This window comes from Antechinus flavipes, chromosome 3 (genome assembly GCF_016432865.1).
Source record: "Antechinus flavipes isolate AdamAnt ecotype Samford, QLD, Australia chromosome 3, AdamAnt_v2, whole genome shotgun sequence".
NCBI lineage: Eukaryota > Metazoa > Chordata > Mammalia > Dasyuromorphia > Dasyuridae > Antechinus > Antechinus flavipes.
Window position 1 is genome coordinate 453,756,827 of NC_067400.1, and position 72,089 is coordinate 453,828,915.

Sequence of the window (72,089 nt, forward strand, 5' to 3'; positions counted from 1 at the left end):
GTAAGCAGAACCAGAAAAATTATGCACATTAAAAATAAAAAAATGAAAATACTAAAATGAAGGAAACAAACATTTCTCCAGCACTTACTATATGTCATGTTTACTAAGTACTGGGAATGCAAATACAAGTGTAATCCCAGTTCCAAAACCACTAGTATGGGACTTTCTCCTTATTGATGGAGATCAATGTCCTAGGCTTGAATGAGGGGCTGGGTAGAATTGTTGAGAGAAAGAGAAAGACAGATTAGAACTTTTCATTATTTCATTCTTCAAGTCTTTTTTTTTAAAGAGTTGTCCAGAGTTACACAGCTAGTAAGTGTTAAGTGTCTGAGGCTAAATTTGAATTCAGATTCTCCTGACTCCAGAGCCAGTGCTATATCCACTGCACTGTCTAGCTTTTTCTTTTTCTTTTTCTTTTTTTTTGGTTTAAATTTATTTATTGAACTAAGTATGAAATAAGAAAAAACAGAATATAAAAAAGAAAAGGAAAATTAAAAGAAGAAAAACAAAACAAAACAAAATATTTTCATGTGCCCAGCTCATTAGGGAAGATTATATAGCAATAAATTTCCATTTCAAGAAAGCATATATAGTAATAGAAGAAATTAAATTCATGCGTGTCCATCTTTGCCTCCTTGTTAAGTTATCCTTTTGTTCTCTGCTAAATACTTTTTACTTTATCCCTTTTTCCCTTTTTACCTCCCCCATGTCCCCCAAGCAGGTTAAACACAAATATATATATATATATGCATATATACACACACATGCATCCATCCACAGATCCACATACATATCCATATATCTATATACACATATACAAAGACCTATATGCATATATTACTATATATACTCAGATACACATACATATATACACATATACATTTACCCATATGTAAACATTCATCTAAAACAATATTAATATGGTTGCTATATCATGTAGAATTCTCTCTTGATTGAATCTTTAAGGTTGACTTTGTCTAAGATCAATGCTTACTGGCCCTACTTTTTTTTTCTAAATTCTACTCCTGATCCTTACTGTAGTGTTTGTGTATATCCATTATTTCCTATTCCTGCTAACTCTTCTACTTTAATTCTGCTCCTTAATTTGCCTAGCTATTACCCATGAATCCTTCCCTTATCTTCTCCCCATACCCTTTCCTTCCCTCTTTATCCTATTAATCTATACACTTTCAAATCAGGGAGTTTCTTCACATTTTGAGAACTTCCAGCTTCCAGAAAGAAAATTGAAAATACCAGCTTCTCTGAAAGAAAAATTTCTAGGGACATGATGAAGATTTCCAACTCCTATCATGTCTTCCAAGAGTCTTTTTCTTCAGCAACCTGAAATGGGATTCGTATCTTCCCTTTTATTCTGGAACCTGGAAGTGTCTGAAATCCAGACACTTAGAAACTCAAAGACATGTCAAAGAAGATTTGAAGAAGATTGAATCTTTCTGCTCTCTGTCGCTCTGTCTCTTTCTCTTTTCTCTTCTCTCTGTCTGTCTGTCTCTCTTTGTCTCTGTCTCTCTCTCTCTCTCTCTCTCTCTCTCTCTCTCTCTCTTTCTCTCTCTCTCTCTCTCTCTTTCTCTCTCTCTCTCTCTCTCTCTCTCTTTCTCTCTCTCTCTCTCTCTCTCTCTCTCTCTCTTCTCTTTTCTCTTCTCTCTCTCTCTCTCTCTCTCTCTCTCTCTCTCTCTCTCTCTCTCTCTTTCTCTTCTCTCTCTCTCTCTTTCTCTCTCCCCGTGTGTGTGTGTGTGTGTGTGTCTCTTTCTCCCTGTCTTTCTGTCTCTCTGTGTGTCTCTCTCTGTGTCTTTATCTGTCTCTGTCTTTCTCTATGTCTCTGTTGCACTCTCTCTTTCTCTCTCTGTCTCTGTATTTCTTTATGTGTCTCTTTCTGTCTCTGTCTCTTTGTCACTCTCCCTGTCTCTGTCTGTTTCTCTCCCTGTCTCTCTCTATTTCTTTCTGTCTCTGTCTCTGCCTCTCTGTCTCTTTATCTGCACTGAAGTTGTTGTCCTCATGGAATTTATATTTTAATGACAGAAAATCACATAAAAAAGGGGGACTGAAAAGTTGAGAGGGATAGGAGGTAGAATTGAAGAAATGTATGGGAGCATGATTTTGAAATTCAGAGAAAGTCTGGAATGGGATTGAGAGGAGTGAGTCAAATGTTTATATAATGATAAAGCCTAATCTTTAATTAGAAGATAAAGAAATACACTTATTTCCTTTCACAAGGGAAACTGAGGGATTTTGGGTAAGGAAGTTATTAGATGCAGTCACAACATGAAAGGAAGTGTTCCCTATGGTGGGGAAGGGAAAGGGAGGTGCAGTAGCTAAAGAAACCTAAAGTGAATAACTACATAGATGACCATAAAACTAAAAAAAATTTTTTGAGAAAGAAATTTATTTTCAGTGGGCATATGTAATAAAGTTTAGAAAGATATAACAAATTTGAATTATTATTAATAATAATGAAAATATTAAATTTTGGCATTTAAAGAAAATGGAAATAATGGCAGCACAATATATAAGCAAGCATCACTATTATAGTATTGTTGAGTCAGGATGGAACTGTGATTGTGTTCAGTCATATATCAAGCTGACCAATTACCTTAAGCCAAGTCTATATTAAAAATACAAAATACTCAGGTTAGATATTTTGGAAGAAGAACCAAGAAATCTCTTGTTATGAGTTAAGAAGATCATACCTGGAATTGTCTTGTTGAATCAGGAAATGATCATACCTTGGGAATTTAATTAGCATGTGGGATGACAGAGTCAGAATCCAAAAAAAAGATCTTGACAAGTTAGAATTATATGCCAGGTCTAACAAAATACAAACACAGATCAACATGAAATCTTATATGGGTTCAAAAAATTATCTGAACATTGACAGAATAAAGAAAGTGTGACTAGACAGGTTTGGATGAAAAATATCTGGGAGTTTTAGTAACCTCTAAGTTTAGTAAATCATGACATCCCCTCAAAACTACTATGACTTTACATTTTATTCATAGGTACATGAGCAAAGACCAGGAGGAGTCAGAATTCTACTGCATCATGTCCTAGTTAGGAAATATTTGAAGTACTGCATCTAATTCTGAGTAGCACATTCCAGGAAAAGCATTAATAAAATAGAATCCATCTAGAGGAAAGTAAAAAAGCTGGAGGCCATGCTACATAATGATCATTTGAAAGAAATTAGGCTTTGGCTTAAGGAGGAAAGTACATGAGACTGCCTTCAAAAATTTAACGTTCCATCACATAAAAGATGGATTAGATAAATTCTTCCTGTATATGAATGGCAAAAGTAAGAACAATGGACAACATTGAATGGAGTCTTCCAATGAAGTAGCAAAGTCAGATTTGGAGTAACATAAAGAAAACATGGGAATAACAGATAGAATGGGAGCTACTACAGGAACATTTGTGAGGGGGGTATAGCGAGGATATTCCAGTATAGATTCACCTTCTGGGGCTCTTTCCTTCCAAATCTCAGATTTCATGGTTCTCTTTTTTAAAATACATAATTTAAAATATATATATAATATATATGTATATATACATGTATATATGTGTGTGTGTATACACATGTATACACACATGCATATGTTTACATATTGTGTTTGTATCTTTATATATATGTATATGATACATATACACAAAAGATGCGTTTTAATGCAGATGTCACATCAATTTAGACTCTACATTTCCACCTATGTTGATTCCTCTGCTCCCAAACAAATGACCTTGTTAAGACAATGGGTTTGAGTTCTGGGTTCAAAATTAAACAAGCCTTACCTCATACTACTAAATGTAATTGTGTGATTATAGTTCTGAGTAATCTCAAGTCTCTAGCTAGTTAATTAGCTTTTTATTAATGGTGCCAAAGTAACATATTAGAGTACTGAATCTGGAGTTAGGAAGACTTGAGACCAAATCTAGTCCCTGATACATACAAGCTGTGTGACAGCTTAACCTCTGTCTACCTCAGTTTCCTCACTTGTTAAAATGTTAAAATAATAACAGCACATTCCTCACAGGGCTGCTGTGGGAATAAAAGGAGATTTTGATAAATGCTTTGCAAACCTTAACTATAACTGGTGGGAGGTGGGAGGGGAACACACCAGAATGGGGGTCAGATGCAATAGCTTTAGGATAAAAACTCCCAACTCCTCAGGGGTACCCCTAGAACCTGATTGGCTTATATAGCCAGTTAGCCCTTTAGGACCTCAACTTCAACTCCCCAGAGTTCATGAGGGTTATAAATGAATGGACAGAAAAGTTTTGATCCTTAATTATTGGTACATTTATTATATATTAATTAAGCATTGCTTATACAAATTAAAAAATGAATAATCCCTTTCCTCAAGAAGATTTCATTCTAAATGGAGGAGACAAAACATACTGGAAAGTTGAACTTCATGGTGGACAGAAAGACCTGTTGATCCTTGGTGTTCAATGGCAAGGCAGATAATAATGTCCAAGTGCTTGGAGAATAGAGAGGCAAAAGAGGTGGTAAGACTCAATGACTCTCTACCTTATTAGAAGGAATCTATTGGTGATCCAATCATCCAAATTCGAGTGACCATGTGCAATCTGAAGGGAAACGGGGGACTAAATGGGTGTAGGACATGGCCACCAAGAAGGGTAGAAGGAGCCTTAAGTGTCGGAGTTGCAATGGGACTTCTGAGTTCCTGCCTATGGAGATGACAATGGGGAGGGGGCTGGTGTTTCATTGGTAGGAAGGTTTGGAGGAAGGGATCCCCAAAATACTTTCTTGGATGCTCCTGGATTGGGTTGGTGAAGGGGGAGATTTTCCCTGAGGGCTTGATCCTGCTAGGCTTTCTGGTGCCTACTTAGGATAAATGAGCAAAATGAGATCTTTCTTTTCCAGGTCCTATGTCCTATGAACTCTCCAATGTTGCATGCATGCTGGAAGATAAAACTCAAACACCAAATATGAATGTGTCTCATTTTATTAAAGAAAACATGCTGGTGACACAATATTCCTTAGAGCAGAAATCAGAGAGCAAGATAATTCAAAGACTCAAACTGGCACCATAGCCATTCTCAGTGGAGCTGATTCTAAATTCTTTTCTTCCATGAAAAGGGTGGTGACCTCAAACCAGGAAGCCCAGGAAGTTATCTGCTTTACAACCATAGAAAGAGGGGATGAGTCCCTTAAAGGGTTGATTCCCCATGGTTTCTATATATATCCACTAGCTGAGACCACCTACTCCTTCCTCAGGGTAAAATTAGGGAATGAGAAGCAGTGGGGAGATGGTTGTAGTTATTGTCTTTATGTAGTTTTCAAAGTCACTTCCAAAAAAGAGGACGAGGAAATAATTAAGGATGCCGGCAACAGACATGAGGAAGAGGAACAATATGATGCGTTTCCCAAAAATGTAGCCAGGAGTGCTGGAAAAGAGAGAGAAATATGGATGAAGAACCGATATAACCAATTCAACAATGCATATTTTTGACTTGGAGATATCTAGGATTTAAATTTTAGTTCTTTTCCCTAAAGAATCTTTGATTTGATTCATATGAAAGACGTTTGTGTCCCAGGAATCATTACTTAATGATTACATTTTAAAAGAAAGCTTAAAAAACCTGACCTTGTATTTGTCTGGGTTGGGTTCCCCATTTCCCAAATGAATGTTCCTGCAAAATTATTATGTGTTGAACACTATTGAACTGGCTTATTTTTGTGCCTCCCACCTTCTATTATCCTGTTGCTTTCTTAACATTGCATGGTACAAAGAAGGCGTGGGTTCACAATGCCAGACATCTTCTGGTAATCAGGTATCCTTATTGGAGATTAGAAACACAATTACCTTTTTAAGGTCCTTTCTCTTTCTCAAGGAAAGCCAATGAGGATGGCCCTGGCATCTACATGTATCATGCAATACTTTAAGTACCTCTGTGTTATAACTGATGGCTTAAATGAGCCAATAAAGCTCGTTAAGACTAAAAGGTGCTCCAGCATCTAAGGGGCTAATCTATTCTCCTCTGGCTGCACAGGAATAACTCATGTTCCCATTAATGAGGGCTGGGCACACATCACTGGCAGAATAGACCCTTCCACTATAAATGTGCAGTGAGAGAGAGATTTTAGTACATCCATATACCTCTTAGCAGGACTATAAATCTCAGACTGTCCACGCAGAGCATCAGCCTGGGTCAGGAAGAAATCTCCCACTAACGTATGATTGCATAATTGGGTTACTGAGACTGCTCTAGCCACATTTATTCCTTTTTTCCAAACCCATCTGTGGTAATCTTTAACCATGTCTTTAACATCTTTAACCATCTAGCTGTCCCCACAGAACTGGGCAAGGTTAAACCCATTTGTAGTGTCCACTTGGATCTCCCTTTGAAAGGGTTTAACATTGCCAATCAGTCGTTGGGCAAATGATCTTTTGTTTTCATCTTTCCAACAGCCCCCTAATTTTTTTTATAAATCCAATTCTTTTTTAAATAAGTTTTATTGATGCTTTTCATTTAACATCACAGTGACTTCCAACCATATCCTTTACTTATTCTTCACCAAGTAAGCCTTCGCAGGGCAGTTAGGGTACATCAGAGTGCATAAAGCATTGGTTCAGGAGTCAGAAACATATGACTTCATGACCAGCCTTAGACAGTTAGTAGCTGTATAACCCTGGCAAGCCAATCATCCTCTGTCTGCCTCAGTTTTCCCATCTGTAAAAGGAAAGGGCTGGAATTATACTACCTACTTCTCAGGGTGGTTGTGAAGATAATATTTGTAAAGCTCTTTGCAATTCTTAACACTTTCTATAAATGTTAGCTAATATTTCTATTAAGGAAAAACAAGTTAAGTTTTTTGTTTCTAATAGATAAACTATTATTTTAAATATTTGATTATTTGATTCATTCTTAATTGACTAATTTAAAAGTATTTGTATTTTCATTATTTGATGGCTAATTTATTATTTCTAATAAACAAATAAATCTGTATTATTTCTGATTTTAAAAAATGTTAAGCAAACTAGGGATCACAGTGATAGCAAATGAAAGGAGGGAGGATAGAGGCAGCTAGGTGGCACAGTAGACAGAACACCGGCCCTGAAGTCAGGAGGACCTGAGTTCAAATCTAGCCTCAGACACTTAACACTTCCTGGCTGTGTGACCCTGGGTGAGTCACTTAACCTCAATTGCCTCAGGGGAAAAAAAAAAAGAGGGAGGATGAGAAGGAAGACAGAGGGAGCAAGAGAGAAAGGGAGGAAAGAAACAAGCATGTATTAATCAATCAATAAACATTTTTAAGTACTTACTATGTGTCAGGCACTGGGGATATAAAACAAGGTAAGAGAAAGTATCTGTCATAAAGAACCTTACAGTCTCATGCAGGAAAACAACATGCAAACAAATAGTCCTGGTAAAGAGAATAAGTCCACTTCATCAGGTGAATGAAACAGAGGTAAAGGAGGAAATAGTGTCCAAAAAAACCCTGAGTCATAGGAGAGGAGGAAAAGGGGAAAAGAAAGACTTTAATTGATTTTTTTTTTTGCAAACTATAAAATTTTTCATTTGAGAGAGTAGGGGGAAGGAGAGCCATGGGAAGTTTGAGGAGGAAGGTTTGGAAGAGTCGCTATGGAGAATAGGATGCTAAGTTGATAAGGTAACTATAGTAGAATTGCCTAGCGGCAGTGAGGGCCCAGTTGAGGCTCAGTAACATAAATTTGTAGGGGACCCAGTCAGAGTAATTGCATGATTTTCTCTAACTTTATTCAGCAGCTCATGTTTTGGCATGAAGACAATGAAGGGTAGAAGTGATTCAAGGCTGGGCATAATCGGCAATATGATAAGGGGGTTAAGGATTCAAGAGAGCAGCACAATGTGAAGTTGAAGTGGTTCACCAAGGAGTCAATATGGTAAAAAGAGGCTGGAGCAAAGGAGATGACCTTGGAGAGAATTGAAGGGTCCTGGTGTCTGAAGGTCACAGTGCAGGCAAAGAGTAGGGTTGTGTAAGACAAGGCAAAGGGAGAGGTGAAAAGCCGATTCTGATTAGATAAAGGGATTTCATTTGTGGGTGATGGCAAGAGCAAGGGTATGTCCATCAAGGATATGGCTGAGGTGGGGTGGAGGAGTAGTCATGGAAACTGAGTAGGTGAGGAACTAAGTGGTGAGGGTATCTGAGGGAGAATCAATCGGTATGTTGAAGTTCCCTAGTATGAGGGCAGGAGTGGGGAGGAGAGAAAAAAAAAAAGTGAAGCTCTTTGCAAACTCATTGAGGAAGGAAGCAGAGTAGACAACAGCTTCCACCATTTGGACCAGATGGTAAATGTGAACAGTATGGAGCTCACAGGAGTGATGGTATAAGGGAAGAACATGGAGGCGGTGATCGCTGGCAAAAAGTATCCTAACTCCCTGCACCTGGCCAGTAAGCTGAAGGAAATGAGTGATGGCGCAGAAAGGGTGGCTAGGGAGGGAGAGGTGGGATTTAGGGACTGCTAGAAGAAGGAAGGAGAAGACAAGGGAAAGATCCAAGATGAAGAAAAGTTTGTCACTTGTAGAATAGATATCCCAGAGAGCAAGATGAAAGGGCCGGGGGAAGTTAGGATAAAACTTGGGAGTGGGAAGGTTGAGAGGGTGGGAAAGAAGAATCGGGCAGTAGGGGTGAGGAGTGGGGTTTGGATAATGATTAACAGGAGTTCATTGTCACTGGAATGTGATGTAATCACAAATGATAATGTTCCTCTCTGAATGGAGGTACCACTTCCAAGGACAGAAGCAGGAGATGGGAGACCTGAAGTGTAATGCGGGGGGGGGGGGGGAATCCTTCTTTACCCTGGGGGTCCACTGCATCCGAGCTGGGAGACTGGGCTGGTACAGAGAGAAGTGATTACTTTGGTTTGCTGGAAGATGCCCAGTTTGGCTCTGAGCAGCCTTCCTCAGAGACCATGCTGTGCCCAGAAGGAGATGGACACCTCCAGGCACTAGTAACCTGAGGTCTGAGGGTATGAGAACCTACTATGTTCCAAACACTGTGTTAAGCCCTTTAGAAATATATCTCCCTGGAGGCTCACAACAACCCTGTGGAGTAGAAACTGTTATTGTCCCCATTTTATAGTTGAAGAAACCGAGGTGGACAGAAGTTGTGGCTTGTGTAGTATCCCAAACAAAGGCAGACCTTCCTGATTCCAATTCCAGCACTCTATCTCTGAACGCTATCTCTGACAGTAGACACAATTTTTAAATTTTGCCCAGCTTCTTTCAACAATGAGGTGATTCAAGGCAATTCCAATAGACTTGGGATGGAAAGTGCCATTCGAATCTAGAGAAAGAATTATGGAGCCTGAATGTGGACCAAAGCATAGTATTTTCACCTTTTTCGTCGTTGTTATTATTTGTTTGCTTGTGTTTTTTTTTCTTTCTTCTTTTTTTCTCTTTTGGTCTGATTTTTCTCATGTAGCATGGTAAATGTGGATAGAAGAATTTAGAAGAATTGCACACATTTAACCTATTATTGGATTACTTGCTATCTTGGGAAAGGGGAGAAGGAGAGGGAGAGAGAAAATTTGGAGCACAAGGTGTGAATATTGAAAACTATCTTTGCTTGTATTTGGAAAAATAAAAACTATTGTGTAAGTAAATGAATAAATGAATAAACAATTAAATGAATGAAAGAATGAATAGATGAATTTTTCTCAGGAAGCACAGATATCTTGTGATCCCCTCTCTGGCTTCAGGGAGTCAAGTTCTTGAAATCTCTTTTAGACTACAGAGTCTTTGAGTTATTAGGTTTGTGATAGATGTCTCAAGTGCCTTATTTTTAACTGTAAATGGAACACAAAATTCCAAATTGCATTTAGAAATATGGATTCAGGCTAGTTTGATTCTCACTCTTCAACAGTATTGGTTCTAAACAGAGGTAGGATAGCATAATGGAAAAATACCTGAACTAGAAATCAAGAAATCTGGGTTGTAATCACAGGTCTCCCACTAATTTGAACAAGCCACTTAATCTCTCCAGATCTGTTTCCAGCTATATTAGATTACCTTTAAAGTCTCTTCCAGCTTTAACATTCTAATTCAATTCTAATTAGGAAAAGGTCACATGAGTATGGTGACTAGTTCTGCAAGGTAAGCAGCCAGACTAATGAAGGCAGATTTTCTATGGATGTCTCCCCAAGGAGGGGAATCAGCAGCTTTCTCATTCACACACACACACACACACACACACACACACACACACACACACACACACATACCCCTACGTACACTTACACTCTTTCTCCTTCTCTCTATCTTCTCTCTCTTCCCCTTGCCTTCTCTCTCTCTCTCTCTCATTTTCTATTTCTCTCTCTCTTTCACTCTCTCTATTTCTCTCTCTCTCTCTCTCTCTCTGTGTGTGTGTGTGTGTGTGTGTGTGTCTCACTTTCCTTCTCTCTCTGTCTCTGTCTCTGTCTGTCTCTGTCTGTCTGTCTGTCTCTCTCTCTCTCTCTTTCACTCTCTCTCTTTCTCTCTCTCTCTCTCTCTCTTTCTCTCTCTCTCTCTCTTTCACTCTCTCTCCCTATTTCTCTCTCTCTATCTATCTCTCTCACTTTCCTCCTCTCTCTGTCTCTGTCTATCTCTGTTTGTCTCTCTCTCTCTCTTTCACTCTCTCTCCCTATTTCTCTCTCTCTCTATCTCTCTCACTTTCCTTCTCTCTCTGTCTCTGTCTGTCTGTCTGTCTCTCTCTCTCTCTTTTTCACTCTCTCTCTTTCACTCTCTCTCTCTCTCTCTCTCTTTCTCTCTCTCTCTCTTTTTCACTCTCTCTCCCTATTTCTCTCTCTATCTCTCTCACTTTCCTCCTCTCTGTCTCTGTCTATCTCTGTTTGTCTCTCTCTCTCTCTCTCTTTCTCTCTCTCTTTCTCTCTCTCTTTCTCATACACACACACACACACACACACACACACACACTTCATATAAACACACAGAGAGACTACAAAAGGAGGTATATTTATCCCATGAAGCTCAGAAAGTCATATCATAGTCCAAACATTGAAAATCCAGGGGTTGGGTATATGAAAAAGTAAAATTCAATATAGTAATAATAGTTCACACTTACAGAATACTTCGTTTACCAAGAACTTTCCTCCCTGACAACCTTGGGAGCCAGAATAGATAAGCATTATTATTCTCAGCTTACACAGGAGAAAAATGATGCTTAGAAAAACTACATATGTGATTTGTCCAAAGTTACACAGCTAATGAATGGAAGTCCCAGGCTTAGAATCCTTCCACTTCCACACTGCTTCACTTCTCTGGAAAAAGTCCAACATGCTCTAATAGCTGCAGTTGAAGACTACTATCTGAACACATAATTATATTGACTTTAGTGGAGTGATGCTACCAGAGAACACAGATAAGAGGAATGAGAGGGAAAGAGACAAAGCAATAGTGTGAAAAGATAGTCTCAACAAAAAAAGGATGGAGGCTTTCTCTGCCTCCCTGTAACTTATTCCTTGACAGATGCTTCTGATTGCTAAGGGCTGCCTCTTGAATGTTTGATGTATTGTTGTGAGGTATTTTTTAACCCTTGCAGATAGTACAATAATCACTTGTTCTGTGAAGTCAAGTCACTTAACCCTTTGCCTCAGTTTCCTCAGCTGTAAAGCTGGAGAAGGAAATGGCAAAAAGTTGAAGTATCTTTGCCAAGAAAACCCCAAATGCCACTAAGTTCTTAGTAGACTAGCCCAATTGTGATGAGAGTAATTGCAGATTTTAGATTTCACATCTGCTTTGGTCTATAAATAATATGAGTGTGCAAAATAGTACAGTAAGCAGTGTGATGTTTTTAAAAAGAGTTCTGGATTTGAAAAGAGAAGTCCTTAAGTTCAAGTCTCACATCTGCCATTTATCAGCTATGTGACCTTGGTCAATAACCTGGACTAATCTAAATCTCAGTTTCCTCATTTGTAAAAAGGGGGTAATTATATTTGTATTACCTACTTCACAAGGTGATTGTGATGATTCAATGAGATAGTAAAAGTTCTTTATGACTAGAGAGCCCCATATTATTTTAGGTTTTTATAATTATCCTTCCTCACTGATTATTACTGTGGCTTCCACGCAGCTCATTCCCTGAAGAACTATTACTAAAATGAATCGAGTACAAATGGCGTGCTTTGGCTCTCGTTGCACTCTCAGAGCTCAGGAGAAATCCTTGGAAACGCCAGGCACAATGGAGCTACAAAGCACACAGCATACATTCCATCATTTCATCCTCACAACAACCCCCTGTAGGCTATATATTTTTACCCCTATTTTATAATTGAGAAAATCTGGCTCAGTGAAGTTGCTTGCCCAAGGCTGTGATGAGGACAGGGAGGAAGCAGCAAAGCTAGGATCTAAATCCAGGATTTAAGACTTCATACACTTTTCCCTCTACCCCTAACCTTCCCACAAAAGAAGAATCAGGTCTTAGAGGACAGTGGAAGAAAGTATTAAGTGAGAAGGAATAATTATTTCCCAAAGAGCACTTCAAAACTTTCTACCTGATCATACCCACTCAGAATTGGAAAAGACCTTCCAGATCTTTACACCAATCACACACCTGAAGAATTCCCTCTGAAGCATCCCTGACAAGTATCTGACCAGCTTCCTCCTGGAGACCTTCAGATTCTAAAGCAGACCTTTCCACTGTGGAACAATCCTAATATCTTTAAATTTTTTATACATCACGTCTAAATTTGTCTCTTTGCAACTGTCACCTGTTGATCCTAGTTCTGCCCCTGTGGGGGCAAGTAGAGCAAATACAATCATGAATTTAGAATTGAAAGGGACCTTGGAAATAATATTAATCAAGTCTGATTGGACCTCTCATTGCACTCTATTTTTCAGATCTCTAATGCATTTAAGTAATACTATGCCATATAATTATCTAAATTTGAGATTGAGCCTCCTTCTAGACTGTAAGCCTCATGAGGGCAGGTATATATTTAGTACCTAAACTTTGTATCTTCTTTGGCATTTAGTACAATACTCTACACATAAGAGAGGTAGGATTTAAAACCAATTCTTTAGACTCCAAATCCTGCACTCTTTCTGCTGCCTACATTTGAAGATTGGAAAGAAAAGAAAGAAGGAAGGAAGGAAGGAAGGAAGGAAGGAAGGAAGGAAGGAAGGAAGGAAGGAAGGAAGGAAGGAAGGAAGGAAGGAAGGAAGGAGGGAGGGAAGAAAACTTATATAGCATCTACTATGTGTTCTAGGCACTATGCTAAGTGCTTTGCAAATATTATCTCATTTGATCCTCACAACAACCCTGCAAAGCAGATACTATTATTATCCTCATTTTACTTTTGATGAAAGTAAGGCAGACAAGGAAACTGTAGGGCCCAGAGTCACACACTTAGAAGTGCCTGAGGTCAGACTTGAATTCAGGTTCTCCTAAGTCCAGTTCTCTATCTACCTCCCTACCTAGCTGCCTTTACTGCCCTATTAGCACCTAGTGGATGATTAATAATGAGTCAGCCAAGTGGTGCAATACATAGAGCACTGGGCGTGGAGATAAAATTTGAATTCTAATCTGGCTTCAGACACTTACTAGCTACTTGACTCTAAGCAAGTCATTTCACCTAATTTGCCTCTGTTTCCTCATCTAGACAATGAACTAAAGAAGAAAATGGCAAATTGCTCCAGTATCTCTGCCAAGAAAACCCCACACGGGGTCACAAAGAGTACTGTAACTGAACAGCAATAACAGGTGATTAATAAAGGTTTGAAAATTTTAGAAACAGTAATCCAATTCAATCACTCAATTTATGTGTTTTCAGGCCCTGGACAGGGTGGTGGTCCCAGTTGAGAACCTTTGAGAATTACCACCAATCCAACATTAATCACTCCAGTGACTACTCACCATTCCCAGTGACCTACCTCTGTGTCCTCTCTCCTAGATAACCCACAAAGTATTTTTGCCTCACAAACAGGTACATCAGCCCAGCAAAGGCAGCAGGAACTAAATAGAAAAAAGAAACAAACAAACAAAAAAAAAACCATTATATTAGTAAATGCTCTTTTGTTAAATACTTTGAACGAATCCTGAGGTATAATGGTATATATATAAAGGTATCCTGTTAATACAAAATCAGTGTTGCGCAATACAATGGACAAGAACTATGGTAGGCACATCTCTGTCAAAAAGTGTCTTGTAGAAAAAGAAAGTTGTGAGCCTGAAAACAAGAATCTCAGATGCTCTAAAAATTTGTCACTCTCTTCTTAAGCAATAACCTAAATAACCAAGTTATCCTGGGTGGACTTTAGAGACCATTAGGGAAGGAGATATTATAAGTAGCCTTGACCAATGTTGAAAACTCTGTTAGAGATTGACCCTAAAGTGGAATCCAACTTGATTGCTAAGTGTTTTTTCCCCCAAGCCTAAAAATTCTACAATAAATTAATCCACATGCATGTGATACTTTAAGATTTTAAAAGCACCAGAAAGCACTCTTAAATATGACCTAAGAAATGTAAAGTATTGCTACACACTAAGGTTTTAAATAGAGCAGTGTTTGTCCAGGAATCATAGATTCTTAGTCTCATCAATTTGGAAGATAATTCCAAAAGTCATGTAGTCCAACCCAAACCCAAAGTGTGACTCTATTGGACAACATCCCAGATGAGTTCATTTATTCTCCACTTAACCTTTGTGACAGTAAGATCGCCATGTCCTGGAGCAGTTTGTTCTACTTTCATATAGTTTTAATTGTTAAAAAGTTTTTGAGTTTTTTTCCTCAAATTGAGCTGAAATATGACTCTCTGGAAAATTTCCCATTGGGTCTAGTTCAGCCCTCCAGGGCCAAATATAACAAATCTAACCCCTTCTTCCATATGACAGCCCTTAAAATATTCAAAGAGAATCCCAACATCAGGAGCCCCACTTGGGTACTATATAATTATTCTTGGTCCACTTACTTTGACAATTTCCATGGACCCACAATTTCATCAGTATATAGAATCCCTCCATCCAGGCAGATCCCAACCCATCCATGACTTCCAATCTTGAATAAATATTGACTGTGTCCCTTAACAAGTCCTCTTCAGGAATTATATCTAGTGCACTCGGAGGTCTTTATTTTTTATTTTGACATTCTTTGATTTATAACCACTTGAAAAAAGAGAATCGGGATCCTAGCTTTCAGCTTTGTCATCCTTTGTGCTGTGATGCTGGTCAGGGTATCTAATTTAGTGTAAGAAAGGGGAAAGCAGCCTAGGAGGGCCTATCATCAACCACCATGAGAGCTGAATGAGAATTAATGAAATGGTACCTGAAAAGTCCTTTAGGTTTTTTTCTCTGAGTACCACGAGGGGCAGGTGTGGGCAACCATCACTTGGCTAGATAGTCCAACTCAGCTTGTGCCAAAACCTTAGCCAAGCATGGTTTTGATCATTAACAATACTATGAAGTGTTGTAATCTTGGAAAGGAATCAAAAAAAAAAAATCACTCTGGTTTCTGTTTAATTTTAAATCAACTCATTATAGAGTTGTTCTATTCCTCCAGCTTACTGGAATCAAAACCGGGAGCCGCTGATAACCTGGAGAAAGGCTGATGTGCTGTAAGACAACCCCCCTATCACTGACATACATATGCACAGTGAGGGGAAACAGCTGGAAACTTATTAACAGAAGAACTGAGGATAGCAGCCCCAGAATATCTCTCTCCGGCACTCTCATTTATAATGCCCTTGTATCCCAGCTCGCTCTGCCTCTGGATTCTGAGTCACATTGAGCCTTAAACCATCCTTGTCGGACTGCGGCTCCCCACCAGCCATCAGGGAGCAAGCATTAGCAATGCATTATCACAGCCCACTCCCTTCTCCAGTACAAAGTGCCTGGACACGTGACCTCACAGTGTTGTTAGAGCTGGAGGGCTTCAAACATCAGAACTGGAGGACTGGACTCGGCTGGGGGAGAGCGGGTGGAGGGGACCTCCACTCTGAACATGTGCAGAAGCAGACAGACATAAATAATGAAAAAGAAGTAAATCCAAAACATAAATATTACCTTGGCTGCAAAGTAATCCTGCACTCCAAAGCATGACAAGAAATGTGGGATAGGCATCTATGCAATTTTGGCTAGAAAAGAAGAAGAAAAATATTCACTTTGAAATGATCAAAACTTGATTTTTAACCTCCAAATGAACAATTACCATCTCATAGCATAAACAATGAAAAACAGGCTCATGCTCATAATTCCCCTACATCTGTCCCATAAGAGGTGGCAGCCAGCCACCAAATTAGAAACAGGCAGGGGTATAAAATGAACACATGTATGAAACTCATTTATTCTGCTCCTTCGATGAAATCTATCTGGTGCAGGGTTTCCTGATGGACTCCTCTGGCCCTTTTCCTAGTAGAAACTGTGCCAGGAAATTCATTAGAAGTGAAAAGTGAACTATGCAAACAAGAGGGGCAAGGCAGGAGAAGACTAACCCTGAATCCAGTCTTGTAAACCTACAGGCTGTGAGTCTGAGAAGAAAGAGACTATCAAGCACGGAACAAATCTGTGTTGTTTTATGGAAAGAGCACCAGGTTTGAGGTAGAAGAGCAGAGTTCAAATCTAAACCTTGATACTTTACAAGATGGTAGAGATGGAGTTAGACAACTGGTCAGCTAAAAAAGATTTGGGGGGCTTAGTGGATGGCAAGCTTGATAAGTCAACAATGAAATTTACAGTCAAAAGAGCTAACATATTAGCTTTCCATTAGGAAACACATAGGATCTAGAACGAGAGCAGTGATGGTCTTCTATTTCTTTCTCTACTTAGATGACATCTGGAGTGTTTTATTCAGTTCTGGGTAGCACATTTTGGGAGGGATGTTGCTAAGTTGGAATGAATTCAGAAAAAAAGGTGTCCAGAATGGTAGGAAGCCTTGAAACTGTGTAGGAAAAGTGGTTGAAGGGACTGGAAAGATTTCACCTGAGAAGAGTTTGGCAGAATATTTATTTATTTGAAGTTTCTCTCAGTTGAAAAGAAATCAAATTGATTTTGCTTTGCCCCACAGGGCAGGTCTAAGAGCCATATGCTGAAGCTGTAAAGAGATAGATTTTTTTAAATTTGGCATAAGGAGGAACTTCTTAACAATTAGAGCTATTCAAAAGATGATGGACTCTGGATGAAGATGACAGAGTAAGGACTCTATGAGTCAAAAAAAGATCTGGATACTTATTCTAGTTGTCACTGTTCTCTGTATGATTTTAGACAATTCACTTTGACATTTTCTGTGTTATAGATAAGTAAAGATACTTATCTATAAAAAGAGGGACAGGTCAGGTTCCAGTCTTTGGAGACTGCCTCAGGCACTAAAACATAAAGCAATTTGTCCAGGATTACAAAACTAATATTTGTCAGAGGCAACTCTTGAACCCAGTTTTTCCCATGATTAAGTATACAATGATTTGAAGCTATACTGTTTCTTTTATCTTAATATGGTTAAAAACAAAAGCAAAAAAAAAAAAACTAGTTACGTGTCAAACAAATTTGTTAGGCACTTGGCAGAGATATTTTTCTTTAGCTACTGGTTAGACTAGAAGAAGAATACCCTACTTTTTGCACTAAAACCATATATAACATAACATAATCATAGTGATAGTCCTTTGGTGACTGAACAGGGCAAGCCTGAAAGAGAAACAAAGAACCCAGAAATCAAGCTGATCTTAGGGTATGTTCAGTTTCAATTAAATTAAACAAAAATTTACTAAATGCTTATATTCCAGGCACCATGGTAGATACTACAGATATGATACTATAAAAATGGCATAGTCCCTGCCTTCAAGAGACTTACAATCTAGTAGGATTTCTATATAAATCTTGGAGCATTTGATAGTATATCCCTTAAAGAAATTTCCATCAAAGAGGCAGACACTTATTAAAAATCATGTTTCCACAAAAAAATATATTTATTAATCATATAAGTAGTATGGTGCAGCCCTGGAGGAGAGATCTAGCCTTATCTTTGCCATTAACTCTGTATGCCACCAGTGTCTAACACATAGTAAGTACTTAATAAATGCTTATTGATTTGATTTGCTTATTGAATTGTCTTATTGGATATATTGAATGTGGATGTGCTGCATTCACATCCTGCCTTCTTGTCCCCAGGCTAGGTCCTGATAACTTCCCCCTTCTCTCATCAAAAATAATAGGAAATTCCCTAACCATGAGTTCGTTTTCATAGGATCATAAACTTACAGCAGGAAGCAACCCTAAAAATTAACTAGTCCAACTTTCTCTATTTTACAGCTGAGGAAACTGAGAAGGAGCTAATTGATTTGCCCAAAGTCGCACAGATTCAAACTCAAACCTTCTCATTTCAAATCCTATATTTTTTCCACTGAACATATGATAGGATTGTGGCTATGTTAAATTCAAGTGGTTCCTAGTCATTGAATCAATTGGCTTCACTGTCACATCAGGGTTTCGCTCTGCTTTTCCCCAGACTAATTCACATACATGAAATTCTCTTTGTCACTGACAAATTTATGATTATTTGGACTCCTCTTCCAAGGAAAATGTTGTGCTATTATTTCTGCAAGATTCACCTATTATTTTTATGACTAAATATGAATTGTTAAACAGATTATTGTATTAGTTATTTTCATTCTATTCTTTTGGTGCTCATACATGCGTCACCAATATTTGCTTCATAGAGAAAAATCTTAATTCTTTTTGCTATTTCTTCCTCTTATTTTCCTGGGTCTCTCAGAGTGATCTGAAATCAGCCAAATATAGAAATGCATAAGTAAAGGTTTAAATTATGGCTTTGGCTCCTTTAGTATAATAGATAATAAATGTCATTAGATAATAGCAGTTGCTAGCTGTATTTGACACCTATTTGGCTCTAGCCTCTTCAAAAAAAATTATGTAAGGGCTTCTTATTTTCAAGAGTTCTTCTCACCAATGAGATGCATGACCCCAGAAAAGAAGTCAGCCTAATAAGCCACAGGAAAAGCCAAACTGAAGAAGAAGGCTTATTGTCCTATAATCTATAATGTGCCATTGGATGGGAACTCCACTGAGTAAGTCCAGGAGTACACATACATGTCATGGACAGGCATTATAAATGACTAAGTTGGATCTAAAATCTAATAAGAGAAAGAGAGGTGGATGCACTGCATTTGTGAAGCTACAAAGTACTTTCAATAGTCTCAAGCAATTACCTGTCACAAAAGTTCATTTTTTGAAAACACCAATGTTTTTCTGATGATGCTATATAGCTGAGTCATGAAATTTATGAAGTACTTACAATGTGCCAGACACTATGGTAAGTGCTATAGACAAAAAGAAAGGCAAAAAATAATTCCCTGTTTCCAAAGAGCTCACATTCTAATAGGGAGGGCAAGAGGCAATGATCAAAGGAGGTACAACATTAAGAGAGATTGGGAAAGGCTTCTGGTTGAAGATGGAATTTTAGGACTTAAAAGAAGCAAGAAGAGATATTTAAGAAAAGAAAACACATGAGAAAGAGAAAGAAACAGAGAGACAGAGACAGAGAATGTTTTGAAAACTACCTAGTACCAACAGAAAATTAAAATACCTGGCAAAAAGCCTACACTATCTCAGATACATCCTCCGCAAAGCATTTATAGGAGAAAATGGACAAGAAGAACCAATGATCAGAAGGTATAAGTGAATTACAATTTGAAATATTGGAGACAGTATCTACATCACTGAGATCTTGATATTATTGAAGTATTGGAATAAATCTAGCCAGAGGGGTGGGGGAGGAGAATTGCAAGGGGACTTCACATACTTTGTATTTTGTACAAAGTACAAAATCATCTGGATTTGAAATGCAGCATTGAGATCAATGTTTATTTATCTCTTATTTCAGGCTTTCTACTAAGATGAAGATTTTGGCCATGTGAGAAATGAGTATTTCTTATATTTAATAACTAATTATTATATTAGGACCAAGTTTTTTTCCTATTCTGTTTTCTCTTCCAGAAACCAACCAGTGTGAGAAATCTCTCTTAAAGATTTACCCAGGCCAAAATCTAATCAGACAGTAAAAGAAATTCTAAGTTTGGGAGGCATTCTTGCTTATTGTATTTGCTGGGAAGGTATTCATTCTCCCTTTTGTTAGAAAAATGACACTGAAATTGATGTCTCTTTGACCAAGATTTGGGTGACCCAAATCATGTACCTCAAAATCCTCATTGTAATATGACCCAGTCTCTCACCATAATGTTCATTTTATAATTACTTCTTAACAATCAGAGTTGATTGCCATCCTTCAGAAACACTTACTCTTTGAAGGCATATATTGGCCATGTGAAAAATGAGTATTTCTTATATTTAATAACTAATTATTATGTTAGGACCAAGTTTTTCTCCTTTTCTGTCTTCTCTTCCAGAAACCAACCAACCACCTCTCAGAAACATCTGCTCTTTGAAGGGCATATATAAACTGTGAGCCCATTGCTATGAGGGGTCTTTGGTCTAAGAGAGACAGCTAAATGATCATTCTTTTATTAATAAACATGCTAGATTTACTAATAAAATAATTAAATTACTCAGAAATTCTGTGACTCAAATTTTTAATTGTTACAGCCAAGATCATAAAAATCAGTCATAACAATATCTAACAATTCATTAATGGCAATCAATCAATTACCTGTTCAAGTTCATGGTCTTGCTGTAAAAACAAAAGGAAGAGCCTTAATTTCTAGCATTTCATCTAAAAGACTTTTCTGGGCTTTTAGACTAGAGGAATTATCTCTGTAATTATTTAGGAAACTAAATAGAAATAGGAGCTAAAAGGTGACTGCAGGATTAGAATAGCTTTCAGGCTATTAATAATGGGATACAGAGAGGACTGAACCAGAGAAGTTGTGAGAGTCACAAAAATTCAGAGCCTGGTTTGTTATTTATACCTAGTTGCCTCCTTTTTCATTCTTTATGTTTGGTTTATAAAAACCCCACAAGTCTGTGTAAGGTAAACAGCAGGTGAAGGACAGAGATTTGATTCTCCAGATATAGTAAATGGCTTCACCTTTCCCATTCCCTTTCCTCCTCCCTATCTCAAAGAATCATAGAATCTCAAAGTTGGAAAGACCTCAAAGATCATTTATTCTCATGTGTGCCTGAACAGTAATATCCTCTACAATCTACAATTCTTCTGCTATGTTCTTATCTGGCCTTTGCTTGAAAATCTCTATGGGAGGGAATCCACTACCTCTGAAGAGAAAGCATTCTTTTTTGGAAGACTCTAATTGTTTAAAATAATAATAATAATAATAATAATCATTTTCCTTACATAGAGCTGAAGTTTATTTCTCTGCTGATTACCTTCATTGTGAACATAATAGTATTAGTGACTAGCATTTATTTATATAGTGCTCACTATGTGCCAGACACTGTGCTAAGCCTTTTACAAATATCTCACTTGATCTTCACAGCTCTGGAAGGTAGATGCTATTATAACCCCCATTTTACAAAGGAAGAAACTGAGGCAGAGATTAAGTGGCTTTCCCAGGGTCACACAACTAATAAATGTCAGAGGCCAGATGTGAATCTAGTTTATTACTAGTTCTGCCTGAGGGTCTTCCCCTCTCAAATTCATTCATTTATTTTTTTTCCTTTTTTAACAAGGTGGAAGAGGAGATTCTTTGTCCCAATTGCTATCTAGCCTTAATCACTGAGTGGGTGAAGCCTCAGCCAAACTGAAACCTGTTGAAAACCTTAGTTTAAAAAGGCCACGATCTCCCATTGCATCCAGGGTCATCTCCAGTCATCCTGATCTATATCTGGAAAACTGAACTCAGATGGCTCAGGAGGGCAAAGTGAGGCAGGTGACCTTGCACAGTCCTCCCTCACTGAAATCCAATTCATTTGCATGTCATGGTATCTCGTCCCTAATGTCATGGTCCTCTTCAAGAACTAAGAACAAACAGCAACAGCTTTCTACAGGCAAGAGAAAAATGTTAATCCTTCTTCCATATAAAAGCCCTTAAAATACCTGAAGAAAATTGTCATGGTCACCTATTCTTTTCTCTTACCACCTCCCCTTAAAAAATTATTTTTCCCATGCAACTCATCCATAGTTCTTTCAAATGAGATGGTCTTCAGTTCCCCCAGGATTCTTGTTGATCTCTTCTAGGCAGGTACCAATTTTTCCATTAATATTCCTAAAATGTGTGATCAAAAACCAAACACTCTAGATGCGAACAGCAAAAAGTACAGCAGGACTCTCACCTCACTTATCCTCTAAGCTATGTGACTCAAATTTTTAATTTCCACAGTCAAGTCCATAAAAATCAATCACAACAATATCAAAGAATTCATTAATGGCAATCAATCGATTACATGTTCAAGTTCATGATCTTGCTGTAAAAACAAAAGGAAGAGCCTTAATTTCTAGCATTTCCTCTAAAAGACCTTCTGGGCAATAATGTTAGCAGTCTGCATTTTTGTTTTTCTTCCCGGGTCATTTGTACCTTCTGAATTCAATTCTCCCTGTGCAACAAGAAAACTGTCTGGTTCTGCACAAATATATTGTATCCAGGATATACTGTAACCTATTCAACATGTAAAGGACTGCTTGCCATCTGGGGGGAGGGGGTGGAGGGAGGGAGGGGAAAAATTGGAACAGAAATGAATGCAAGGGATAATGCTGTAAAAAATTACCCTGGCATGTGTTCTATCAATAAAAAGATATTAAAATAAAAAAAAATAATAGTGTTAGCAGTCTAAGATGATGCTCCCTTGCTTGGCTACCATGTCCAATTGCTGTCTCATTGAGCTTGCAGGCCCTTTATTTTTCATTTGAACTGTTTCCTAAACATCTTTTCCCCATCCTGTACTTGTATAAATGGTGTTTTGAACCCATTTGTGGGATTTTGTATTTGTATTAACTTTCATAGTAATAGATTTAGTCCATTGTTCCAGCCTTTCTCCTCCAAACTCTTTGAAATATTTTAAGTCAATCTTTGGTTAATTTGATTAGAAAAAGGAAAGATGAAAACCAAATTATCAGTATCAAAAATGAAAAGGGTGAATTTACCAATAAAGAGGAAATTATAGCAATAATCAGGAGTTATTTTGCCCAATTGTAAAACAGTAAATCTGACAATCTAGTGGAAATAAATGAATATTTGGAAAAATATAAATTATCCAGGTTATCAAAAGAGGAAATAAAATATTTAAATTATCTTATTTTAGAAAAAAGAAATTAAACAAGCCATCAATAAACTCTACATTTTTAGGTCCTGTTTCTGTAATCTAACAGATTAGCAATTCCTCTCAACATTGCAATCTGAAGTTTCAATAAGTGTGACTTTGTTAATGTCATTAATAAAAATGCTGGTTTGCATGAAGTTGAGGGGAGGTTTCTCAGGCATTCCACTAGATACCACACTCTAAGTTGGCCACAATTTACAAATGATTACTTTTTAAATCTTATCATTCTAATGATTTTGAATACATTTAACTGTACTATCAGCTAACATTCTCCTGGCCAAATATCTTCAATGGATCTCAATTTGTTGGCAATATAAAATTCCATCCTAATATTATATTATTCTACTACATGCCAACCACAGCAGTAATAAGACAAATATCAAAAAAAATTGGGGGAGGTTTGGGGTGGGCAGTTTTGTTTCCATAATTAAATGATTTGGTCCTCATGACTTGAAATCACCGAGGACAATTGAATGTTCTTTTACTTTGTCTCAGGGTGTGTGTATTCTCTTTCTTACTGGGTTCAGCACACTCTTTTTTATTTGCTGATTCACAACTTAATTTAACCAGCTAGGATTTATGGGATTCAAGATAAACAGGAAAGAAAGATGGAGTGGTTTTTTTTTTCATAAAGAGGGAAAAAGGAAGGAAGAAAAGGAGGGAGGGAGGAAAGGAGGAAGGGAAGAGAGAGGGAGGAAGGAAGGAAAGAAAGAGAATGGAGACTTAAAATAAAATAAATCTAAAACTTAATTTACTTCAGAAATTGACCTTGATCTGTGTGCCTATGCTTCAAATTGGAAACTGAGGAAGAAAATTAAAGCTTTACACCATCCAATGAAAAAGAACAATAGAAGGTAAAACCCTGAATATGAATTCCACTGACCCTCCTCTTTTCAAGAAAATCTAAAGTAATATAAATAAAAATCTTGACCAAATGAGGTGTGAGAAAAGGCCCACTTCACATTGCCTAAAGCCCACACAGAAAGTTTAATTCACTAAAAAGCAAACAACAATATTTGTTATGTCTGTATTTCCAAAGCAGCTCCTGCTGGGCCATGAGGGCATCCCATCAAGTCTTTCTCTTCATTCTCTTCAATTTGAATTCTCTCTTCTTTGTTTATTTACATTATTTTTGAGATTCCCATAGTGGTTTTCCAAGATGACCTTGGTTTCCCCCTTTTGCATTATCTTTGGGGACATTAAAGTCATGGCTGTCTAGAATAAGTGAAAGCTAGCTAGTTAGAAAGTTCAATTAATATCTGCCTAGTGTGTCTGGGGTGTGATGAGAAGTTGGAATACAGTAGGAGGAGGAAGAAACTTTGCTAATGGATCCTTTAGACCTTGCAGAAGCAGGCAAATAAGTAGGTGCCCCGAAACCTTTATTTAAATTCAACACAAAAGAAAAATGTTTAATTTGAATAACATCCATTTGAATTTATCTCCCTAGCTTCACCTATCTCTTACACTACTCAAATCATGGGTTTTCCAACAGTTCCTTTTACATAAAATGAAAAAAGGGGAGAAGAAAGTTGTGAGGAGCATTTTAGAATTTTTCCACTATAAACACAAAGAAACTGAAATCTCTCAGCTTCCCTCATGGATAGAGATAAGTGGGTGTATAAGGAAGAGGTTGGTACAAACTGGGTACCGGCTTTTTGGAGGCTTTGGTGATGAGTAAGGGCCAGTTTCCATGACAGCAGCACTGGACTAACCTCACAGGAAGTTGGGTGACTGCCCTGACTAGTGGACTAACCCACAGTTTTCCGGTACAGGGAGTACACTGGTGACTGGCCCTACCCCCCTCTAACCCCTCCCTTTCACAACATCATGTGGGATGGAGTTAGGCTTCAAAGCCCATCCCTCTCAAAGAACCATCTTTTGGACGCTGCCCTTAATCATCCCAGTATAGAGAAAACTGGCCGGTCTCCTAAACAGATCCACGTGACTTACACAGATAAACAGTTACAGTATACAGCACGCTTGTCCTGCCAGCTCCCTTCCCTTTTTTAAATAGCATGTGAGGACTCACTTGGCAGTGTAGACACGCTCAAAGGCAAAGGTCCCAGTCCGCTGGAAGCTCCTGACATTTTGGCTCCGGCTTTCATGCTCTACTTTGTGTGCGAAGAATCCTGGGGGAGATCAAGATCTGAGTTTAGAGTTGAATAGGTTTCTGAGATCTACATTCTCTTTCCATAATTCACCATTTCCTGAAATGGATGTCAAAAAAGGGCTAACACTCCTGTACATTTTATTTCCTTCCCTACGACATTCACTTAAAACTATAGGGAGAAAGGAGGCTGCTTCATGTGCACTCAAAGTAGTGAAAGAGTCAGCAGGGACACAGATTTGGGACAGACACAAGGTTAGGCCCCAGGCAAAACTATCCATCACTCCTCTCTCTGAAAAAGAGCATTTTCCTGCTCTTGGGAATAGGACCTGTATCACCTTCTGCAGGGGATACAGGGGGGAGGAATCCAAAATGGGAGAAGAGGAAACAGTAATACACATCAGGTGGAGACTGTGCCAGTCAAGCTCAAAGGGCTTGCGAGTGGGTGAAAATATAACCCAGGACCAAAAAGTGTCTGTAGAACTCATACAGTCAGAATTTCCCATCCAACCAAAGTCGGGTGAGGTGAATGAAGGTAATAGAGCCAAAACTAACAATCTTTGCATTTGGGGCAAGTAGCAAAAGATTTACCTTTAATACATCTGAGCTGATGTGAGGGGTATGGTGACAGAGACCCTAAAAGACTGCTGCTGGAAATTCCAAAGGGAAGGGTAAGGCAGGCTAGAAAGAAACTCACTTGGGGTGACACGCTGGGGTGTAGCCACTGAGAGGAAGAAAAAAATATTCACCATCTGGAAGCTTCCTATTTTAACTAATAGTTCTTGCTAACTGGGCAAAAAGTTCATTGTCTTTATGCAGCTGAAGGCCTGCAAGTGCTGTCCACATGTTCCAAATGCTGTCAACTGGAATCAAAGACCTGTCACCCTACTCTAGTTACAACTCTGATGGAACCATCTAAAAATGAAATTCTGACTACACAATTGGGAAATTTTCAAAATGAGAAAGAAAAGGCCACTGCAAACTTATAAAGAGCTTCAACAGTCATTTAGCCCAATCCATCACTTCATCAGAATTCTCTTTAAAAAGCCACCAAGAAATACTCAACCAGACACTGAAACATGGGGTAGATAGAATGGCAAAAACACTAACCCTGAAAAACAGAAGACCTTGCTTTGAATCCTGACTCAGGAACTTGTCAAATATGTGAAATGAGAAAAGATTCTTCCCCTTCTGGACCTGTTTCCTAATTTGTAAAATGGAGATAGTAATACTTTCACTGTGAGCTACAGAACTGTGAGGGAAGAGCTTTGTCAATCTTGAAGCATAATGTGAATTTTAACTATTATTATTTTGGTCTCCATCTGCAAAATAGAAGAGTGGGATGAGAGCATCTCAAAAGTCCTTTCCAATTTGTTCATCTTGGAGCCTCTGAGTCTCTAGACAGTCATATGTCTGAAGAGATCAATGTGGATCAACAGGAAGTTTTCTGATTAGATAAGACAAAAGGTGCTCATACAGTTAAAAACAAAACCACATAGAATGAAACTAAGAATAGAAAAAAAGAACTAACATCAAGAATTAGGTTTCTCACAAAAAAATTCAAAACACAATATAGATTTTAATTTATGTTTTGGAGAAAAAAGATTGAGTAAGAAAAATCAAATGTTTGAGAAAGATGGTATAATAACAGAGTTGAGTAAGGGCAGAAATACTCAACACCCATTTTGCTTCCATTTTCACCTACAGCTCCTTCTTTTTCCCTCCTCCTTATCTTACATCATCTCTCAGATGACTTCTTCCATTATCTCCTTCATTTCTTTAACATCTACTCTAGATCCCATCTTATCTTCTCTAACAGACTGTCTCCTCTATCATCCATACTATTTTCTAGTCTTTAGTCTTTCCCAATCTACTGGCTCCTGCCCTATTGCTTACAAATGCATGCCTACAAAAAACCTGATTTGATCTTACAATCCATTCTGTTGTCACCTATCTCTCATCCCCTTCTTGGCTAAGAAATCGTCTAAAATTGGTATCTCCATTCACTTTCATTGAATTGTAAATCTTCAGTCTGGCTTCCATCCTAATCTTTTGACTGAAATTAATTTCTCCAAAGTCACCAGAGATTGCCAAAGCTTTTGGACTTCTCTCTTTGAATATCTTAAAGGCATCTCAAACAACTTGTCCCGAACTCAGCTTATTATATTTCCTCTCAAACCCTTTTTTGTATATGTCTGCTTCTCTCTATTCACATAGCCACCACCAAAATATAGACTCTCATCATCTCTTGCCTAGACTATTTCAGCAGGCTTTTGGTTTATTTTTCCACTTTAAGTATCTCTTTATTCCTGTCCAATCTCTACACAACTAACAAACTAATTTTCCTAAAGTGTAAGTCTAATCATATCATCTCCCACCAGCCCACTCCATAAATTCCAGTGGCTCCGTACTACCTCCAGGATGAGATATAAATTTCTCCTTCTGGTATTTAGAACCCTTCAACTTTGGCTCCTTCCTATCTTTTCAGTGTTCTTACACTTTACTGTCTTCCACATACTTCACAATCCAGCAATAGCTGCCTTCATACTGTTCCTTGCAATCTTTCAAATCCTTGCCTTTTCAATGGATGTCCCTCATACCTGTAATACTCTTCCTTCTAGCTTCCAAGACTCAACTCAAATTCTATTTGTTCCAACTACCTTCTATTTGAGATTTTCCACCATCTCCTCTGTGTTTATCTTGTGCGTATATAGATATTTGAATAGTTACCCTTATTAGAATAACATACAAAGTGTAGTTGTCCTTCTATTTCAAAGAGAACCAATGAGATCTTGATGTCTTGATCTGGGTGTGAATTGGATTTAAGTGAGACAGAGTCGCACAAAGTCATCAGCATCACTCTTCCAGTATCATCAAAATCCAGTGGCAGGACAAAAATCATGATGACTAGCAATGGCCCAGGATGCAGTAGATAACCTTGACATCTTTGATGTCTGACCAAGCCCTAAGGGCTTCACAGTACCTGCTTTAGCTGAATTCATGGCCAATGGAACAGATTGTTTTCATCTACCCATTTTCACCAGGGAAAGTCTTCAGTCCTAACTCACCAACAAATTGGAGGCTTGTCAATCTGTCTTAGCATACTGGCTGAGAGATTCTACCAGAGTGTGACCACTGTGCATGCTACAGCTTCTTGGAGCCACAGGTCAGAATTGGAGTCAGATGACCGCCAAAGTTGGGTGAGCAGCTCTGAAAAGGGCTCAGCAAGTCCTCACATAGGGGTGCTAGTCCTCCATGAATCCCCCATACATTCCATGCAAAACATCTTTCCATTTTCACCATTCAACTCTTATTTTGGCTTTGGTTTTTTTGCTAAGAAAAATATCAAACTGGAAAAGATAAAGGAAAAATCTGACTTAGGAGGGATTGAAATGTGTACCTGAGAAGATAGCTGCCCTCAAGACCCAAAGTGATCAAGTCTAGATAAACAAACATTCCCTAAGGATACTAAAAGGCCTGGGAGATGGGACTGTTTTGTTAGTGATCCTCAAAAAAAAAAAAATCCTACCAAATAAGAGATACAAGGTATAAAGTACCTAAGAAGCCATGTAGTCCAACTTCCTCATTTGACAGATAACACAAATGATACAGGACTGATTTTCAAAAAGAAAATTGTTTCCTTGAAACTATAGGCAACTGAAATTGGATATCAATTCTTGCAAAATTCTATAACAAATTCTTAAAAGAATGGTTTGTGAGCACTTTGAAAGGGAAGTGACAGTCTGGACAAATCACCACAGATATACCAGAACAAGTCATACCAGTCTAATTTCATTTCCTCTTTTTTTTCAGAGTTACTTGACTGGTAGGTAGATGGATGATGATATCTTTGTGGAAAAGATAGGGAGAATTAGCTTAGATAATAATACAGTTAGGTAGATTTGAATTTAATGGAGCAACTGAACCAATGAGAGGTTTCTAATGAAGGACTCTGTCCTTGTCCAATTTCTGTTCAATGTTTTATCAATATCTCGGATAGAAACATAGATGCTGTGTTTATGAGATTTGCAGATGAAGTAAAACTGAAAGGGATAACTAATATATGAGATGACAGAATTGGAATCCAAAAAAATTGCAATAGGCCAAGGAAGCAGAACATCTATGATAAGATGAAATTCAGCGTAGTTAAATGGAACAATGGGTAGAGCATCAGTGCTGGAGTGAGGAGGATCTGAGCTCAAATACAGCCTTAGACACTTAGTACTTATTAGCTGTGTGAACCTGGGTAAGTCACTTAAGCCCAACTGCCTTGCCAAAAAAAATAGAGAGATAAAATCCATAAGAATAAGGGGAAATTTTTGCACTTGGGTTCCAAACTCTACTGCATAGATACAGTTATGAATAAAACATGTGAGACAGCATAACGTAGTAGAAAAAGAGTTGCAAAAGTCAGAATAGTTCATTTCACATCCCAGTTCTGTTATTTGTCACCTGTATAATTCTGGGAAAGTCACTTAAAAGGCTCTGAATCTCAGTTTTCTCATCTGCAAAAGGAGGGGTTAGGACTGAATGACCCCTAAATCCTATCTTTAGCATCTTATATTACAGCTAGATGAAAGTTCTTGTGAAAAGGACCTAGAAATCTGGGGAAATAACAAACTTAATATGAGTCAACAGTATGATGTGGCAACTAAGTGATAGGAGCAAAGCTAATGTAGACTTAAATTGCATTCATAGAAATTCAGGGTCCACAATGAAAAATGTTATCAATTCTTTATACTCTGTCTTGATCAGACTACATTCTAGACCTCACATTTTAGGAAGAACATTAACAGATTATGGCACATCTGAAAAAGGATGAATGTGTTAGTGAAAGAACTAGAAACTACCATGTGGGGGCTGGTCAAAGGAACTAGAAAGAAGACAATTTTGTGGAAACATGAATAAAAGGCCATCATCAGAGATACTGGACTTTTCTTCCTGTCCTAAAAGATAGAATTAGAATTAGTGGGTGATTATTAGTTTAACCTGCATATCATTTAATTCTGGATTCATGCAGATTTCTGGGTTAAATGTGCCTCTTTCAACATAAAACCCCATTCAATGCCTAGCACAATTCCTGGAACATAGTAGGCACTTAACAAATGTTTGCTAATTGACCAATTCAGCTCCTTTAGGAATCTTTTAGTTTATACCAGGTGAGCATATCCAACAAGCAATATACACTTAATAGGGAATAAAATAATTAATAAAGAAATAGGAGACTATTCTCAGCACAAATGCTTCAGGGGTTAGTAACTCATCCCTTAGCAAACAGCAGGAAAACATTATCTTTCATGACTTAATCCCCACTGAAGGTTGGAAAGTTTCACTCATTTGAATTCACTATTTGAATCTCTGCTTACTATACCTGCCAATTTCAACTTAATCAATCACACCAAAAGGTTTTATCTCTCTCCTCTCTCATTTGTGTTGATCAACATGCTACATGTACCTATTTTTTGGTCAAAGAGACTGTAGATAACCCCATTTTCTTCGATGGCCTTTGAAGTCAATGTCCACATGAACTGGACTAGTACTGAGCATTATTAAAGACTAAGTATGTGTTATCTGAGGGAGAACAACAAATAGGATATAGAAAGAATACCAGTGGAAATATCCAGCTATTGATAGAAGAAAATAACAAGGAGAAAGGATTGAGATTATTATGGAGCTCGGATTTCTCCCCGGTAAGATGTTTGGACTGGATGACCTTTCTGAAATCATTTTCAACTCTTATGACTATAAACCACTGGGCTAATAAGTCTATGAAACCTATGCCTCCATATATTGCTAGGAGATGTCTCCATTAGGATGCAGCTCCCAGTCACAGATGGATATTTCCAAAGGACTTCCAATCCTGAGGTATCATAATACCAATCACAATCGACTGTATAATCCAGATGGATTAGCCAGGACAGAAGTGAAGGAAGACATCAGAACATGGTAAGCAACAAAATTTTTAGAGGTAAAAAGGAATTTAAAAAAATAGAGAGACTTGAAGTAATGGAGTGAGATGGACTAGCCAGGCTACAATTATTGGGATGGTCCCATAATTCCCTAGACTTTGTGAGGATGCTATTCAGTTCATGAGAATGAGCAGAGTCAGAACAACTCAGGGAGCCAGAAGGTAGAGCGGCCAGCAGTCCTGCAGCTGTCAGTGTTGGGGAGAGCAGCCTTTTGTCCAGTCCAGTACAGACAAAGTGATGTTACAACTGCTGATTAGCAGGTGCTGATTGTTTTCGCAAGACCCAAAAGGGAGCAAGTAGGAAGTAAGGCTTCCTCCTGGGTGGTGAAAGGAGGGAGAGCCGAGATTTGCTACAGTTTCTGGTACTATTGACGATATTATCAAGTCTTTACTAATCTAATTAATGTGTTTGTTTAAGTATGACATTGAGAGTGAATGCTAACAGCTTGAGTCTACCCAAGGGAACCTGGTAGGTAGGAGTTTGCCAGTGATTGACAGATAACTACTACACAGGCCCTAGGAGGGGCAGAGTGCTAGGAGATTGCTGTAAAAAACATTGTTTCCGCTGCCCTGTGCCCTGTTGCATGCAGTGTGTATCCAGGATGTTATATATTTGTACATAAGCAAATGAGTAATAAAGTGACTTGGGCATTCTAATGCAAGGATGCAAATTCAATTATATAAAATTTGTTTATATTGTTTATTATTAAGTTAGATTAGTTATGTTATATATCAATGAAATTAAGTACTATTCAATTAAGTACATATATATGTGTGTGTGTGTGTATGTGTGTGTGTTTATTTTTTTCCAAAAGAGATGATTATAAGAAATCCTAATCTTTCAATCCTTCAAAGTTCAAAAGGATATCCTCTAGTCCAGTGGTTCTCAAAACTTTTGTTTTTTATCTTTATACTATTAAAAATTATTGAGGATCTGTTCAGAGTTTTTGTTTATGTGAGTTATATTTATAAATATTTACCACATTAGAAATAAAAACTAATTTTGAATTTGTAGACCCTCTGAAAGGGTTTCAGAGACCCCTGAGGATTCACTAGATCATCCTTTAAAAACTGCTCTCTTAAAAATTGGGGAAAGAGTCAAAGTGACTCCTGCCCCCTCTTCTTCCTCCATGATTCCCTCTCAGGATCTTTGTGGGAACTGCTCTCAGGCAATAAGTCAGACATTGCATTGAGCCCTGGGGATATCAAGAAAGGCAAAAATTTTAATGGGGCAAGCAATAGGCAAATGACTATTTCAAGATATATACAGTGCAAATAGAAGATCATCTCAGAACTATGGCTCTAGGAGTAGGTGTTTGGGGGACTCTGGGAAAAGCCTTCTGTAGAAAGTAGAATGTAAGTTCTCTGCACTACTATACCAGACAATTAAATGCTAATTTCTGAACTAGCTTGCTGTTTTTATAGGAGCACCACTGAGCATGATTGAGTCTCTCAAACCAATTCCAACACTCTTCCTAGGTAGCATCATTTCATCTCTCCAATGTCTGGAAGCATTCCACACCTTCTTTATTTGATTCACTTAGTTCACTACCTTTTATTATTAATTGATCCATTCAGTAGAAATGTCTACATTTTTTCATGCCTAGTTTATACCATTGATTAAGAAAGTCCAAGCCCTCTTTAAATATTGATGCAGGATTATGGAACACAGTGGAAAGTCAATGCTTCAGGAGCTGCAGGAAATCAAATGTAGTAACACAGAGATGGTGAAGAAATTGTTCTGAAAAATAATTTGAAATTATTAGATAAAATTTACTACATTGTTCAAAGCCTTCAAGACAGAAAAATTCCATTTCTGAATAAATGTCCCCAAGGAAGTCAAAGACAAAAAAAGGTCCAATATGTAACAAAACATTCATAATAGCACTTTGTGTGGTTGTCAAAAACTGGAAGTAAAGTGAATGTCCATTAATTATGGAATAGTTGAATAAACTGTGATACATATTATAGTATTATTGCACTATAAGAAATGATAATTATGGGAACTCAGAAAACATGGAAAGAATTAAATGAATTTAGGAAGAGTGAAATAATGGAAAAATGAATACCTATTAAAATAATATTAAGAAAAGAAGCACAAAAATTTAACTAAATTCACAATAAATACATTAATAATAAATCCATCTTAGATAAGAATAGATGACAAATGTGGCAGATGTGAGCAGATACAGTTGCTGTATTAGGTTTGTTTAATTTTTTTTTTCATTTTTATTATAAGGGATGGTTCTGGGTGGTAGAGGAATGGTATATAAGGAAATGATTAAAATGTAAAAAACACAAAGAAATTAATAAAAAATTTTAAATTAAAAACTTGTACTTTGTCTATAATAAGTATCAAATACTTGTTGAATGAGAAGATGACAGAATTGATATTTAAAATGTTTTAAATAAGATGAGTTTGAATCAAGATTAAATGTGGGGATAAATGTAAACTCTTGCATAAAGTGTTTTTTTTTTTTTTTAATTTGCACAAGTAAAAGAAGAGGAGATATTTCTTGGCAATAACTCATGTGAAAACTATTTCAAAATTTTGGGTGACCACAAAGTTAACATGAGCCAGTAGAGAGGGAGAAATGCTTTAAAGACTAACAGAAGCTCAGGTTGTGTTAATAGAAAGAGAGTATACAGATTACAAAAAGTAATACTCCTACCTGGTGCGATGATACCTGAAATATATCCAATTCTGGGCAGAGGTGTAAACTGCAGTAGTGAAAGCTCCACATGCAGCCAAATTTAAAGGGTACCAAACTGGCCTCAAAGGCATTTGGAAGGAAGGGTGACTACTGAGAGGAATCAATTAAGGGAAGAATAAAGGGAAAATAGGCCCTATGTGGAATAGAGTTGTTCACCAAGCCCTTTACCAATGTCTGAGGAAGTCAGATCCAGTTGCCTCCCAACCCCTCCCATTCATAAATCCTCTCTACCTCCATCTGGGAGACATAGGGATCATGGAACAAATCAAACATAACCACCTCCCCCTCCTATCACCCATATACATATACACATACAGTTGATGCAACCACTCAGACACAAATCCACTTGTCTTAGTTTGAGAGCTAAACTCTCAGTCTAACTTTGCTGCCTTCAAAGAAGATCCTAGTCTTTTACCATCAAGGAAAATATGGATGATCGGGTTTGCATCTGCATATGAATAGGAGTAATGGTAGAAGTTGAGAAGAAAGATAGTTAAGTAGGGAAGGAAATGAGTCTTCCATTTATCCCACACCTGCTGACCTGAAACTGCCAGTCATTTCTTAAGTAAGACCTAGCTTCAAAGAATAACAAGTTAAAATGGAAAGTTATATGTCTTCTCCATTTCACAAAAAAATTATCTGCTCCTTATTTATACTTCTTTTCCCTCTCATTTCTCAGATCTTGTCATCTGACTTCCAACCTTATCACTCTTCCCTTTCCAAGAATTATCACCGATCTCTCAATTGATCCATTTGATAGCCTTTCCTCAGTCCTTTCTTCCCTCTCTGCAGGTTTTGACTATGTTGACTATCCCTTCCTCCTGGATATTCTCTCTTCTCTCAACTTTTAAAATACTTCTGTCTGATTCTCCTTCCCCCATTAGACCATTCTTATATTCCTCTTATATCATCTATATACCACCATGAGTAGTTTCCAAATCTATCTTAATTCCTCTTTTCTTTCTCTTGGTGATTCCATCAGCTCCCAATGGTTTAAGTATCATCCATTTACAAATATTCCCATTTCCTAATTTCTCTCCCAAGTTTCAATCAATAATCACCAATAATCAAATGCACATTATATATTTCTAGTCTCAAAATTCAATTCAATCAACAAGTAGTTATTAAAGGCTTGCTATGTGCTAGATTAAGAAAATGCTATCAAGGAGATTACATTCTATTTTAGCATTTCAAATTCAGTGCACCCCAACAAAAGCTCATCTCCCCCTACTCAAGTCTCTAAACCTAGAATATAAATTCATTGAAAGCAGAAACTATTTTTCCTGTTGTCTTCTATATTGCAGTGCCAAATAGACACTTGATAAATGCTAATTGGATCTATTAAATTGGAAGCTACCAGATGATCAAAAGGAACAAGCTCCTTCCCACCTCCTAAGCCAGTGTCCCTGTGTCCCCCCTGCCAATTAAAGATAATAGGAAAAGTATGTCCGAAATGTTCAAATTTCTGAAAGAGAAAAAATGTCCAACTGAGAATATATCTTTACCCTCTTGTCCCAGGTTCAAAAATTCCTAGTTCTCAGTTTCTGGGCACTGTTGTTTTTTAATAAAATTTTATTGATATGTTTTTGTTTTTATGTCAACTACATGTCCTAATATATCCCTCTCCAACTATCTTCAAGAGAGCCAGTATGTTATGCTGAAGTTGTTAAAGTGAGATCTTATTGAAGAGAAGGGAAAATACAGCAAAACTAACCCATATATCCAAGAAAAAAAAGAGAGAGAGAGAAAGAGAAAGAAATCTGATTTTATATGAAGGGAATCAAGAGAATGGAGGCTATAGAATCAGCTCTTCTAGTTGATGAGGTGATGATACACATCTGATGTCTGGTGTATTTCTATATACCAGCTAGTACCTCTGTGAGTAGATTCCCCTGCCATTTAGACACATCTGTTTCAGTTTCACAAAGCCAGGTTTTCATCAACACAACTTCATTTCCTTCTCTCTTTCTTTTCCTTCATCCTTGTCTCCCCTTTTCAATTAGCTGGTTTCCTAAGAAAAGTTCTCTCTCTGGGTCTGTGTTTCCTGGCTTTCTCTTCCTGTCAAAAGCAGCTGGCAACTTTGCAGGATCAATTCAAAGCTTCCTGGCTCCCTGTATCCAAGCAATGTATTTCTCTTTCTTGGAAAAGAAACCAGGTTTTACAGGCTTACAGGTTTGATTCTTGGAATCAAGAGTTTTCAACTTGTTCTGGATTGAGGTTTTGGTTAGGTTTTTTTCCAAAAGAAATCTGATTTTTATAGAATTGATAGAGAGATGTTTGCTACAAGTTTAAAAATCTTGATGACCAAAGAAAATTTGAAAGCAAGAAAAGGGAAGTGAAGTCAAGCAGGCCTGATGTTTTTCTTCCTCTAGGGCTGTCCTTATTTGGATAGAGAACTGACATCACTGAATGAAAACCTCAAAGATAAGTAATCCCTGAGGATGGTCATGGGATATAAACAGCGCAATTTTTCATTGCTGAGAAACACAGTGAGAATGGAGGCTCTGGTAACAAAATGCAAATTTTAAAAAGAAGACACCAACAGAAAAGGAACATGGGGGGAAAAAAACCATCATTTTTGCATGCTTCTCCTATTATTTTCAATGAGCCTATGACTGGGACATTAGGTTCCACATGATTACAAAGAAATGTTTTTAGATATCATAGAATCATATAGGATTGATATCAGGGAAATATAAAGGTCACATAGATCCATCTGATTATTTCATTTTACAGATGACAAGACTGAGACCCACAGAGATTAAGGGACTTGTTGTTGGTCTCACATGTAAAGAAAGTAGAATTTAAGATTCGATCTTAGATTCCCTGAGTCCAAATCCGACCCTCTTTCTACTATACCCCTAGAGAATTGTTCAACAGCCCTAAGAGTTTCCTCTGGGTTTCATCTTAATTTCTGAGTGCCAAGAGGGAGTCTAGCTCACTTCCTGCCGAGGAGATTGGCTGGTCCTCAAACCAGACAAGGAAATAAAAGGTGTTCCTCTGTGAGTCTATGTGGGCAATGAATAATCATCTCTCTCCTGTCCAGATGGGGCAGTAATGTCATGTCACATTTCCTATTCTCTGCTTCAAGAGCTGAGACTTCAAAGGGGAGTAACAGCATGAGGTTAGAGAGGGGATAAGCAGAACTGAAGGAAGCAGGATTGTTGTAAGATAGCAAAAACAGAGTCAAGTCACCCTTTATTTATATAGAAAGCAGTACTTTGTTAGGTGCTTTAGGAACAAAATATTAGGTGCATTTAGAGGCAAAATATTTGTTTGAATTTATAATTCAAAATTGAGAAGACAAATTGACAAATAGTCTATATACTCAAATTTCATTATCTATAGGTGGTGTGATGGGTTAGTCTTTGACATGAAGTCAATGAGATCTGAATTCAAATCCCATGTCAGATACTTGCTACATCTATGAACCTGGACAAATCACTTAACTTATGTCCTCCCTGGACATAAACTTATGTTTTCTCATCTGTTTAATGGGCAAAATAAGGGCACCTATTTCACAGGATTATTGTAAGGATAAAATGAGATAATTCTAACATGCTTTGCAAACCTTAAAGTACTATATAAATGTTAGCTATTATTATTAGCAAATTTTCTTGATACTATTCTTTTTTATTGGCTTACATTTACTGGCTCTCCCATGTGCACACATGGGACACACACACACACACACACACACACACACACACACACACTGCTGTAAGATATTTGTATTTCTATATCAAAAGGAGTGGGGGGAGAAATGGATCAATGAAACAGGTTAGGTAAGCAAGACATAATAGTCAATGACTATAGTAATTTACTGTTTGATAAAAGACGCCAGCTTCTGGGATAAGAACTCACTATTTGACAAAAATTGCTGGGAAAATTAGAAAACAGTATGATAGATTCTAGGCATAGATTAACATCTCATACCTTCCCCCAAGATAAGGTCAAAATGGGTTCATGAGTTAGACATTAAAGAGTAATATTAGAAGCAAGTTAAGAGAGCAAGGAATGGCCTATCTGTCAGATCTTTGGGAAAGGGAGGAATTATGACCAAAGAAGAACTAGAGAACATTATGAAATGCAAAATGGATAATTTTGATTATATTAAATTTAAAAGTTTTTAATTAATTTAATTAATTAATTAAAAATCCATGCAGCCAAGATTAGAAGGGAAACCAAAAGCTGGGAAACAATTTTTTATAGACAGTGTTTCTGATAAAGGCCTCATTTCTAAAATATAGAGAGGACTGAGTCAAATTTATAAGAATATAAGCCATTCCTCAATTGATAAATGGTTAAATGATATGAATAGAAAATTTTCAGATAAGGAAATTAAGTCCACTTATAGTCATATGAAAAAATACTCTAAATCATTAGAGAAATGCACATTAAAACAACTCTGGGGTACCACTTCACACCTACCCAGTTGACTAAGAAAAGATAATGATAAATACTGCAGGGGATGTGGGAAAACTGGGACACTAATGCATTGGTGTGGGATTAAGAAATGATCCAACCATTCCAGAGAGTGATTTGGAACTATGCCCAAAGAGCTCTATAACTGCATATCATTTGATCCAGCAGTGACCCTACTGTTCACAAATAACAAAAATCCCAAAGAGGGAAAAGGACCTACATGTGCAAAAATGTGTGTAGTAGCTTTTTTGGAAGTGGCAAGGAATTAGAAATTGAGTAGATGCCCATCAGTTGGGGAATGGCTGAATATGTTATAGTATATACATGTAATGGAATATTATTTTTCTAAAAAACTGATGAATAGGTTCATTTCAAAAAAGCCTGAAAAGACTTACATGAACTGTATGCTAAATGAAGTGAGTAGAACCAAGAGAACATTGCACACAACAACAATAAGATTATGTGATGATCAGCTATGATAGACTTAGCTCTTCTCAACAATGTAGTGATCCAAGGCAATTCCAATAGACTTGTAATGGAAAGAGCCATATGCATCCAGAGAGAGAACTATGGAGACTGAATGTGCATTGAAGCATATTATTTTCACCTTTTTTGTTTGCTTACTTTTTCTTTCTCATGTTTTTTTCCCTTTTGATACAATTTTTCTAGCACAACATGACAAATATGGAAATATGTTTAAAAGTATTGTACATGTATAACTTATATGATATTGCTGTCTTTGAAATGAGGGAGGAGAGGGAAGGAGAGAAAATTCAAACACAAAATCTTAAAAAATAGATGTTGAAAACTATCTTTACATGTATTTGGAAAAATAAAATACCATTGAGGAAAAAAGTGGAGGAAGTCTAGCTTAAAAACATATATAGCTTTTAGAAGGATGATTTAGTGACCTGTTGCTGAACAATTTGGCAAAACTAACATTGTGTCACATAGGTTTCTTTCCCTCATGAGCTTCCTTTTCCATCCCCCAACCAAAACATTTAACTCAAGGTCACTAAGTCTACAAAAGTGTTTTGTTTTGCTTTGGTTTGTTTTGCCAAGTTGACCACTAGGTAATGAATTATTTGAGCTGCAGTAATTCATAAGCCACACCTATTGAACAGGTGTGGAGAAGTTGGGAACTATAAGATGGAAGAGGAGGAGCAAAGGGGAATATTAAGAACAATGAAATCACAAAATAATCTCTAGTGGAATAAAAACTTATTTTCTATCTGCTTTAGAAATCATTGGTCATTTCCAGAGCTTACTCTCCACTGTAATAAGTGAGGTAGGGAACCAGCCATCTCAATCAGCAATGTCTGGAATCCACCAGGCATCTCAGCTAAAAGGCTGGGAAGAAATAAGCACTCTTACTAGGCAGCTCTGAGCTGAGAACATTTTTAAGATCAATTCAGCACTGAGTTTGGAATCATGGGACCTGAATTTGAATCCCTGTTCTCCCACTTAACTGCCTTTGGTCAAATCACTTAATCTCTGTGCCTCATCTATAAAGGAGGGTTTTGCACCAGATGATAAATGGGGTCCCTTCCAGCTCCAAATCTATGACTGAAGCTCACCCCTTCTAGAATCATCTGAGTGGGCTATGCTCTTATTCTCTAAACCCAGAGGTGAGATGGATTCCTTGCCTACTAATGCTTAATGTTGCTTTTGCTCAGTCATGTTGCATTCTTTGGGATTTTTCTAGGCAAAGATGTTGGATTGATTTGCTATTTCTTTCTCCAACTCATTTTACAGATGAGGAAACTGAGGCAGAGTTAAGTGTCTTGCCCAGGGTCACTCTAATAATAATAATAATAAATATCCGAGGTCAGATTTGAATTTATTTCTTCCTGACAAGATCATAAAAGAGGAGAAAGGGCTAATGCCTAATAATAAACCCATTAGGTGTAAATGGAAAAAATCCCAGTACAGAACTAAATAAGGACTCCTATCCAACTAGGAATTGCAAGGAAGTTTCAAAAGGACTTGACTACTAACCACTATCTTCTCTGAGGAGAGAAATAGTTTTTCCTGGCTTTGGTTAGCCTTTACTGATGACTATGCTAGCTAGACCTAGGAGTGTTTTAGGTATGAAGATAAATTTTAAAAAAAAACTATAATCTCTGTATCATATAGACTCACCAGAAGAAAAAAATGTTTAGACCCAAAGTGGCAAATGGTTAGGAACTGAATTCTTTTAAGTGTGTGTAATCACGAGTCCCTTATAGAGGGCAATGTGGCTGTAGGCTAGCAGGGTGTGTACCCTTATGTTGCAGGACGTAGGTTTCTCTGGGGGTAGGGAGATCCTTCTCTTTGATCAGGAAATAAGAGAGCATACAACCACAAAAGAGTATCCAGACTTGATCAAATGCTTCACAGCTTTTCAATACCAATGTAGCTAAATTTTTAATGATAATTATTAAATCACATCAAGTCATTTTTAATGGTGACTCTTTAATTCAGAATCCTCTTGGGTTTTTTTTTCTCTTATACATGCATGAATCATAGATTTGAAGCAAGAAGACACCTTCAAGGTAATCAAATCCAACTCTCCCATATTACAAATGAGAGTTGAACCTAGGTTTTCTAGACTCCAAGTTCAGTACTTTATGAATTACATCATACCACAACAAAAAGCTGAACTCACAAGAAACATTTATTGTGTTTTGCCAAAACTCTACCAACTTGAGATTTAACAGATGCAAAGCCTACTTCCAAATGCTACACTTTTTAAAATGAGATACTGTATCTAAAGTACCTTACAGACCTTGAAGTATAATATAATAAATAGGAGCAATCATCAGTATTTTCAATTCTAGGGCATTTTCAGAACTTATCAAAGAAACTTTAAAATTTTCCACCTGCATACTGGCCAGAAAAAATTTCAGATATCTATCCATAGAGATATAAATATAGAAAGCACCAAATTAATCTGTCAATTAGTCAACCTGAAAACAGTCAAATAATAGAGTTACACAGAGGTATTATGAACACAGACTAGTTATTGAGTCTCTCAAGAAGAAAACAAATAAGAAAACTAATCTCCAGGTAAATTTTGGGAAGCCAAAGTTATGCTCCTGAAATTCAGCTGGTCTTAGGTGCACTAAAGACAAAACTAATGAAATTTCAGTGGCAGAGAGAAAACTGGTTCTTTGTTCCATTCTAATCTGACTTCTTTTCCTCATTGCCATATACCCCATTGGATCAATAAGCATTGAGAGTATTACTCCTTTGCTAAATACTTTGAAACAATTCCTGGGCTATGGACACCAGCTTGACAAACATGATTAATCATCATGATTAAAATCAAAGGGGAAAGGGATCAGGAACAGGGGGAAAAACCTGATCTCCAAAACCCCCATACAAGTGAATAACCTAAAGAAACATAAACATACATGAATATTTGCAAACACAAAGAGAGGCACACACACACACACACACACACACATTCTACTTCATAAGCCTTAATTAACTGCTGACATCTAAATTCTCTCTACCTCTTTTAAAAAGAACATTTATCATCCTGAATCAAGGGTCTTCTCTTACCGTTCTGGACAGCACTGATGAGGGTGACAATTACCAAAAAAACAATATTCCCCACTGTTTCATGGTCCATATTCACTGTAGTCTCAAGAAAGAGGATTGTACAGTCTTCTCAGCACCACCCAGCCCTGCAATGCACAAGAAGGGGAAGTGACCTGTCCTTACTTCATCATTAGAATTTCCTGAGAGTTCCTAGCATGATCACACATGTGTCTTTTTTTTTTTATTTTAATATGAGCCATCAAGTCTTCTCATCAGGTTTACTGAGGTTCCACCGATCAGAGCAAGCTTTAGGAGGGATAGATCTAATGAACTCTACCCCAGTGTTTGTCAGATGAAGATCATTTCTCAGCCACCAGAACAGTCTGAGGTCTTGCCTTGCAGAACTCTGGGAGGACACAAAGGATGGGATTTCCATATCCCTCCTGTTTCTGGAAAAGGAAGGAAAAGGGTAGAGAAGGAATGAATAAAATCTTATTTTTATCTTTACGCTATCAGCAAATTTTATGTCTTAAGTGCTTTCCATCTTGTCCTAAAGTCCTTGGGGAGGATGAGAAACAGAGGGGAAGAAAGGGAAGGAAGAACAGGAAGTGAATGCAAACTGAAGAATTATTTTAGAAATGAAAATGGGCTTTATTCACAGGAGAAGGGATTTAGATCATCTCTAAGGATGTCTATCTTGACAGGGAAGATTGTTAAATCCAGGCCCACTGAGATTTCCCTGACTTCTGAGAGCAATTACAGAAACCCTTACAACAGAGATAAATGATTGTTGTTGAATGAAGAAAGGAAGGCAAGAAAGATCTAGTCCATCATTTGCTTCCAAGCAGAACTGATCTTAAACTTTCCCAACAGATGAATATCTATAATATTATTATTAAGTGAAGTTGAAAATCATTTATTAAAAATCTCTATATCTAGGCTCTAAGCTATCTGTTGAGGATACAAAGAAATACCTAAAACAAACAAAAAAAACAATTCCTGATCTCAAGGGACTCAGTCTATTATTATTGTTGTTGTTATTATTTGTATGATGTAGACGTCCATCTATGGGTAGCTAGCTACGTGATTGCAGTGGACAGAGAGCCAGGTCTGGAATCAGGAAGATTCTTTTTCCTGAGTTCAAATCTCAAACATTTATTAGCTCAGTGTGACCCTGAGCAAGTCATTTAATCCTGTTTGCCTCAGTTTCCTCATCCGTAAAATGCACTGGAGAAGGAAATACCTAAGTACTCTGGTATCTTTGGCAAGTAATCCCTAAAAGGGGGGAGAGGGAACGGGAGAGATGAAAACTGAAAAATTGAAAACAATTGAACAAAGACATATTATATCTGTCAAAAAAATTAAGAGTAGTTTTGTTTACAGGCAAGGGATGAACTATATCATTTTTTATTTATTCAACAGATATGTATTTATTAAGTGCCTACTATTCCAATATGTTGTAAAAGGCATGGAATGAGGAAGAAGAAAATAGAAGAAAAAAATAAGACATGGTCCCTGCCCTTCAAGAGATGTCAAATTAGTAGGAATGGTAAAAGAATACTATGAAAATTAGAATATTATTCTGTATGGCAGATTTCTCACAGTATATGCTGAAACTTCTGGGGAAGTCAGTCAGTTATTTCATTCATCAATTAACAAACATTCATTTAGCACATGCTATGTGTCAGGCCCCATACTGGGTGTACAAAGACAAAAGGAGACACTTCTTACCCTCAAGGAGCTTATATTTTATCAAGGGGAATGTGACATATTCTATAATCTATATTATACATATTCTATAATATATATATACATCTATACATATCTAATCTATACATATTCTATAATCTATAAATATAGGGCAGTTAGGTGATACAATGGATAGAGCACTGGGCCTAAAATCAGGAATACTTTAAATTCATGAATTCACATCTGACCTCAGACACTCATTACCTGAGTTACCCTAAGCAAAAACTCTGTTCTCCTCAATTGTTTATCTATAAAATACTAAGTCTTGAAAAAACAAAGAAAAGTAAAATCATAGTCTCTGCCCTCAGGGAGCTTACACTCTAATGGAGATCACAACATACAAATAACTAAATACATCCAATATATATATAGTGTAAATGGTAGGTGATATCAAAGGGAAGGCATTAACACTAGGGGTGGAAGGAGAAGGTATGAACTAATGTTTTAAGAGAGAAGGGCCTGAAAAGGCCATTTGCAAAAAGTGAGATAGAAATGTCTTCAAAGTAGTCAAGAAACTAAAAGGTAGAAGGAAGGAGGGGAGAGCATTTGCCCTATGAGGCCAACCAGTGAAAAAGTCAAGAAAAAAAATTCAAAGTGCTTGTGGGAACAGAACCAAGAATACATTGTAAACAGTAACAAGAAGAAAATGCAATGATCAACTATGAAAAGCTTGGTTCTTCTCAATAGTTCAGTGATCCAAAGCAATCCCAATAAACTTTTGACAGAAAATGCAATCTGCAACCAGAAAAAGAACTAAAGAGACTAAATATAAATCAATGTATGCTATGTTTACTTCTTTTTTCTCTTTTTTTATCTCTCTTATAGTTTTTCCCATTTGTTCTGATTTTCTCTCCCAATATAATTCATAAAACAATGTGTATTTAAAAAATAAAATAATTTTTTTTTAAAAAGTGCTTGTGGAAATCTGAGTTGTAGAAGCAAATGGTAGCTTAGAAGAACTAGTGGTTAAAAACTTCTCTTCTATGTTGGACATTGCTTCAGCTCCCCATCTTCCCCTTCATCACAGAGCCAGTCATCAGCAATTACTGACTCTCATTAGCCTATACAATACTGTTTCCTAGATCTGGTTTTCTTATCACTAACCAGTAGGTATCATGTTTCCTCTTCTGAGATACAATTTTAAAATGCTCATAGCAGTTACAGTTAAAATAGACTTTCAGGTTACCCAGTCAATTAATCATTAAACATGCACTTATTAAGCACCCACCATATGCCAGGTATTGTGCTTGGTGCTGAGGTTGCAAATATTAAGAAAGGAAGAAAAGAAAGGAAGGAAGGAAAGAAAGAAAAAAGAAAGAAAGGAAGGAAGGAAGGAAGGAAGGAAGGAAGGAAAGAAAGAAAGAAAGAAAAGAAATAAATAAAGAGAAAGAAAGAAAGAAAAAAGAAAGAAAGAGAGAAAGAGAAAGAAAGAGAGAGAGAGAGAGAAAGAAAGAAAAAAGAAAGAAAGAAAGAAAGAAAGAAAGAAAGAAAGAAAGAAAGAAAGAAAGAAAGAAAGAAAGAAAGAAAGAAAGAAAGAAAGAAAGAAAGAAAGAAAGAAAAAAGGAAGGAAGGGAGGGAGGGAGGGAGAGAGGGAAGGAAGGAAAGAAAGAAGGAAAAGAAAGAGTCCCTATTCTCAAGGACTTTCATTAAGGTTGTGTCCCTTGATGCAAATTTCCATGTAAATAATATTATCTGCATAGATCTCCTAGGAATTGAACATAAATGATTTAATTCCATTTCTAATGAGTTTTCTACTTCACCCAAAAGGCATTCAACACCCTTTCCTACTATCTTCCTTCTTTTCCTACCTACTCTTTTCCTACTACCTTGTGTTCAGCACAATAAGATAATAATGGCTTTGAACTTGAGGGTCAAGTTTTGAAACCTACCTCTGACATGTTTAATGATCTTAGGTAAGTCACCTCCAATTCCCCTTCCTCCAAAAAAGAGAAAGGGAAAACTCTTGATCTTAGCCCTTTACAAGTTGAAAAATACTGAGGAAAGGGAGAGGATGGAATGACAGAAGTTCTTATGAGCCTTAAGTAAGATAACGTCAATAAACATTTATTAAGCACTGTGCTAAGCATTGGGAATACAAAGAGGCAAACAACAGCCCTTGCTCTCTAATGGGCAGTCTGCAAAGCTCCTTAGAAACTAAAAAGCCCTGTATATAAATCTTTATCTATTGTCTTCACATCTGAACCCTTTTTTGTATTCTAGGCTCAGCTCAAAAGCCATCTCCTTCAAGAGGACTTTCCTAATTCTCACAGTTTTTAATGTCTCCCCAATCTCAATGTATTTATTTTACATAAATCCAATATTTGTTATTGTCATTTTTTCAGTCATATCTGATTCTTCATGATTCTGGAATGGTTTGAACTTTCTTTCTCCAGTTCATTTTACAGATGGGGAACTGAGACAAACAGTATTAAGTGTCTTGCCAGATCACACATTTAATAAGTATCTAAAGTCACATTTGAACTCAAGAGGAGGAATCTTCCTGATTTCAAATCCAGAACTCTATTCACTGCCCCCAAACAGCTGCCCTGTATTTACTAAACTGACTATATCACAGTCCATCTAATAGAATATAAGCTACTTGAGAATAAGAGGTGTCACACTTTATCTTTGTGTGCCCAGCACAGTGCCTGTTAAATTAATGTTTAGTGAATTATCTTCATTCTTCCATTATTTGCCCAAATAATAATAGCTAGTATTTATGGAGTGCTTTAACAGTTTGCATGAATAAATTACTTCACACCAGTCCAGTAAGGGATGTGGTAATATTATCTCCATTTTGTGGATGAAGAAACTGTTGATGAAAAAAATTAAGTGATTTGTCCAGAGTTGCATAACTAGTGTCTGAGAGAGCATTTGAACTCAGGTGTTCCTAAATTTAAGTGCAACAATTCACACTGCCTGTAGTCAGTTGCAAATTCCAAATTAAAGAGAAGGCTCTTTTTGCTCAATATTTTTCCCTTTCCATATTATAATCACTGATATTCCCAATCTGTAAGTATTCATGCACTTTTTTCATGAGTCTCCAGAAACCTCACTCTCACCATAAAGTCCATAAATTTCTTCCCATTACAACACCATCTACCAGCCTCTGACTTTGATGTGTAACTATTTTTTGTGAAATAGGTAATGACTAAAGTGGATATCAGAAAATTGCATGTAGGGAACAAAATCAGGTGCCCCTAATGCTCTAAAAATTGACTATATTTCAAATAATTAAACTGCAAAGTAAAGATCTGTTGATCCCTTAGTTATGTTCACCCACATACAGCAGGAATAGATGGGATGCACTCCTCAGCACAAAACTGAGGGGCAGCTCTTTTTTTATCTTCTTGATTCAGCTTTTGCTAGAAAAAAAGGTAATTTTTTGATGTAGAAAGCTTTCTCTCATATCTCTTTTTAAGAACAGAATAAATAAAACTATAGAAGACAATATAATATTCTACCTCTCAAGTAATTAAGAACAAAGAATGCATAAATTATAAGTTATTTTCCTTGATGGAATTTTTTCTTGCCACCCCCCATCCCATTCACACTCTTTCCCATCTCCCCATTTCTTTTTTTTTATATAATTGGGTGATTTAAAAAAAACATATGGAGGGGCAGCTAGGTGGGAGCAGTGAATACAGCAGCAGCTCTGAAGTCAGAAGGACCTGAGCTCAAATCTGGTCTCAGATACGTAACACTTCCTAGCTGTGTGACCCTGATCAAATCACTTAACCCCAATTGCAGAAAGAAAGAAAGAAAGAAAGAAAGAAAGAAAGAAAGAAAGAAAGAAAGAAAGAAGAAAGAAAGAAGAAGAAAGAAAGAAAGAAAGAAAGAAAGAAAGAAAGAAAGAAAGAAAGAAGAAAGAAAGAAAGAAAAAGAAAAGAAAGAAAGAAAGAAAGAAAGAAAGAAAGAAAGAAAAAAGAAAGAAAGAAAGAAAGAAAAGAAAGAAAAGAAAGAAAAAAGAAAGAAAGAAAGAAAGAAAGAAAGAAAGAAAGAAAAGAAAGGAGGAAAGAAAGAAAGAAAAAGAAAGAAAAAAAAAAAAAAAGAAAGAAAGAAAGAAAGAAAGAAAGAAAGAAAGAAAAGAAAGAAAGAAAGAAAGAAAGAAAGAAAGAAAGAAAGAAAGAAAGAAAGAAAGAAAGAAAGAAAAGAAAGAAAGATATATGGGTGGTATTTTGCACAAGGGCTAATATGAACTTGAATTCAATATGACTTTAGACACTAGCTATGTCATCCTTGCAAAGTCACAGCCTCTGCCAGTCTCAGCTTTCACATCTGTAAAATGGGGAACATAATAACACTTTCCTGTCAGGATTGTTGTGAGCTTCAAATGAGATAATCTTTCTAAAGCTTTTAGTAATATCCATTCTTCATCTTCTCTTTTCCAGGCTAAACATGACAACTTTAACTGCTCTTCATAGGGTACATCCCCCTCACTATGCATTAAATACTGCAAAACTCCATCCACATCTTATCTCCTGGGACACTTTTCCATTTTTTCCTGGAAACTTTAAGGCAGAGATTACCCAACTAAAATAACACAGAGCCTTGAGGGTAGGACCTGTAGTCAGGAAGACTCATCTTCCTAAATTCATATCTGGCCTCAGACATTAATACGTGGGTGACCCTGTGCAAGTAGTTTAATCCTGTTTGCCTCAGTTTCCTCACCTGTAAAGTGAACTGGAGGAGAAAATACTTTCCAGTATCTTTGCCAAGAAAACCCCAAAATAGGTAATGAAGAATATGACACCACAGAAAAACAAATGAACAGCAACTACTCAACACACTGGGAACTTTAATCTCCATCTTTTAATTGTTGCATGGATGTTATGGGCCAGAACTCTGAAACAAGGATTCTTACAAGTTAAGTCAGTGGAATTGATGAGACAATGGTTATCTAGTTTAGCATGGTGATTAATAGTTCTCTAAGTTCAGTACGATTGATTTAATCTTACAACAAATAATGGTTTCCTAGTGATATAATGATTGGTTTATGCTCAGTGTAGAGCATATAAGCTGGGAGCTTCAGCGAGATTCATTCAGAGCTAGAGAAGACAAAGGACTGGAGGCAGGAGTTCAAGCCCTGGGATCCAAGGAGAGAGATTCACTCTATCTTCGGTCAGGCTCCTGGTGGCTCTCCTGGAGGACAGAGAGACAGATTCATTCACTCCATCTCACACCCTGTGGTGACAGGCTCTCTTCCTTCATTCTCTCCACTGAAACCAAGTCCCCTCTGAAGGCCATGAGAAAGCTAGCTGAGCACCTGGCGAAGGAGACAATAAAGACTTTTGGCCTTTAACACCTGGCTATTCTTGTGGAGATTACTCAACTGAAAAGAAGGCTGCCCCCAAGACCTCCAGAAAACCAAGTTAAAAACATTACATTTTGGAACCTGAACATGGGACCAAGAACCTACATCTGTGACCCAGAAATTAGGGTGAGTACAAAAACAGACAAGAAGGAAACTTTTTAAAGGGCTAAACTAGTGCTTCAGTTGAAATGGGACAAATGTTTAGAAAGGAGCCTTCTTTTCCACCTCAAGGAAAATGTGTCAAGAGCTTGGTTAAACTCATAAAAAAACAAGGTATGATTGTAACTTTGAAGCAGATCATTGAACTTTTAGAAATAATACAGTACACATCTCTTTGGTTCTCAAAGGAAAAAGAATTAGATCCAGAGGAGTGGAAATTAATATGAGAGCAACTATGTGAATACTACAATGATAATGGTAATGATTCAATTTCTAAAGAAGCATTTTATACATATAACTTAATACAACAGGCTTTAGTAAATTATGTAAGTTATAGAATAAGGAAAAAGAGAAAGTGCAGGAGGGGAAGGATATTGACAAACTAGGTGAAAAGAATGAAGAATTAGATAAGAATGGAGTTAAGTACAATTCTGATGAAAGTAAGGAATGTGGTGATTCACAGCAGGAGCCATTAGGGCATTCCCCATTCCCTGACATACCCCTCTCAATTAACCCTTCATGGGTGAAGGGAGAAGGAGGAGGGGGAGGGTCAAAGATACCATCAGCACCACCTATTCAGGAGCTTTGTCCACCCCCCTAGACAAGATTACAAAAGGCACTAGTTAAAGCTAAAAAAGGACAGGATGTATCTGATTTAAAAGTAAATGCATACCCTGTGACTGAAGAATTTGATTCTTCAGGTCAAGCCAGGAGAAGATACACTAGCCAGCTCCAAGACCTCAAACAAAAGCATGATGGCAGCCAAGGTTACATCCAGAGAGTCTTTAGAAGCTCAGAATTCTGATATGATCAATCAGCAGAGAAGCAATAAGATGGGAGAGAGTGATTACAATTGGGGAGAATACAGGCTTTTTAACCCAACAGAAAGGCAGTGTCCAGTGCAAGCAGCTCCAATGTAATTACTAGGTGATGGGAGAGGTCCAGAAAGTGGTGAATAGAAGAGGCTAGATAGGTTAACTACCTGGGAGAGAGATGGAGAAGGAATCAGATGGGTGCCAATGAGCCATATTCTCCTTGTCCATTGGAGAGAGACAGAAAAAAGAGAAAAATCTCAAAACAAAGGAGAAAACCTTAAAAACATCTGACACTGAAAGGGCATGGCTAATAATGAGACTGTTGCAGAACTTTAAAACCAGCAGGAATCATTGGATTCCCTGAGACATGATAAGACTTATGCAGGACTTCAAAACTTGCAGGAATTATTGAATTCCTGACACATGAAGTAATGTTCAATAGATTGGTTTTGATCTATTTCTAGGACTTATGAACATGTATAATTCCTCGTGTTGATTCATTTTTGTTACATCACTACTAGCTTGTGTTACTACATGCTTGTGTAATGACTCCCATGTTGATGGATTTACGTATACCTGTTTCAAGTGACACCCTTCAGAAACCTGATAATCTCATTTGATTCCTCATTTCCTTTGGTGTTTTCATCTTCCTTACTGAGACGTCAGGGAGGGCATGATCACCTCCTTTTTTGGTGTTTTCACCTCTTTTTTGAGGAGTCAAGGAAGGTGTGATCACCTCTTTTTGGGGGGTTCTCACTTCCCTGAGAAGTCAGGGAGAGTGTGACCACCTTATGTTCTAAAATGAAAGAAAGTGGGAGATGTTATGGGCCAGAATGCTGAAACAAGGATTCTTACAAGTTATTAAGTCAGTGGAATTGATGAGACAATGGATATCTAGTTTAGCATGGTGATTAATAGTTCTCTAAGTTCAGTATGATTGATTTAATATTACAACAGATAATGGTTTCCTAGTAATATAATGATTGGTTTATACTCAGTGTAGAGCATATAAGCTGGGAGCCTCAGCCAGATTCATTCAGAGCTAGAGAAGACAAAGAACTGGAGGTGGGAGTTCAAGCTCTGGAAGTCAAAGAGAGAGATTTGTTCCATCTTCAGCCACTCCTGATGACTCTCCTGGGGGACTGAGAGACAGATTCATTCACTCCATCTCACAATACCATGGTGGCAGGCTCTCTTCCTTCATTTTCTCCACTGAAAGCAAGAACCTTTGAAAACCACGAGAAAGCTAGCTGAGCACCAGGCAAAGGAGACAATAAAGACTTTTTGACTTTAACATCTGGCTATTCTCATGATGATTATTCTACTGAAAGGCTGCTCCAAGACCTCCAGAAAACCAAACAAAAAACATTGCACATGGATATCATCACCAAAACATAGGAGCTACCCACTGATCCTCTTTGACTGTTGCTGCATAGCCAACCCAGCTTTTTTTCTGGTTGCACATTTCTTTGATATTATGTTTTCTGCTACTCTTCCTGAACAATTTTTATTGGCAATATTCTGAATTTTTTCAAAAGGTCAGTAGGAGTAGCTTAGGATCCCATTGCCAGTGATTTCAGGACTCTAGAATGGAGTTTATTTACCTGGACCAGATGGCCTGAACTTGTTTAGATGGCAGCTAAGTTCTGCCTGACCAACTTCTCACTTAGACTGATTTTTCTCTCCGCTAAGATTACAATTCTGCTCTTCCCAATACAGATAACATTTTCTCTAAAAGAAAAAAAATTGAAGCAAGATAAGAATTGAATGGTTCAACCCTCTCAAAACTTCATCCATTATCAGTATCCCATCTGCCCTGACCAACAATCCTATCCTTTTTCTGATCCTCTTCTTGGCCTTCACACAGTTAAAAATAATATTTTTATTTCTTCAGTTCTTTCAGGGCTACTGATAACAATTGTTATGGAATTGTGTTATTCTTTTACATTCATCCTCAGTTAATGTCCTTTGCTTACATTTTCTATACAGGTGTTGGGGTTTGTTTTGTTTTGTTTGGAGTCAGAGGTCTTCAAAGAGTTCTGGGTTCATACACATTAGTCACATCAAGCAGCTCATTTTTCCTTCTCATTAGAATTATTTCTACTTATGGGTACAAAATTTCAGAGAATTTCAAAGTGGGGTGAAAGCTCAGAGGTTTCCTAGGCCAACACATGCTTTGAATAAAAATATTCTCTATTCCCAACAGTCATTCAGTCTTTGATTCATAGTGACCATTTGTGAAGGGGGGTCCATTAGCTTCTAAGGCAGCCTATTCCACTTTTGGAAGAGTGGTAATTGTCAATCAAGAATTTTTTTCCTAATATCAAATTTAATATTATACTTCTTTCACTTCTATCCCTTTGGATCTGTTTCCACTACAAAATATTAGGTACTGGGAATGGAATGAGTATTTATATTGTACCTACTACATGCTACTGGTACTGTGCAAAGCATTTTTTACAAATATCTCATTTGATTCTTACAATAACCCTGGGAGGCAGATGTTGCTATTAAATGCATTTTTCATTTGAGGAAATTGAAGCAAAGAGAGGTTATTTACTTAAGTGTTAAGAGTTACAGGTTAAGTATTAAATTAAGCGTAACTAGGTCACACAACTAGTAAATGTCTGAGACTCCATATGACTTCAGGTGCAGTTAAGTAGCACAATGAACAAAACACTGGATGTGGAATTAGGAAAATGTGAATTCAAATCCAGTCTCAAAAACTTTCTAGCTGTGTGATCCAGTAGCAGTGTTCCAGTCTTTGTAAAGAGGTTATATTTCCTTATTTTAAGGCATGATACAAAAATCATATTCTCAGACCTTTATTTTCTTATCTATGTATTCATGTAACCCTCAAAGTCTTTTGTTTTTTGCCTAAATCTCAAATTTTCCTATTTTTCTTTTCTTTTTCATTTATCCCCACACAAGACAAGAGTCAAAGATTGCAATCACCAAGTCTGACAATTTTTATGAGCTATCTCCACGAAGTCCCAATTGAGAGGATCTTCTTATTGTTCCATCTACATCTTCATAACATAGAATTGCTTCCAGAGATGATCTAACTCCAGGATTTCCATAAAAATCCTCATGTTTGTTATAAAGCCCCAAATGTTCTTTTCCTTCTCAGTGTCACATTCTTCCACCTTTCAAATGGCAGAAAGAAAGAAAGAAAGAAAGAAAGAAAGAAAGAAAGAAAGAAAGAAAGAAAGAAAGAAAGAAAGAAAGAAAGAAAGAAAGAAAGAAAGAAAGAAAGAAAGAAAAAGATAACAACCAAACTTGTGGAATCATAATGATTTTCCACATTGAAAAAATTCAATCTATATTGCACATTGAACTATCATGAAATATTCTTTATAAATCACAAGGAGATAAATGAAGTGTCAATAGGGTTGAGTGCAAAGAGTAATCCCATGTAACCTAATTCATCTCCTCTATTCCCATTTTGTCCTTGTCTGTGGGGCTCACTAAAACATCCTATGCATACATGCATGCATATATTACAAGTACATAAATATGTATGTATAGGGGTATAACTAAATATATAATGCATACCTGTGTCTGCAGTCTAGGGAATAAAGGTTAAGATCTTTTCCCCACCTCTTCTGTCCATCTCTCTGTCTCTGCCTTTGTCTCTCTCTGTTTTTCTTTCTCCCTCTCTCTCTCCTCTTATTTTTCCTTTTTTATTATCTAAGCCTGAACAAGGGTCCTATGTTCTCAGGTAATATCTGTCTAGAGCCAATCCCACCACATAGGTACCTCTCCATTTTCAAGCCTCACATTGGCACTAGATGGATTTATTACAAGCAAACAAAGATTAAGAAAACACTAAATTTTCTTTTACCTAGCGCCAGTTATCTGTTATTTTTTTTTAATGGTCAGAAACCTCTGGGGAGGGAGGGGAGAAAGACATAGACCATTGGCAGCAGATATTGACTAAGCAAGGCCTGTTATTATAGAATGATTAAATTTATAGAAAGAAATGATCCACCTGCTCCAAAGGAATAGGGATACCGAGGAGAGCTCAGAGCTGTAGAAGATGATTATATTTGGAAAAGGAAGGGTAATTTCACCAGCCTGACTGGTCTCCCCACTCATTGGTCACAGTTATACTCTCCCTGCCCCACTCTCCAAATGCACAGCTCCTCAGCTGGCTACCATGATCCACTTCTTTCAGTCTTTAAAGAGGAGGGTAGAAAAACATAAATCCATACTGAGTGTTTGACTCTACAAAATCCACACATGGCCTCAGGATGGAAGGGCTTGATCGTATACATTCATTCACAGCTTCTTCCAGTGCCTTTTCCCCAGAACTCTCTGTGAAATCAGTCCCAATCACCTTCACTCACAGTGTCCCAGATTCAATCTGTTCCAAAATATGTTGCTGTGCATCCTGGGATTGGTATACCACACAAGGCAAGTTTACATATACACAGTGTTTAAATGCTTTAAAAATCAAAAATGGGTTTATTCTCTCATTTACAAGTGATTTTACCATTTTAATTTTGTACTTTAAGATGGAAATATATCAGTGAGCTATTAATGCTGCTCTATTAGATTACAAATTATAAAAGAAAAACCAGATTCCAAAAATGAGAAAACTATACCATTGTAAATTAATTGCAGCTTTAACAAATTAAAAAAAAAACTAAGAAAAAGAATTTGAAAAAGGCTGATGATGATCACTAAATAGAATTTTTAAAACCCAAAAAATGTATTTTTGCCAATAACTTGAGGTTATCATTAAGAAGAATAGCTAGAAATGCTTTAAGATTTGCAAAATACTTTACAAATATTATTTCTTTCTTCTCAATAATCCTGAGGGGTGAATGCTGATATCATTCATATTTTTCAGTTGAGGAATCTAAGGCAAGGAGAGAGGTAAAACTAAGGCAGATAGACCCAAGACTTTCTTGGGGAAATACAGCTAGTTAGTGTCTGAAGCTGAATTTGAACTCAGGTTTTCCTGTCTCCAGGTGTGTCACTCTATATACTGAAAGCTTTTACTAACAATGGCAACATTAAATGCCCTGTTGGGATGCATGATTTGAAGGAGCAAACCAGATGTTGAAATTGTATCACTACCAGGCAGACCATAGCTACCAAGGACATTAACTACTGAACATAGATACTGTGCTTATCTAAAGATCTATAGCCCAAAGATAGTGGAAGGACGGAAGGATGGGGTGGGATCAGTCTGCCCAGCTATCATAAAAGCAAGAACTTAACAATACTTTCTGTTGCTTTGTTTTTGCAACCCTCTGCATCACTTTTATTGAGATGACTGCCCAGATCCACACACACCAAAGCAGGCCACAAATGGTCAGAACAATTTGCCAGCCAAAAGACCTCTGGAAAAGTAGTCCCAAGGACTGGATTGGTGTTATAAGCTAGTGTATAAACAATGGAAACTCTTGAGCAGTCTTGCAAAATCATCTCTATACACAAATGGGGAAGAGACCCATGAAGGGAAGGATCAATAGCCATGGTTTCTTGCACTGGACCCCAGTCTGGCTCTCTTGAGTTGACCTGTCAGTTCTGCTAAAATGAAGATCTATTCTCAGGGTGGAGCAAAGGAGTGCTTAAAGTGGCCAGTTTTAATAGTCAGCTGAGCTAACCATTAAATTAGAGTGCAGCACATTCAGATTCCATCTGCAGCTGCAGGAGAACACTTATCAGAGATGAAGTCGCTGGAAATGCCATTTATCTCAATAGAGAGCTGCCAGGATGAAACAAAAAGACAAGAGGCAGCGGGCAAATGGTGGGGAGTTGGAGGGCTGAGAGGAAAGAGCTCAGATTTCACCCTGTACTCACATGCAACAATAAAATGGTTTCCCCTCTCCGCAGCAAGCTCCTTGGATTGTATTGCTGTTGTGGACCTGAAGTAGCCCCAGAATTTTGAGGGTCCAGAGTACTTGTCAGAAATTCCCTTGCATTACAAAATAGTGAACTTACCATCCTTCATATCTGCCCATCTCATGTCAAACCAAAGTCTCGGACCAGTACTTCTCAGTAACAAAAAAGTTATTGTAAAAAGAAAAACACACAAAATGTATTCCCTAAGCAAATAGATATTCAATAGGAAATCATCCTATCCCACAAAATAAATAATGTGGAAATAATCATAATAATGTGCCTTTATATGACTCTTTTAGGTTTGCAAAGCACCCATTTTTCCTTACAACAACCATGGAAGAGGGGTGCTATTTTTATCTCCATTTTACATAAAAGGACACTGAAGCAGTCAAAGGATAGAGGACTTGTCTAAAGTCTCACAGTTAATATGTGTCTGAGGTCAGCTTTGAATTCAGGTCTTCGTAATTCTAGGTCCACCGCTCTATCCACTGAGTCACCTAGAATGGAATTTGGAGCCAGAAAACCCAAGTTAAATGTTTCTGTTACTTCAGTTGAGGAAATTGAGGCAGAGAGAGGTGAAACTACATCAGATAGATAAACCATAGACTTGCCTGAAGAAATACAGCTAGTAAGTGTCTGAGGTTGAATTTGAACTCAGGTCTTCCTGTCTCCAAGTGTATCACTCTACCCATACTGAAAGCTTCCATTAATGGCAACATTAAATGTCCTATTGGAATGCATGATTTGAAGAAGCAGAACAGATGTTGAAATTGTATCACTACCAAGCAGACCATAGCTACTAAGGACATAGATACTGTGTCTATCTGGAGTCCCCACCAATGTATTTACTTGAGCCAGTAGACACAAGTAACAATGAGCCAGTAGACACAAGTAGCTCAAAGCAAAGGCATTTACTAAAATGGAATAGAAAGAGCAGAGGTCTCTAAGCAAACGTTCCTCTAAAAAAAAAAACTGGGAAAGACTCTCCCACAGACATACACAGCCCCTGTGAGAAGAATGAATAACAACTTAGAGTATAAGAGCAGTAAAGGGGATATATACATCTAGAGCAATTCCTAATTCCAATACTACAGGACCCCCTATGCCTTTTCTCTCCTTGTAGAGTCCTTATATTGTCCTTCCACAATGGCACCATTTTTGCTGTATAAATCTTAGTTGAGTTCCCTAAGTCATCTCTTCTCCAGAGCTATTCTCAACTAACAGGGATCCATTTCTTCAGAATCCATAAACATCTCTCTTCTTTGCTGCCAAAGACCTTACTCCTTGAACCTGCTTTCTGCCTTGAAAACTGTCTTTCTGTGTTTGAGTATATTTTAGAATGTTTTTCTTGGCTCTTCTCAAACTGCTCAATTGTCTGAACTGTTGGATATAGTTTGTCCTAGTAGGCAAGAAGCCCGCAGCTAAATGTCATGGTCAAATGAAGGGGAGGGAGAGGACAAAAGATAATCCCCTTTCCTCCTGCTGCCCTCTGTCAGAGGGGCAAGGGTCACCTCCACAAAGCCAATCTCTGTCTTGAATAACTTGAATTCTCAAACTATCTCAAAGCTGTCAAACTTTCCTCTTAAGGGCCACCTGGACCATGGCTAATTTTTATATAACCAATGCCAAGTTCCCCCCTGATTCAAACAGAGAACATTTTAAAGTGATTCAGGCCAATTCCAAGAGACTTGAGATAAAGAAAGACATCTGCATCCAAAAAAAGGGAATTGAATGTGGATCACAACAATATTTTCACCTTTTTTGTTGTTGTTTGCTTGGTTTTTGTTTTCTTTCTCATTTTTTCCCTTTTTGATCTGATTTTTCTTGTACAGCATGATAATTGTGGAAATATATATAGAAGGATTGCACGTGTTTAACATATATTGGACTACTTGCTGTCTAGGAATGGGGTTGGGGGTAAGGAAGAAAAATTGGAACACAAGGTTTTGCAAGAGTGAATGTTGAAAACTATCTTTGCAAATATTTTGAAAATAAAAAGCTAATTTAAAAAAAACATTTTTTATGATTCAAAAAGGGCTAAGAGTGTGTTGACATGCTTTGTACTTTATTGGAATATCAATATCCTAACATCTTTACTATCTGACCATTACTTTCTATGATTACATTATGCTGGGCAAGGGAACTAAAGCCCTCTACTCCTACTACATATGTTACAAGATGGGCTAAGATCTCACAAACTGGGGAGAATTAGCACAGTCCTTAAGAAGCAAGTCATTGCTGGTATAATTAATGGACAATTTGTTTTTAGCTGAAGACCAGACCTACACTATCCGTGATGTGACTCATGAAAGGAAGCAGGCAGAAAGAAAAAGACCTGAGGCTTCTATGGATGTAGAATCAGCACGTCATGGGCAGGAATGGTCGTGGCTGCCTGGCAACCATGTTTCCTAGCTGCTTCCCCCACACAAACCAGAGCCTGCATGTGATCCTTTTGTGGTATCTTCTCTCCTTTTCACCCTTTACAGCTTTTTTTGATGCTCTTTCTAATCCGATTGCATAAATAATTCAATAAAAACAGACTTGGACCAAGCTGCAGCAGCTGACTTGTCCTTACACCCATATGTCCCCTCAACAAGGGGTATTCCTAGAAACACTCGGTCCCCTCAATTCAAATTAGCCCCAACATTTAAATACAGGCTATGTTTGCAGTCACAAGATGAGGTAGTGGGGTATACTGCTGGACTCAGGAGGAACTTGCTTTCAAATCTTACCTCTGACATTATTGTCTTTGAGACTTAATGCAAATAATTTGGTCTAAGTTTCAAGCTTCTCATTTATAAAATAATAACTATTAAATCTACCTAGCAGAATTGCTGTGAGGCTTAATTGAGATAATGCATTATAAAACACTTTCTAAACTTTAAAATGATATAAATATCAGTTAAAGCTGATCCAATTAATCTAAGCCATTATGATCATTGGTTTGAAACTTCACAATTGAGTCAGCAGTGAGAACTACAAACCCATATTGATTCTGAAGGTCTGATTTATTAGTATTTAGAGATTGTCCTAGGCCTAAAATAAGATGAAAATCCCGGGTTAAAATGCAAATGTAATTTCCACTCTATAGAGTTCCTTGCAAGTATCTTCCTTTACCATAGTTTATAAGAGTAATCAAAAGCCCCACTTACTCATCTTCTCTGACTAGTGCACACTCCTTGGGAACATGTCTGGGGGTGCCATGTATTTTCTTTCATTCCTCTCCCACCCTTGCTTTTCATCTGTCTTTTATGTGTTATCTTCTCCATTAAAATATATGCTTTTTGAGGCTTTTTTTTGCTTGTATTTGTATCCTCAGTACCTAGCCCTTATGCCTAATATATGTTAAGTGCTTAATGCATGCTTGTTTCTTTACTTCCTTTTTTATTCTTTTCTTTGTAAGCATAGGTGACTGGATAGAGATTGTAAGATGGATGATTCTAGCCTTTGAGACAAATTTATGAGTTTTAAGTATCTTCAAAAGGAACTTTCTGCAACTATATCCTCTTTGGAGAAGATAACTACTGGCAGAAGAATAAGTTCAAGTTTTGACCTGGCTTGTCAGAAGATATGAATGAGCCTTGGGGAAATTGTTTAGAAACAGAGGTGATGGTAAGACGGCTGTTCACTAATACTATTAAATGTTTCAGGTTTTTATATTTTAAGTATCAGTCTCCTAGGAGAATATAATAGAACTTGTAAGTTATTGTTTCCCATTTTAAAATCTGTTTCAATGTCTGGTTTTGTGTTTTAAGCATTCTTTTTGTATAGAAAAAAGTGAATAACTATTATTAAACAAATAGTCATATATCTGATCTACATTACAAATTGAATCCACTTTTGATCTCTTTGTTGGGAAACTCTAGACAAAGCTAAGAAAATTTCCCCAGGTTTTTCTAGAGAAAGAGAAGAAAGAGGCAGAGACATATTAGATTTGAATAGAATTGAATGAATGAAAATGAACTAGTCTATCTGTTTTGTAGAAAGAAAATAATAGTAACATCTTGTATCTGCATGGCATTTTGCACTTTTCAAAGCCTTTCACATATATAATGTTAATTAAGCTTCACAGATAGACAGGCTTATCAGTAGCATTCCCATTGCCCATGGGCAATGACTTGTCCAAGTTTATTTGGTCAGTGAATAGTGAATCCAGAACTAGAGTCCAAGCCTTTCACCTACTAATCCAATATTTTTCTTACTTATTCTACAGATAGTGCCTTTTTCTTAGCCTGTTATCAAATCCTAAGAGTGTTCAGAGCCTCCAGTCTTTGAAGCCCTCATCTTTCTATGTGCTACCTACATATGATCTAGACCCTCTAATGGATATAGTATATTGAGTAGATTCAATCCACTTTAAGTAATATTAATTGAACACTACGTGCCCAGCATTGGTTGGGTTCTGTGGAATAGATGGGAAAACTTCTACTTCTAAATCTATAATCTTATGTTCCAATGTTCCTAATCTAAAAGCTCAGTCTAGTTAGAGAGACAAACCTCCAACACACAAAACATTGTAGAATATACTATAACATTTTCCTGATGCAGGTATAAGAATTTGGGGAGATAAAGAAGGGAAGAGGGACTAATATCAGCTGAGACAAATACCAGAAGATAAAAAATTTTTTCAAAGTTATAAATTCATTAGAGATAGAGAATTATGCTTCAGAGAATTTGGTCTACTCTAGTTCCATACAAACATCTTGTATAGATATAGACATAAATATAATTCCTATCTAATAGGAGCTCTGGATTTTAAAAGAATCTATTGGTTCAAACAAACATGTAGAACATCTAGATGGCATGGTGGATAGAGCATTGGACCTGGAGTCAGGAAGACTTTTCTTCCTGTGTTCAAATCCTGCTTCAGACATTGTATGATCCTGGGCAAGTCCTCTAATGCTGTTTGACTCAGTTTCCTCATCTGTAAAATGAGCTAGAGAAGGAAATGGCAAACCATTCCAGTAACTTTGCCAAAAAAACCCAAAACCCAAAAGAAGTGATGAATTTTTTAATATGACTAGAAAACAGTTCAACAACAATAAAAATAAACATACAGGAGGGAAACCCACGCACATTTAAGCCACCCAAACAGCTGACAGCATAGAACTAAGTGTTCTTCCCATCATTCCCTAAAGCCTTACGCATGCCTCATCCACATATGCACACAATATACAGACTGGAGTATGTCTAGGTTAATGCATTTTTTTTTGAAAAAGAATAAGTAAGTCATTAGGTAGGCAAGAAAAACTGTCATCCAGTGGGTTAGAGACAAAATAAAGATGAGAGGCTGTATCCCTCGAGACTCAGTTATTCCTGCTTTGTTGTCTTTCTAAAAGGCGATAAGCTTAAAGATGTTTTTTAAAAATTCTCTATTGAGAAAATTTAATTCTAAAAAGGCTAGAGTTTGTGTTTCTGAGCTTGCTTGGTAGTTTGTTTTACATCTGGGGTCAACGCCAGCTTCATCGGAACATACTGTCAAACCCTTTGCTTAAGAGACCTTCACTGATGGAATTTATAGCATGTAAATTGCAGGGAGTTCAGGGTTAGGGACGGCATGTACTCGCTTTGCCTTTCAAATAGCTTGAAAATGCAATCAGCCTGAAAACATCTTCACCCATATTTCCCACACACATCAGTGGCAATGCCTGAATGCCTTATATAGTCTGCTCTTTATTAAAAATCCTTACATGCTGGCTTTCAGTTCATTTGCATAGTTATTTGGCATGATGACAGACCCATATTGGGCATCTAAGATCTTAAGATAAGTCCAGAAAGATGGCTGAAATTGTCCCATACAGGAACTTACATGGATGGCCACTGAAAATTCTATCTGAGTTGGAGGCACTGGAAAGAATACTGGCTCTAGAGTTAAAGGACCTAATTTCAAATCCCAACTGATACCCCCTATGTGGTATCAAGTCACTAACTTTTCTTCAATTTCATTTTTGTCAGCTGTAAAAATTTTGGATTGAACTAGATAGTCTCTAAGATCCTTTCCATTTCTAAGTCTATAATACTATGCTTCTGGCTCCTGTCAGAAGTTATCTATTCTGAGAAGGAAATCCAACCTTCTTCCAGAAAAGTAGGTAAAAGGATAGAATCCAAAAGGACAGAAAGAATACAACCAAAAATAAGCCAGTCAGGGAATAGATAGTTGTCCATCTGCCTTGCAGATATTTGGGGAAGGGAGTTGCCTGTTCCAGGATTCCCAAGATGAATGGGAACCATCACCAACGATGCTGACTCAAGGGAGTGGGCACTAAGCAAGAGGAGCCCATTATTCTAATACAGGCCTGAGGAAGAAGAACAATTAGATGATAGAGTGCCAGTCCTGGAGTCAGAAGAACCTGAGTTCAAATAGACTTCAGACATTTACCAGATGTGTGGTAAAATAAGCTAGACAAGGAAATGGCAAAGCACTGTGGTATCTTTGCTAAGCAAACACCAAATTGGGGCACAAAGACACAGACACAACTGAACAACAACAAAAGAAGAAGAAATAGTTTCAAATTCTACAAGTTTTAGCTGACCCTAATTTATCATAATCTCATTCAATATGAACCTGAACCTTGAAGCAGGTTCAACAACATGGTCACAGTTCCATAAGACATACCTCAAGAACACCCATATATCTGAGTCTGATAGTCTCACCCATTAAAAGAGAAAAATTCCAGGGGAACACAAAAGCAATTACATGGAAAACCACCCTCACTCACTCACGCACACATCCTGACCAATTCAGCCACATTTGATATTTGGGCTGAGATAAACATGATATAGAGAAAAGAATACAGCATTTAGAGTCAAGGACCCCAGAGCTTGAATAACAATTTTTTCCTTTAGTATCTATATGATCTGGGACTGTGTCTTTTCTAGAAAATAAAAGGAATTAGGTTAAATGACTTTCTATGGTCCCTTACAGCTCTAAATCTTATAAAGGAAATAATCTTTTCTACACTACTCTTAACTCAGTGGTGAAGCAATGTCCTAAGGACTCCGTGCAAACTCATAGCTTCAGCACCAAAAATATCTGGTACTCTGGGTGTGGCAGCCATGTCTGTTTTCCTACTTTAAGATAAATTTTCATTGTCTTCTACTGTGCTAAGAGAAAGGGAGAGGTCTTCTACCTCTGTAGAAGCTACATTGACTTCCTTTCTTCTTAGAGATTAACGCAACATTGTACTCCAGGATACTTGGATTCCACCTAACATGCCAGGATGCCCCATGGAATCAGGATCCAAACATCAAGAAAACTGCATCCTGGGAAAAACCCAGTGACGGAGTCTTGGAGCAAGAGATGAGAGGCTCATGGTCCTTTCCCTTTTTGCTTTTACCCTTCTTTCCAAACTTCATTTCAATCTCTGTCCTTAATTCTTCTAACTGATACATCCCAAGCCTGTTTAAGTTTTTTAAGAGTATGCTTCTATCCAGTTTCTCTTTTAAAAAGTTTTTTTTTGTTGTGTTTTCATTTTTGGAGAATCTTTTGAGAAATAAATTACTATATCTTAAACCATATGGACTCTATAATAACTCTAATTTAGTATCTATTTTAGTAAGTGAGACAAGAAGGATTTTAGCTCTTTGAGAGAGTGGGTAATTTAGGACCTTTCTCTGAACTAAAGTCATTAATGAAAAATAGATACTAGCCCATGCACCTAGAATCTAGAGTGGGTCAAATGAGAATACAAGAAACTTATTTCACATGTTCTTCTTTTCCATAATCTCCATGGATTTCTGTCAGGAATATTTAAAATAAGGTCTTTATGTAGCTTATAAAAAACTTATTTCTGTTTGGCCAAAGCTATCTGACACTTTGAGCGATGATTTGGACGAATACATAGATTACATGTTTAAAACATCTGTAGCTGACACAAAGCTTAGAAGGATAGCTAACATACTAGATTACAGGGTCAAGATCCAGAAGAGATCTTGATAGATCTAATTAAGATGAAATTAATAAAAATTAACAAAGTTTTACACTTGGGTTCAAAAAATGGACTTCTTAAGTCCCTTTTTTTAAGGGATAGTTTGCAAGAAGTTCTGGGGGCTGGTATAAGCTGCAAACTCAATGTAAATCAAGAGTGTTTGTGGCAACTAAAATAATTAATGCAATCTCGGGCTATATTAAGAGGATCATAGTTACCAGGAATAAGGAAGTCCCTTCTAACTCTGAGATTCCCATTTCCTGCTATTACATTTGGTTTAATTTCTCTTTTTTTGATTAATTACTTGGCAATCAGCTATTGTGAGAGTTTCTCCAGCCTTGAAATGGTTTCTTCGGTTGTGTCATGAAAATATATGGCAAAACTGCATTTGTTGCAGTATAAATTTGCTAGAGGCTGATGCCCAGTTTACTTTCATTTATGGATATGAGATATGCATAGCTGGCAGGGGGAAATAGTAATGGTGACTAGGGATGGGATTAGAGACAATTTTTTTTGCCTGAGAGAATTTCAGCACATTTTAGAAATTCCATGCTGGATTTTCATCTAGTGATTCCTCCATACAATATTCTGGGACTGAATTACTGCCTATATAGCCAACATATTCTGTCCTCACCTCCCTGATATAAAACAGTATAGTGGAAATTCAGTCAATAATCATGTACTAAGCAGCTATTATGTGCCAAGTGGGAATACATAGGTAGTGCAGTGGATTGAGCACTAGTGCTGCAGCCAGAAAGATCAGAGTTCAAACTTTTCCTCAGACTTTACTAGCTATGTGATCCTGGGCAAGCCACTTAACTCTCTTTGCCTCAGTTCCCCATCTGTAAAAAATGAACTGCAGCAGTTCAATCGACCATTTTAGTATCTTTGCAGTGGGAGAACAGGTTCAATAGGAAGAACTACCTGGACACCACATTGCTTTCTCGAAGGAAAAGGTTTTATTGTGTATGAAGTAGGACAGGACCAAGTAACATCAGGGGATTGTTTGGTCCAAGGAGGCACTTCAGGATTGGTATTTTAGAGGGAAAGGTAGGGCTAAAGGGTGGGAGAGAGAGGTTTACTTTTTGCTTATTGATTAGACCCTCTCAGGTAGATGTTTACTTCTTAACCATTGGCCAAATTTTGAGAAAAACAAGAAAAAAGAAACATGTAATGGAATCCAAGCTTTGTGACATCCTGTCTACTGGAACCCAAGTTCCTTGCATCCTATACCTGTCCTGGTAGGCAACAACAATTTGTTTTTCTTCCCCCCTACCCCTAGCTACAAACAAAGTTCCCTTTGGGGCCCATTACATCTTTGCCAAAAAAAAAAAAAAAACTTTATGGACAGTTGGTTCACAGGGTTATTGAATAACTGAACAATATTGTGCCAGGCTTTGTGCTTAACTTTGGGGATGTAAAAAGAGGCAAAACACTATCTTTGCCCTCAAAGAGCTAACAGGGAGACAGCATACAAACAAATATTTACAAACAAGATATAAGCTATATACGAGATTTTAAAAAACTAATTTAAAAGGGAAAGACACTAGAATTTTTAAAAGAGCCCAAGGATTTGAATCCAAATCTTTTCTTTTCAACTATGTATGATGGTGGTCACTTCACAATCCCTTGAACCTCAGGGTTTTATTTTTCATCTATTAAATGAAGGGTCAAACTAGATAAGAGCTTCTTAAACTTTTTCCACTCGTGACTCCTTTTCACCAGAGAAATTTTTATGCAGCCCCAGATATATAGGTATATAAAATATGTATGCAAATCAAACATTTGCTGATAATCATAAAAAATGTATTTTAAAACAATTATTTGGTATATGTATAATTTTACAATTGATTAAAAATGAAAACAAATTTACATACTAATAAGATGGATGTGCTTGTTTATTTTTAGATAAAGAATTAAATCCTGGTGGAATAATTGATACTGTAGGACATAGAGCACTCAGAAACATTTTACTGTAACAAATTTTTCATCAGCCCCATATTCAGTTATGCAATTCTGTATGGGTTGTTGATCCACAGTTTAAGAAGCTTTGAATTGGATGACCTCTAAAGTCCTTTCCTTTGGCTAGAAAGGGAAGTTAACAGCTGACTTGACTCTCTAGAAAATGTCCAGGCAGAGTCCACCTCCATGGAGATGAAGAGAGAGAATTCACATGGGTCAGTGAGGATGAGGGTGAAAGTATTAGAGGGATAGTCTACACTAACTGACTGTGGGTATATGTGAGCCTAGGAAACTGGACTCTTGGAAAATGATTTTCTGGAGAAGTGGTTCATGCTTCATAAGGGATTTGGACTAAATGTTCTCTAAGCTCCCTTTAAGTACCATGCTGAGGTGCTATTCCTCTCATCTGCAAGGCTGTTTTCAAGCCCTTCTCTGTGCTAGAGCAAAAAGATCTAAAAGCAGAAATACTGGGGAGGGATAGAGAAAACTAGAACTCTTGTTCTTGCTTCCCCATCCTCTCACTCTTTTCAATTTTTTGAAACAAGATAAGGGTCTAAGAGCTTGCAGTTAGAGAAGTTAGGCAACATTTGTGTTAAAGCAACAAAAAGATTGACTGATTGGGTATCAGGATACCCCAGAGTTGTTTTTTCCTATGGCAAAATTAGCCCTGACCACATAACAAAGCAAAGTGTTTTCTGTTCCTGTTTTCCTCACAGAAGTCACTAGCTGAAAACATTGTTTGTGGTGCTAAATGGGTTTCATAAGAACTACAGGATGTGGCTAAATTAATATTGCTGTGAGAACTTTAATTGAATTTCCTGACTCTTACATGCTTAATTGTCAATTTTTAACACTGCATCCAATGCAAGTTTCCAGCATTATTAATATTGAATGTGCATATTTCCACATGACCATGACTGTGTTTTGCTTATCTTCCTTGAATGTTGCTATATATAAGCCACCCCTAGAGGCCCTTATACTTCTACTGCATCAGGAAAATGCCAGATGTTCTTGCAAGCCCTGGGAGATCATATTTATAACTTACATTATATGTGAATGGGATTGAGAGTATCTTAGGAATTCCCGTGTATGGCTGGCCAGAGACTTATAATGGTTTTAAGCGTGAGTTAAGCTTAGCATTAGAAAATGATCAGAACCAAGGAAAACGCCAATCATTTTCAGTATACAAACCCATGTGTATTTGCCTTTCCCTTTGACAACCTAATGAGGCATCATAAGACAAAGCATGCCAGAGAAAATGGAAAAGAAAGTAACTGAAAGCAGTAATGTTGTATTCTCAGTGTATTACTCCACTGCACACACCCCTTATTACCAGACTCTTAGTGGAAGGAAATACCTCATGTGGTAGCATCTCATCTGTCAGGCGCTCAGCTATCTTGACAAGATCACTTATCTAGAATTCTGCTGAGAACTCAAGAGGAGGCAAAAAAGACCTCTGAGCAGCCACCATAGATATTACCGTTTAAGTTCATGTACACTTTCACAAGAAAATCCTTCAAAGGCCTTTTTCCTCTTATTTTACATCTATTGATAACAAATTTGACTCTATAGTGTGTCATACTACAAAAAAATAACAGTGAGGTTGCTATAGATGGCAGCAGCCAAGGATGACAGTTACTGCAAAGAAAATAGAGGAGGAGAAAAAGAAAATAAAAAAGAGACACAAAACTTTCAAAAAGCCAAAGACCTTTAATTTATTATTTTTAATTTATTTAATTATCATTAAACATATCCTAAAGAAACAATATAGTTTGTATTAAGTACAGAAAAATCGCATGGTATGGGGTAAAAAGGCTATGCAAACTCTGCAGATATTCTAGCAGATTTGACTCTAGTAGTAAGGCTCCAAGGATGGTCCCATCAACAGATGGAGTCTAGTGTCCAAGAACAAATCCAAATAAGTATAAGCACTCATTGAAAGTAGGTTGTCATTTGGAAATAAATTCTTTGGCTATGGCAACCCATGAAACAAAAATTAAAAACCAGTTCTGTTGTATAGGACTCCTCCCTTTCATTTTCATTGTGATAGTAACAAGTTGGTAGAAAAGGGAGAAGAAAATGGTAAAATAATTGAGTAATTGTGTTTCTATTTTTTTTTCGCTTTTTTTAACTATAAACATTAGCTTAACTATGACATGACTGGAATGAACTCATTGATCCAGTAAACAATGAATCAAAACACTCTTGGAAGAATTGGACCATATCAATACTCTGCAATTCTCTGCAATAAATGAAATTTAAAGACAAAGGAATTGCAGCTAAGTGAAAAGCTGGCTCATAGATTCTTCTTGGAGAATCAAACAAAAGAGATAAATTGGATCACTATATGTAGAGGGCTGCAGATAGTGGGGAAATCTGAGTAACGGATAAGACCCTTCAGCCTAGAGTTCCTTCACTATCTGCAGCCCTCTACAGCTATATATTATAGAATGTTTGGTCACCTAATCCTGAAATACTCATGAACACAAGCAAAAAGATTACCATGAAGATAATTACATCAACATCTGTTGAAGAAGATAAAGTAATAAAATTCCATTAAGAATTTCAAAACACCTTATATGCCAAGTCAACATATACATTGATGTTTGATTACTTTAATGAAAAGGTATAACTATATGAGAACATCAGAAAACAGGAGAAAATATTTGTAGCACACCCTCTGAGTTACTAATTCATGCTTGTACTTGTAGGATGGATACTCAAGATAGTAACTACTCTTAGGTCCCAGAAGTAAGCCTGTGGACTTGCGCTCTTAACATTACAGCTCATAAGCGCACACCAGTGTGCTTCCACAACAATCAGCTAAGTCATACACTTAGTTCTTAGCAAAGGCATTTACAAATAGAGCATAATAAAAGCAGCAACAACCCTAACACACACACACAAACATAGAGTACATTTCTCCACAAATACATACATACAAATAGATAGAAATGGAATAGATTGTCATCTTTTTAATAACAGCTTATTTTGTTCATCAATAAGAATGGAAGTAGCACATCTGGATATAATATCTCTGTTTCCCATGTGCTATTTAAGGGAATAAAAATGGCATTAGGAAAACAAAGTAAAGAAGAACAACTGAAGCAGACTAAGTATAAATCAGGGAATTACATGCTGAAGATGACACAGTCATAAAATCATTACAAGTTCTATCAGAGAAGGAAACTATTAAACAGAAAGAAAAAAACAGATAACCCCCCCCAAAAAAAAAGCAGCTGAAAGGACATTTATATCTACTTTATGGTTATGAATATGATCTATTCATGTATCAGACATAGATTTTAGCATTGGAAGAGACCTCAAACTGGCGAGACTTATATGAACTGATGCTAAGTGAAATGAGCAGAACCAGGAGATCATTATACACTTCGACAACGATATTGTATGAGGACATATTTTGATGGAAGTGGATTTCTTTGACAAAGAGACCTGAGTTTCAATTGATAAATGACGGACAAAAGCAGCTACACCCAAAGAAAGAACACTGGGAAACGAATGTAAACTATCTGCATTTTTGTTTTTCTTCCCGGATTATTTATACCTTCTGAATCCAATTCTCCCTACGCAACAAGAGAACTGTTCGGTTCTGCAAACATATATTGTATCTAGGATATACTGCAACATATCCAACATATAAAGGACTGCTTGCCATCTAGGGGAGGGGGTGGAGGGAGGGAGGGGAAAAAAAAATCGGAACAGAAAAAAAAAAAAAAAAAAAAAAAAGGAAGAGACCTCAAAAGCCATTTTGTCCAACCTGTAATTTTACAGATGCTGAAACTAGGGTCCAGGAGATGAAGAACATTACCCAATGTTAGAATGGTAATAAGCATAAAAGGAAGGATTTTAACCCAGGTCTTCAGACTTAAGACATCAGAGTCAGCGTTCTTTCCATTAAACCCCATGGTCTCTTTCACGTAGTTTGATGAAAATACAAGAAGGGAATCATTTTTGTAAATAATTTTCTAGTGTAGCAATATTTTTGCTAGCAACTTACTTGAAATGTACATAAATTATAAGATCCAGTTTTAATTGTTGTTTGATGATTAGCAAAAAAATATATATATATATTTGACTAGGTCTGTCAAAATGAGGAATCACAGAATTTGAGTATTGGAAAGGATCTCATGGATCAGTTAGTCTAATCAATACCCAAAAGGAATCACCATTACTGAATATCTGAAATTGGTCATCCAGCCTCTCCTTCAAGACCTTCAGGGTAGAACTTGTCATTTTTTGAGAAAGCCAATTCTATTTTTAGACATTCTAATTGTTAGGAAGCTTTTCTTAACATATATCCTAAGTTTGGCTATTTGCAAAACCCACAAGTTCTTCTTTGTGCCCTCTGAGTCAAACAGGATAAGTCTGAACCTTCCTCCATGAGAGAGCCTTTCAAATGTTTGAGACACATATCATATCCTTGCCTAAATCTTCTCTTCTCCAGACTATGCATTCCAAGTTCCTTGAACCAAATTTTATGTGGCATAAATTCAAGCCCCTTTACCACTCAGGTTATCTTCCAACTAGGATTTAAAAGTGCTCTTTCAGTGAAAAAAATCTCTTGAATCTGTGTTAAGATTAAACAATATTCCTTCAAAAAATACACTCAAAGAGGTGTCTCTTCAGAATATTAACTTTGAGCAAAGGGCAAAATAGGAAATTATGTGCTACTGTCATACATAAGGTCCAAATGGCAGAAGGATTCCTGCAGATGGTAAGATCCTCCTGATCTCCTATTTGTAAATGATATTATGTTGATTTCAACAAGCCCCAGAAGATCACAGGTTTTCCTGTGGAAAACCAAATGGATGAAAAAATGTCCATTGTCAAGACTCTCTAATATTCATTTGGAAAGCCAAATCTCTGAGCTATTCTCTGAGTACCTATAAGGGATAGGCATTGCAAACAGATTACGAGTTGTATTTAGAATTAAATAGGAAAAAACAAGAATTAGATTGAATTAGGAAATTATATATTTTAAAATATCTCAAGCTGCCCATAAAATAAATTTTAACATAATTTTCCCTAATAATTCTATGTAGTTTCAACATTATAATAACATGAATGACAGAGACTTAAAGCTGAAGATGATCTAAAAAACAAAATGGAGAGACATATGATGAGCAAAAAGTATGTTGCAGAATTTTTCAAATGATGAATTATGGGTAAGAAAAATATTATTAGAATTCCCTGGTCAACTTGATAAGCCCATAAGGAGGTGAGGGTTTTGATAGAATTTCTCTGGGAAGAGTGTGAACAGATTCATTTGGTCCAATTCTGATTAGCTCAAATTATTATGGTATAGATTTTTGTGGGAGAAATGCTGAATTTGGAGTCAGAGAAAACTTATGCCTTGCTACCTGCTTGACCTTTGCCAAGTTATTCTCAGAGCTTAAATGAAAGGGTTGAATTAGATGATCTCAAAGGTCCCTTCTTTATGCTCTTTTAGTCCTTTGTTTTAAGTCTAGAAAAGGGAGTCTTCATTGTAGATTATTTTTCCCCTTTTTATCTTTTCTTGAAGTCTAGCCCTGCCCAGACTCTCTCTAGAAAAAGAGAGAAAGGATTAAAAGGACAAATGGTGTTGGATTTGCAGTGAAGTCTCTCTTTTATAGAAGTCTGTTTATCCCAAAGAGTTGGATCTTCCCTCAATAATCTGTCCCTTGGTAGCCTGAGTCAACTAATTTATCCTCATGGTAAGTCCAGAATGGGTTGAATGGATGTAACAACATGTCTCATTCAGAAACAAAAAGTCCAAACATTCACTCTCAAACTCAGAACTCTCCATGAGGAAAGTCCCAATATCCATTACCAGAACCGTTATTTTTGGGCCTATGTTCAAAAAAGAAAAAGAAAAGCAAAAGTGTACAGTCAGGAACTGGGGTCCACAAATTTCCCCTCTTGAATTTGAGAATTCCTAAATTCAAGAGTCAGATACTAACCTCCCAGCAGAGTATATTTCCTTATGGAATACTTATGGAGAAGAGAATCTTTGATGGAGATTTGCCCTGCAACTACAGGATGAAATCCATGTCATGAGGTTACAGGAGATCCAAACCTTGCCAATCCTCCATAATATTATTCAGGTTGTTTGTATGGTGCAGATCAAATCATGTTTACCTTCCACAGCTAAATCGAATTAGCCTAAAAAACAATCTGAGTGTTATGTTTCTATATTTACCCACAAATTCCTATGAATCCTTTACATCTCAAGAACATTTCTGTGGAAATAAAAGCTGTTCCATTGTTGATTCCCATACTATACATTGATTGAATGCCTATGCAGCAATTAGGGAAGAAACTCATTTTGAGAAATCTTAAACTGGACCATACCTAAGCATTGTTTAAGAGATTTCTCTGG

General features: G+C 37.1%; 1 protein-coding gene across 1 annotated transcript; it reads right to left on the reverse strand.

The window, feature by feature from the left end:
• Window positions 1–4,960: 4,960 nt before the first annotated feature.
• On the reverse strand, window positions 4,961–42,086 carry ALOX5AP (arachidonate 5-lipoxygenase activating protein). Its single transcript, XM_051986508.1, has 5 exons — window positions 41,949–42,086; window positions 25,218–25,317; window positions 16,013–16,083; window positions 13,885–13,966; window positions 4,961–5,418 (listed from the first exon to the last, which is right to left on the reverse strand). The coding sequence occupies exons 1-5, from the start codon at window positions 42,016–42,018 to the stop codon at window positions 5,256–5,258; spliced, it is 486 nt and encodes a 161-aa protein (XP_051842468.1). The 5' UTR covers window positions 42,019–42,086; the 3' UTR covers window positions 4,961–5,255.
• Between the last annotated feature and the right edge of the window lie 30,003 nt (window positions 42,087–72,089).

What these genes read in the sequence shown, in the direction of transcription:
- ALOX5AP (XM_051986508.1), bottom strand. Translation starts at nt 42,018, where the DNA reads ATGGACCATGAAACAGTGGGGAATATTGTTTTTTTGGTAATTGTCACC. An exon ending in CATCAGTGCTGTCCAGAACG is followed by an intron (nt 25,318 to 41,948) that starts GTAAGAGAAGAC and finishes GATCTCCCCCAG; the next exon opens with GATTCTTCGCACACAAAGTA. An exon ending in GAGCGTGTCTACACTGCCAA is followed by an intron (nt 16,084 to 25,217) that starts GTGAGTCCTCAC and finishes CTTCTTTTCTAG; the next exon opens with CCAAAATTGCATAGATGCCT.